Source organism: Salvelinus alpinus, chromosome 7 (genome assembly GCF_045679555.1).
Source record: "Salvelinus alpinus chromosome 7, SLU_Salpinus.1, whole genome shotgun sequence".
Taxonomy (NCBI): Eukaryota; Metazoa; Chordata; class Actinopteri; order Salmoniformes; family Salmonidae; genus Salvelinus; species Salvelinus alpinus.
Window position 1 is genome coordinate 26,694,756 of NC_092092.1, and position 60,948 is coordinate 26,755,703.

At 45.4% G+C, this 60,948-nt stretch overlaps 4 protein-coding genes across 12 annotated transcripts; 1 reads left to right on the forward strand and 3 right to left on the reverse strand.

The window, feature by feature from the left end:
* Window positions 1-5,486: 5,486 nt before the first annotated feature.
* LOC139580695 (AP-4 complex accessory subunit Tepsin-like) lies at window positions 5,487-11,509 on the reverse strand. Of its 4 annotated transcripts, XM_071409614.1 has the most exons (14): window positions 11,249-11,509; window positions 10,789-10,915; window positions 10,326-10,398; window positions 10,089-10,180; window positions 9,792-9,885; window positions 9,591-9,658; window positions 9,426-9,495; window positions 7,941-8,012; window positions 7,668-7,856; window positions 7,387-7,576; window positions 7,162-7,275; window positions 6,980-7,058; window positions 6,727-6,861; window positions 5,487-6,566 (listed from the first exon to the last, which is right to left on the reverse strand). In XM_071409614.1, the coding sequence occupies exons 2-14, from the start codon at window positions 10,825-10,827 to the stop codon at window positions 5,853-5,855; spliced, it is 1,929 nt and encodes a 642-aa protein (XP_071265715.1). In that variant the 5' UTR covers window positions 10,828-10,915; window positions 11,249-11,509; the 3' UTR covers window positions 5,487-5,852. The 4 variants fall into 4 exon arrangements, with proteins under 4 accessions (XP_071265715.1, XP_071265714.1, XP_071265713.1 ...); XM_071409613.1 differs by having other exon boundaries at window positions 7,668-8,012; window positions 11,336-11,509; XM_071409612.1 differs by having other exon boundaries at window positions 7,668-8,012.
* Window positions 11,510-17,915: 6,406 nt separating this feature from the next.
* Window positions 17,916-25,080, reverse strand: LOC139581853 (AP-4 complex accessory subunit tepsin-like). The gene is made up of 7 exons (XM_071412079.1): window positions 24,964-25,080; window positions 22,634-22,741; window positions 22,451-22,523; window positions 22,214-22,305; window positions 21,917-22,010; window positions 21,716-21,783; window positions 17,916-21,618 (listed from the first exon to the last, which is right to left on the reverse strand). The coding sequence occupies exons 1-7, from the start codon at window positions 25,078-25,080 to the stop codon at window positions 21,487-21,489; spliced, it is 684 nt and encodes a 227-aa protein (XP_071268180.1). The 3' UTR covers window positions 17,916-21,486.
* A 1,554-nt stretch (window positions 25,081-26,634) lies between these two features.
* Window positions 26,635-28,798, forward strand: ndufaf8 (NADH:ubiquinone oxidoreductase complex assembly factor 8). Its single transcript, XM_071409623.1, has 3 exons — window positions 26,635-26,964; window positions 28,065-28,175; window positions 28,274-28,798. The coding sequence occupies exons 1-3, from the start codon at window positions 26,884-26,886 to the stop codon at window positions 28,292-28,294; spliced, it is 213 nt and encodes a 70-aa protein (XP_071265724.1). The 5' UTR covers window positions 26,635-26,883; the 3' UTR covers window positions 28,295-28,798.
* Window positions 28,799-28,800: 2 nt separating this feature from the next.
* LOC139580696 (putative sodium-coupled neutral amino acid transporter 10) lies at window positions 28,801-60,047 on the reverse strand. Of its 6 annotated transcripts, none has more exons than XM_071409622.1 (16): window positions 59,848-60,047; window positions 58,874-59,037; window positions 58,640-58,733; window positions 52,093-52,236; window positions 49,652-49,776; window positions 41,574-41,676; window positions 41,212-41,394; window positions 40,984-41,095; window positions 39,819-39,925; window positions 39,338-39,497; window positions 36,824-37,009; window positions 36,224-36,604; window positions 35,813-35,923; window positions 33,811-33,831; window positions 31,691-31,828; window positions 28,801-31,526 (listed from the first exon to the last, which is right to left on the reverse strand). In XM_071409622.1, the coding sequence occupies exons 2-16, from the start codon at window positions 58,990-58,992 to the stop codon at window positions 30,400-30,402; spliced, it is 3,111 nt and encodes a 1,036-aa protein (XP_071265723.1). In that variant the 5' UTR covers window positions 58,993-59,037; window positions 59,848-60,047; the 3' UTR covers window positions 28,801-30,399. The 6 variants fall into 6 exon arrangements, with proteins under 6 accessions (XP_071265723.1, XP_071265722.1, XP_071265720.1 ...); XM_071409621.1 differs by having other exon boundaries at window positions 59,843-60,047; XM_071409619.1 differs by having other exon boundaries at window positions 36,824-37,006; window positions 59,367-60,047.
* Between the last annotated feature and the right edge of the window lie 901 nt (window positions 60,048-60,948).

The window sequence follows — 60,948 nt, forward strand, 5'->3', positions numbered from 1 at the left end:
CACTCACCCAGAGGCGGCGCTCCTTGTGGCCGGAGACTTTAATGCAGGGAAACTTAAATCAGTTCTACCAAATCTCTATCAACATGTTAAATGTGCAACCAGAGGGAAAACAATTCTAGATCACCTGTACTCCACACACAGAGACGCGTACAAAGCTCGCCCTCCATTTGGTAAATCCGACCACAACTCTATCCTCCTGATTCCTGCCTACAAGCAAAAATTTAAGCAGGAAGCACCAGTGACTCGGTCTATAAAAAAATGGTCAGATGAAGCAGATGCTAAACTACAGGACTGTTTTGCTATCACAGACTGGAACATGTTCCGGGATTCTTCTGATGACATTGTGGAATACACCACATCAGTCACTGGCTTTATCAATAAGTGCATTGCTCACACTGAGGGAGAGGTTGTTGTTCTGGCACCACACTGCCAGTTCTCATACGACCTCCCTATAGGCTGTCTCATCGTTGTCGGTGATCAGGCCTACCGCTGTTGTGTCATCGGCAAACTTAATGATGGTGTTGGAGTCATGTTAGGCCACACAGTCATGGGTGAACAGGGAGTAAAGAAGGGGACTAAGTACACACCCCTGAGGGGCCCCAGTGTTGAGGATCATGTGTTGTCTACCCTTACTACCTGGGGGCGGCCCGTCAGGAAGTCCAGGATCCAGTTGCAGAGGGAGGTGTTTAGTCCCAGGGTCCTTAGCTTAGTGATGAGCTTCGTTGGCACTATGGTGTTGAACGCTGAGCAGTAGTCAATGAACAGCATTCTCACACAGGTGTTCCTTTTGTCCAGGTGGGAAAAGGCAGTGTGGAGTGCGATTGAGATTGCGTCATCTGTGGATCTGTTGGGGCGGAATGCGAATTGGAGTGGGTCTAGGGTATCCGGGAGGATACTGTTGATGTGAGCCATGACCAGCCTTTCAAAGCACTTCATGGCTTTGGTTGAAAATGTCATTGAAGACACTTGCCAGTTGGTCCGCGCATGCTTTGAGTACACATTCTGGTAATCCATCTGGCCCCCGCGGCTTTGTGAATGTTGGCCTGTTTAAAGGTCTTGCTCACATCGGCTACCGAGAGCGTTATCACACAGTCATCCAGAATAGCTGGTGCTCTCGTGCATGCTTCAGTGTTGCTTGCTTCGAAGTGAGCATAAAAGGCATTTAGCTTGTCTGGTAGGCTTGCGTCACTGGGCAGCTCACGTCTGGGTTTCCCTTTGTAGTCCGTAATAGTTTTTTAAACCCTGCCGCATCCGACGAGCATCAGAGCCGGTGTAGTAGGATTCAATCTTAATCCTGTATTGCCTCTTTGCTTGTTTGACGGTTCGTCTGAGGGCATAGCGAGATTTCTTATAAGCGTCCGGATTAGTGTCCTGCTCCTTGGAAGCGGCAGCTCTAGCCTTTAGCTCGATGTGTATGTTGCCTGTAATCCATGGCTTCTGTTTGGGATAGGTACGGTCACTGTGGGGACGACGTCGTTGATGCACTTATTGATGAAGGTATACTCCTCAATGCCATTGGATGAATCCCGGAACATATTCCAGTCTGGGCTAGCAAAACCGTCATGTAGCGTAGCATCCGCGTCATCTGACCACTTCTGTACTGAGCGAGTCACTGATACTTCCTGATTTCATTTTGCTTGTAAGCAGGAATCAGGAGGATATAATTATTGTCAGATTTGCCAAATGGAGGGCGGGGGAGAGATTTGTATGCATCTCTGTTTGTGGAGTAGAGGTGGTCTCGAGTTTTTCCTCTGGTTGCACATGTGACCTGCTGGTAAAACTGATTTAAGTTTGCCTGCATTAAAGTCCCCAGCCACTAGGAGTGCCGTTTCTGGGTGAGCATTTTCTTGTTCGCTTATGGCTTTATAGAGTTGGTTGAGTTACTCAGTACTTTGTTGAAGCACCTTTGGCAGTGATTATAGCCTTGAGTCTTCTTGGGTATGATGCTACAAGCTTGGCACACCTGTATTTGGGGAGTTTCTCCCATTCTTGTCTGCAGATCCTCTCAAGCTTCATCAGGTTGGATGGGGAGCGTCGAAGCACAGCTATTTTCAGGTCTCTCCAGAGATGTTCGATCAGGTTCAAGTCCAGGCTCTGGGGCCACTCAAGGACATTCAGATACTTTTCCAAAGGCCACTCCTGTGTTGTCTTGGCTGTGTGCTTAGGGTCATTGTCCTATTGGAAGGTGAACCTTCACCCCAGTCTGAGGTCCTGAATGCTCTGGAGCAGGTTTTCGTCAAGGATCTCTGTTCTTTTTTCCGTTCATCTTTCCCTTAATCCTGACTAGTCTCCTAGTCCCTGCAGCTGAAAAACATCCCCACAGCATGATACTGCCACCACCATGCTTCACCGTAGGGATGGTGCCAGGTTTCCTCCAGACTTGACGCTTTGCTCTCATGTTCTGAGTCCTTTAGGTGCCTTTTACTGAGGAGTGGCTTCTGAGTGCTGCAGAGATGGTTGGGTTTCTGGAAGGTTCTCCCATCTCCACAGAGGAACTCCGGAGCTCTGTCAGAGTTACCATCGGGTTCTTGGTCACCTCCCTGACAAAGGCCCTTCTCCCCCGATTGCACAGTTTGGCCGGGCGGCCAGCTCTAGGAAGAGTCTTGGTGGTTCCAAACTTCTTCCATTTAAGAATGGAGGCCACTGTGTTCTTGGGGACCTTCAATGCTGCAGCCATTTTTGGTACCCTTCTCCAGATCTGTGCGTCGACACTATCTTGTCTCGGACTTCTACGGACAATTCCTTCGACCTCATGGCTTGGTTTTTGCTCTGACATGCACTGTCAACTGTGGGACCTTTTATAGAAAGGTGTGTGCCTTTCCAAATCATGTCCAATCAATTTAATTTACCATAGGTGGACTCCAATCAATTTGTAGAAACAGCTCAGGGATGATCAATGGAAACAGGATGCACCTGAGCTCAATTTCGAGTCTTATAGCAAAGGGTCTGAAAACTTGTGTAAAATAAGGTATTTTTTTAATATGCATTTGCAAAAATGTCTTAACCTGTTTTCACTTTGTCATTAATGGGGTGTAGATTGCTGAGAAATTATTTAATTTCTTTAATGTAACCTTTATTTAACTAGGCAAGTTAGTTAAGAACAAATTCTTATTTACAATGACGGCCTACCGGGGAACAGTGGGTTAACTGCCTTGTTAAGAACGAGAATTTTTTTTTTTGTCAGCTCGGGGATTTGATCTAGCAACCTTTTGGTTACTGGCCCAACACTCTAACCACTACGCTACCTGCAGCCCCGGAATAAGGCTGTAAGTCACAAAATGTGGAATAAATCAAGGTGTCTGAATACTTTCCAAACGCACTATATATGTATGTGTGATCTCTGTGGTATCCTGTATATCTGTACAGGGTGAACTCTAAATTACTCTATGCTAAGGGTTTTTATGGTCCTCTCAGGAATTCTGTTATTTACATTGATCTCATCCCCCACACAAGCTTTTAGATGCTGTGACGCTATGTGGAGATTGGGCCTTGGTCAGGTTATTGTAAACTTGGTATCGTTTGATTAGTCAATGGTGGTTGGTTATGGGTTGAAAGAGTTACACCTTCAATGTTATAAATGTAATTAAATGCCTCTGTTCCCTCTTATCCTGTATCCAATCCATGGAAGACGGTTGTATGATCAATTCTCATTACCTAGGCCTCTTTTTGTTCATGCTTTGTCTTGTAAGTTAACCTTGGACTCTATATGGTTGGAATAATGCCTTGTAATGCTTTCAACTTAAGCTTTATGCCTTGTATGTGAATTCATTCATTGTACAATGTTAATTAATTATCTGCCTTTGATATAGACAATACTCAAACCAAATCCTGCAAGTCAACTTATTGCCTACTGCTAGCTTGTATATTTTCATTATCTTTATGGAGTTAGTAATTAGCCTATTAAAATGTTTCTGAGTCAGATGATGAGTCACATGTGAGGTGTGTATATATATATACACTGCTCAAAAAAATAAAGGGAACACTAAAATAACACATCCTAGATCTGAATGAATGAAATATTCTTATTAAATACTTTTTTCTTTACATAGTTGAATGTGCTGACAACAAAATCACACAGAAATTATCAATGGATATCAAATTTATCAACCCATGGAGGTCTGGATTTGGAGTCACACTCAAAATTAAAGTGGAAAACCACCCTATAGGCTGATCCAACTTTGATGTAATGTCCTTAAAACAAGTCAAAATGAGGCTCAGTAGTGTGTGTGGCCTCCACGTGCCTGTATGACCTCCCTACAACGCCTGGGCATGCTCCTGATGAGGTGGCGAATGGTCTCCTGAGGGATCTCCTCCCAGACCTGGACTAAAGCATCCGCCAACTCCTGGACAGTCTGTGGTGTAACGTGGCGTTGGTGGATGGAGCGAGACATGATGTCCCAGATGTGCTCAATTGGATTCAGGTCTGGGGAACGGGCGGGCCAGTCCATAGCATCAATGCCTTCCTCTTGCAGGAACTGCTGACACACTCCAGCCACATGAGGTCTAGCATTGTCTTGCATTAGGAGGAACCCAGGGCCAACCGCACCAGCATATGGTCTCACAAGGGGTCTGAGGATCTCATCTCGGTACCTAATGGCAGTCAGGCTACCTCTGGCGAGCACATGGAGGGCTGTGCGGCCCCCCAAACCATGACTGACCCACCGCCAAACCGGTCATGCTGGAGGATGTTGCAGGCAGCAGAACGTTCTCCACGGCGTCTCCAGACTCTGTCACGTCTGTCACATGTGCTCAGTGTGAACCTGCTTTCATCTGTGAAGAGCACAGGGCGCCAGTGGCGAATTTGCCAATCTTGGTGTTCTCTGGCAAATGCCAAACGTCCTGCACGGTGTTGGGCTATAAGCACAACCCCCACCTGTGGACGTCGGGCCCTCATACCACCCTCATGGAGTCTGTTTCTGACCGTTTGAGCAGACACATGCACATTTGTGGCCTGCTGGAGGTCATTTTGCAGGGCTCTGGCAGTGCTCCTCCTGCTCCTCCTTGCACAAAGGCGGAGGTAGCGGTCCTGCTGCTGGGTTATTGCCCTCCTACGGCCTCCTCCACGTCTCCTGATGTACTGGCCTGTCTCCTGGTAGCGCCTCCATGCTCTGGACACTACGCTGACAGACACAGCAAACCTTCTTGCCACAGCTCGCATTGATGTGCCATCCTGGATGAGCTGCACTACCTGAGCCACTTGTGTGGGTTGTAGACTCCGTCTCATGCTACCACTAGAGTGAAAGCACCGCCAGCATTCAAAAGTGACCAAAACATCAGCCAGGAAGCATAGGAACTGAGAAGTGGTCTGTGGTCACCACCTGCAGAACCACTCCTTTATTGGGGGTGTCTTGCTAATTGCCTATAATTTCCACCTGTTGTCTATTCCATTTGCACAACAGCATGTGAAATTTATTGTCAATCAGTGTTGCTTCCTAAGTGGACAGTTTGATTTCACAGAAGTGTGATTGACTTGGAGTTACATTGTGTTGTTTAAGTGTTCCCTTTATTTTTTTGAGCAGTGTATATAATATGCATATCAAATATTACTTCACTCTACAACCAGTCCCATTCCTATTGAATGTGAGTCAACAGGAGAAATAAAACACACTTGTGAAATAACACTCATACAATGTTTATATTTACAGTAGTAAGAAGTGCACCAAGTACCAGCAAAGAACAGAAGACATATTACTCTAACAACTGTTCTTAATAACCTGAACTAGCTCATGAAAATTACCTCCACTTTTGCAAAACATAATTATACATACTGTGGACTTGGCTCCCGTGACAAACCGTATAATCGTTGTTTTAGAGCAGACATACTTATGGTGACATTATCCTAAGCATTACCGTCAGAGGTTAAGGAAAGAAAAGGCTGAGGTTGATTGGCTGCTGGTGGGCGTGAGGTTGCACGTGGGCGTTGTATCACTGTTGTCATCGAGGCAGAGTAGCGGTGTGTTTGTAGGGCTAATGCTCTCCATTTCAACTCTCAGACGTTCCGTCCCGTCTCTCTTTTCCGCCTCAGGCTGCATGTCTCCATTCCTCTCTGTAAGGGCTGATGGGCACACAGACTTCCCTCTGGTCACCAGCTCCATGCCACTGAACAAAGTGAGTCTGCCCCCACAGGGCTGCTCAATCTTGGGGTCCTTGAGTCGGATGGGGTACCTCTCTGTATGGAGCTCTGGATCTTTAACTTTAAGATCTGAGGTGAGCTGGGTCTCACCAGTCCTGAACCCAGTCTGACTTTCCACAAACTCTTCATCCTGAGTAGCAGACCTATCCTCATCATCATGGTTGTAATTTAGTAACCTCTCAGATGTACCCCTTTGGGGCCAGCCCAGGTCAGGTACGGGAGGGGGGTGAGTTCGCCCCCCAGGTAAGAGCTCAGGTTCTCTCCTTCTATGATGGTTAAGGACCATGGTGTCACCTGGGTGTGTTTGCAATAGAAGTGCGGGACATGTGAGAGTAGGGGGCTGGTCCGAGGAGGATGAAAGAACAATACTGGCTGCATCACGTCTGGCACCACTGATTGGCACACCCATCAGAGCCTCAAATTGACGAAGGATCTGGAAGGCAAAACCATTCTTTTTTTGTTTTTACAATACAAAACGAAATATGTGCCCATCATCGTAGATCATCATCTTAGATTTTAACTCCCATGCTACCTCTGGTTTTACATGATTTATTGTTATAAAAGTTAATAACTAGATTGTTATTATGTGTTACCTTGGTGGCCTTGTTGGCTACAGCCCCTGGGGATTCCTCACTCAGATGGGCCAGCCTCCTCTGGGTCGCCCCGAAGATTTGCTCCAGAGACAGCAGATCAGAGATCATGAGACAGGCCACGGCACACAGAGCCCTCTGGGGGGTACGAGGGAAACGGCACATTCTCACATATTTGATATTTGAAATCGTGTTTCTTTTTCAAGAAAAATCTGGTCAAAAATATCAGCACATTCCGACAGTCAATTGACTGTACCATCTGGACAGTCTGTGATGGGTCCTGCAGTCTGCGAGAGAGCAGCTCCACCACCACCTCACAGTTTAGAGTGGAACACCTGCAGACAAAGGGGAGGGAATTAAACCATATCCAAAAGACACTGGACAAAAATCAAGGTGAAGGTAGAGAGGAATAAGGGTTGAATGTTGGTCAGTACTAACTCCTTGATGAAGTGCTGGCTCTCCTTTCTGGACAGGAAGACCTTGGAGCCCTCAGTTATTCTGCTGATTAGCGCCATCTCCTGGCCACAGTCCCCTAACTGCATGGCCTCCACCCTGACAGAGAAAGATGGATGAGGGAGAAAAAGGGAGACTCAGAATGGTTGACTCATTTAGTATTTTGACGGTGAAGACATATTATATCATTTAATATTCTTTTTGACTCACCGTTCTGATTGGTCCCCGAAGCTGTCCCTACTGGCTTCCGATTGGCTCCCGGTGCCATACGACTTGCTGCTCCCACCCCCTGAGGCCTGGCTGTGGTCTGCGTTCCCCTGAGATGAGTTGTGGGAGGAGCTATGGCCACTGTTAATCTCCTCCCAGCCCCCTCCCACCTGCTCTGGACACCCCTGGGAAACTGAGGTGGATGAGAGAGAAGGAACTGGCCATATGTAACAGCCTAATGATCTATCCGCAATATAACAGTCGATTTAAAAAACCCAACAAACCTCTGGGTCTGTGAGGAGGCACAGTGTAGGCATATGCTGGCACTGCCACCTCTACAGGGCCTGAGGGTACCACCACCGCCTGGTAGTGGTTGTCATGGAGACGGATACCCTGTAGTTCTGTTGGGGGCAGGACCGCACTGGCCACAAACTCAGTAGCCTTATGGATCTTGTCCATCAGGGTCTCGCCACCTGCCGGAAATAGAAAGCAATATAAGAGACAGACAGCACATGGATTTGACTGGATGCATTTGAAATGTATTCCAAAAGGGCTACTTGTTATCTTCTTCCCTGGGCTGTATCCAAACCCCTGCATTCTGGATCCATGGGCAGACTCCGACCCGATGCCTGGCAGGAAAGAGAGAGAACCCAGACCTCAGCAATCAAAGACAACCATTGTCTCTCTACCTTTCTCCACTCTCTCTTCCGATCCACTCCCTCTTTCCCCCGTCTCTTCCTCTCCCTCCATCTCTTCTCTTCCACCCTCCCTTTTTCTTCATCAAACTCTCTGTCAGGGGGATTGGGTTAACTTGATTGGAATCAATTCAGTAGCCAGAGGTCTGTCATTAGTAGCAGTATTAGGGCAGAGATAGTGTCCCCCAGGGCTCGGTTCTAGGTCGTCTCTTCTCTCTATATACCAAGTCACTCGGCTCTGTCATATCCTCACATGGTCTCTCCTATCATTGCTACGCAACTACTTTTCTCCTTCCCCTCTTATGACAACAGGTGGCAGCACGATTCTCTGCGTGCCTGGCAGATATCTCAGCTTGGATGTTGGCCCACCACCTCAAGCTCAACAAGAAGGAGCTGCTCTTCCTCCCAGGGAAGGCCTGCCCTTTCAAAGACCTCTCCATAACAGTTGACAACTCCACGTGTCCCCCTCCCAGAGTGCAAAGAACCTGGGCATGACCCTGGACACCATGTAATTCTCTGCAAACATCAAAGCAGTGACTCACTCCTGCAGGTTCATGCTCTACATCCGTAGAGTACGACCCTACCTCACACAGGAAGCAACGCAGGTCCTTATCCAGGCACTTGTCCTCTCCTGTCTGGACCACTGCAACTCGCTGTTGGCTGGGTTCTCCGCTTATGCCATCAAACCCCTGCAACTTATCCTTAACACTGCAACCCACCTTGTGTTGAACCTTCCCAAGGTCTCCCATGTCACCCCGCTCCTCAGCACACTCCACTGGCTTCCAGTCAAAGCTCGCATCCACTACAAGACCATCGTGCTTACCTACGGAACAGCAAGAGGAACTGCCCCTCCCTACCTTCAGGCTCAAACCCTACACCCCATCCCAAGCACTCTGTTCTGCCACCTTTAGTCTTTTGGCCCTCCCACCCCTACAGGAGGGCAGCTCCCGGTCAGCCCAGTCCAAGCTCTTCTCTGTCCTGGTACCCCAATGTTGGAACCAGCTTCCCTCTAAAGCTAGGACAGCAGAGTCCCTGCCCATCTTCCAAAACAATCTGAAACCCTACCTCTTCAAAGAGTATCTTAAATAATCCCACAGCACCCTGCCTCGCACCACCTCCTCACCACTTAACTTTTTTTCTCCCCTTTACTAGTTCTGACCTCACTGATAGCTACTTTATTGAGGAAAATCTTACTATGACTGAGACATGTGGTTGTCCCACCTAGCGATCTCAAGATGAATGCACTAATTGTTAGTAGTGCTGGATAAGAGCACCTGCTAAATGACTAACATGTAAATGTAAGGTAGACATGCAGAACATGGAATAACAACAATATAATGTACTCACCCATGTTGGGCATGGCTAGTTTGCTGCTCTGGGGAGAGGCTGTGCCTGTGAAAAGTAACCTGACTATGTCCTGGAGACAGATAATGACAGGATTAGCATTGTGTGTGTGAGATACACAAAGGGATAGTGATTAGCTTAGACATTGTTTCTCATTCTCTTGGCCACCTGTGCTGTGGCCCTCACTTTCTGATACAGAGCAATGCCATGGATGGGATCAGTGGGACCACTGTAAACTGAAGGGAAAAACACAGATTCAGTAGAACACTCATGGCTCTCTGAAATGCTACTGTCGTAAATAGAAAGATGAAATGGAGACAGTGAGGTGTGTTAGTGGTCATATCATCATCGTCATGTTCATCATCTCACCTGAGGCCTGCTGGATGAAGGTGGAGTTCCGTCTAAGTTCTGTCAGAAAGTGAGGCGATCCGTGGCCACAGAGATGGACGAAGATCTTCAGAACCTGGAAGGACAGAAACGATGGAAAGGGAAGAGGGATAAGGCTCAGGAGGAACAGATTAATAGATGATATTATTTATGGTGAAGATTAGCTGCATTCTTCTACATGATTCCTCTTCAGCCTCAGTTAACAAACTATGGTAAAATTCAGTGTTTGGGGTTTCTTAATGCAGGTGAAAGCCTGCTAACCTGGCTAGCTGAGCTCACCTTTATTTTGACATGGCAGGATTCTACCTCCAGCCTCTTCAACAGGTACTCCAACAGGAACTGACCACACCCAGTGGACTCCTGGGAGATTTCTACACGGCCAGGAGGGTAAAGGATGCATACTGTACTGTCTTTGGGTTGACATTGAAAAGAGGTGAATCTTGCTAAATGATCTTTCATATCAGAACACAGTACTGTATCATCATACAGTGGGAGGTGATGGGGTTAAAAGGATACTTCCGATTTCTTCAAATAGGTAGCCAGGACAAGGCGATTCATCATCTACTGTTGCTTTCATCAGAGTGGGAACCTGAGAGGAGAGATCATCAGGCATGGATTGGCCAACAGGTGAACCTCAGAATAACGTTAGACCATTTAGCAAGGATTGCTGCCATGTCATCATTTTTGGCTTCATAGCAAATAGCACAAACAGTGTGATACAGTGTGGGAAGAAAAATATCAACGGACTGTAGAGCTCAAGTCTGGTAGAAGTCTCGTCTGATGATGACATACGAACTGTTCAGAGTGTGATGTCATATAATGTGCTATCATGCTAACGTTCGCTAGGCTGCTGTGGTGGTACAGTAAACAGAGGGCGTAATGGGATATACAAAACGATTTACTGTTTCCCTAAAACGTGACATATACACACACATCAAAATATTATTTCCAAGTGTTTATATTTGTAAATAGCACCTACTTTTTGAAGGAAAGACAGTCGTTCCATGAATGTTGCCATGGTTTTGCAATCTTGACTAGACGCGGCACGTCTCTTCTTCTTTGAGGTTTATTGGCAGACTACACTCAAAGTGTATTGCCGCCACCTGCTGTAAAGGGTAGTAAAAAATCCCCCAAAACAAAATATGTTTTGAATGAACAAATTCACACTAACTACCAAAAACAGTAACCAAATTCACGCTACTACCCTGAATTTCAAAAAAAAAAAAAATGTACTCCAGTCGGATTTAAATGTCTATTCATATTCTGGAACCTGGGAGGGGAAACCTCTTCATTCAGGACTCCCTGTAACATTTCGGCTGTAAAGCCCTGGAGATCCAGAAATATATTTGTGACTTCACAATGATGTCTAGCTTCTTAGACTTGATATTAGATAGACTAGTGAAAAGTATCACTTGCGCTATAAACGCAACAAAGTTCACCTTTTTCACTGTTAGTGCGTCGGATCCTTCTCCTGCATGACATTCACTGCAGACTGTGGGACACACTACCATCTCATCTCTACTCACTTCAGTATTTCCACTGCCTCCACATAGGAGACATGCTGAATAGCTCTGATCCTAGCTACCGCGACATCCTTCATTCTTCATCCTTACAGGGAACTCGGGAACGTGATTCCTATCACAATTACACAATTACATGCGTCTGCACATCGCTTCCTTGGCACAGACACGGAAGGCGAGGCCTATAATAACAGGTAGCCAATCAAACAACCATGGATAGGATTTATACGATACCATTGGTCCAATACTTTTGAGTTAGGGTACCTATTGGCGAATAAAAAATATCATATTCCCTTTTCTCCATAGATTAATTTGCAAATTAACAAATCACGTTCGTAGATTACTTGCGTGTCATTTCCTGATTCAGAGTCAACAACAAACATGTCGCTGTCCATGGTTTGGATAATCCAATGGTTTGAGTAAATCTTTTTCTACGACTGCATTTTATTTATATGATACTATGCTAATATTGTACAAGTGCTAATGCTACGGCATTACATTGTTATTCAAATATTTTCCTTGTTTTTCCACCGTCAAAAAGTATTGATCAAGTCTGGAAGAAACGTGTGGACTCCAGTCAGGAGAAGATGAGATGTCCCAGTGTTTCCCCTACCATTGTTTAACCGGGGTGGCCCGCCAAGGAATTTGTCTTGTGGCCCTGGATGATGCTTTGGGGGCCTTTGTTCCTCACCAAGAAAAACAATCAAGGGGAAACACTGCCTTGACCAATAATGTATATAGTCTAACCAGCGCAATCATCCTCCAACAGAAGTTTGATCTAAATACTGACTTTTGAATATCATGTCCTCAGGCTGCAGCTTATGGGAAGTGTGTGACAGCTACTACCACAGGCAGACAGGAGCTGAGAAAGGACCTGTGTGGTAAAGAGTTTGATACTCTAAAGACTTGCTTTGTTACAGCAGTGAGTGGCATATTACAGGTGTTCCATCATTTTGTATTACATTTAGTCTGTATTTGATGTATAAATTCAATTGACTTGATCATCTTATTGTCTTGCAGGCCAAGAAGGGAGTGAAGTAGACCATTCCGCCCAACACATCTCTGCTGGACATATAGTGCATTCTGCTGGACATATAGTGCATTCGCAAAGTATTCAGGCCCCTCCCATTTTCCACATTTTGTTACGTTACAGGCTTGTTCTAAAATGGATTAAATATTTATTTCCCCTCATCAATCTACACAAAATACCCCATAATGTATTTTACCCCCTTTTTCTCTCCAATTTTGATCTTGTCTCATCGCTGCAACTCCCCAACAGGCTCGGGATGCGAAGGTCGAGTCACGCGTCCGCCGAAACATGACCCGCCAAACAGGGCATTTCTTAACACTCGCCCGGGCATTTCTTAACACTCGCCCGCTTAAACCGGAAGCCAGCCACACCAATGTCCCGGAGGAAACACCATTCAACTGACTACCGTGGTCAGCCTGCAGGCGCCCGGTCTGCCACAAGGAGTCGCTAGAGTGCGATGAGCCAAGTAAAGCCTCCCCGGCCAAACCCTCCGCTGACACGGATGACGCTGGACCAATTGTGCGCCGCTCTATGGGACTCCTGATCACGGCCGATTATGACACAGCCTGGGATCTATCCCGGGTCTGTAGTGACACCTCTAGCACTGCGATGCAGTGCTTTAGACCACTGCGCCACTTGGGAGGCCCAAATGTTTGCAAATGTATACAAAAAAAAATTATGTAATACCTTAATTACATAAGTATTCAAACCATTTTCTATGAGACTCGAAAATGAGCTCAGGTGCATCCTGTTTCCATTGATCATCCTTGAAATGTTTCTACAACTTGATTGAGTCCACCTGTGGTAAATTCAATTGATTGGACATGATTTGGAAAGGCCTACACCTGTCGATACAGTGCATTCGCAAAGTATTCAGACCCCTTGACTTTTTCCACATTTTGTTACGTTACAGCCTTATTCTAAAATGTATTAACCATTTTTTCCCTCTCATCAATCTATACACAATACCCCATAATGACAGCAAAAACTTCCCACAGTTCCGACCAGTGCAGTTGGTCTCACAGTTGACAGTGCATGTCAGGACAAAAACCAAGCCATGAGGTTGGAGGAATTGTCCGTAGAGCTCCGAGACATGATTGTGTCAAGGCACAGATCTGGGGAAGGGTACCAAAAAATTCCAGCAGCATCGAAGGTCCCCAAGAACAAACTGGCCTCCCATCATTCTTAAAAGGAAGAAGTTTGGAACCACCAAGACTCTTCCTAAAGCTGACCGCCCGGCCAAACTGAGCAATCGGGGGAGAAGGGCTTTGGTCAGGGAGGTGACCAAGAACCCGATGGTAACTCTGACAGAGCTCCAGAGTTCCTCTGTGGAGATGGGAGAACCTTCCAGAAACCCAACCATCTCTGCAGCACTCCACCAATCAGGCCTTTATGGTAGAGTGGCCAGACGGAAGCCACTCCTCAGTAAAAGGCACATGACAGCTCGCTTGGAGTTAGCCAAAGGGCACCTAAAGGACTCTCAGACCATGAGAAACAAGATTCTCTGGTCTTATGAAACCAAGATTGATCTCTTTGGCCTGAATGCCAAGCGTCACGTCTGGAGGAAACCTGGCACTATCCCTACGGTGAAGCATGGTTGTGGCAGCATCATGCTTTTGGGATGTTTTTCAGCGGCAGGGACTGGGAGGCTAGTCAGGATCGAGGGAAAGATTAACAGAGCGAAGTACAGAGAGATCCTTGATGAAAACCTGCTCCAGAGCGCTCAGGACCTCAGACTGGCGAAGGTTCACATTCCAACAAGACAACGACCCTGAGCACACAGCCAAGACGATGTAGAAGTGGCTTCAGGAAAAGTCTGAATGTCCTTGAGTGACCCAGCCAGAGCCCAGACTTGAACCCAATCGAAAATCTCTGGAGAGACCTGAAAATAGCTGTGCAGCGTCCTCCTGCTATCTGGACCTCGTCGTGGTGGATGGGCGGCTCGTGCTGATGAGCCTCCACCTCAGGTACCACCACACCTTAAGGGAGGAGGGGGAATTCACACATAGGTATAACACATGGCTTCAGGTATTGATGTAAATAGTATTCCGGTCTTCCAGAAAAAAACGGAAAAAACCTATCACTTATAGATTACTGGTTTTCTTGTATGTTCTAGTCTAGTGGATTCTGCCTGGTTCTATAGGGTTCTAAAATATTCTCCATGGTTCCAACGGGTTCTCCCTGGTTCCGTATCTGCTTTGGGGCGGTCCAGTTGTACCTCCTCCTCCTTCTTTTTCATGTCTGCTACTGCTTGTTCAGGTCTTTTGATCTGGGGGGGCTCAGCCTGCTCCTGCTGTCTCTCCACTGGACGGTCTGGCTCTACTGCAGCAGGGGCATTAGGCCTCTCCACCAACACAGGTTTCACCTCAGGCGGTTTCACTACCACTGGCTTCTCTACTGCTGGGAAGGAGAGGGGGAGAGAAATGGAGAGATAGAGACAAAAGAGAGAGAGAATGCAGAACATCATTTTTATCTATATACTAATATTTCTGAGTGTGAGATCCACTAGATGGTAGCAGTGATCTAAACTATAAAAGAGATGCAACACTAATGCTGACATCCCTGCTACAGTACAGTCTAAGAGAGAATCAGGAGAGAATGGAGAGAAAATAACGAGAGGGTACAGAGAGTGTGAGAGAGAAACTGTTCCACTGGCCTCACTTATCTGCAACAAACAGTAACCAGGTTTGGAAGGAAGTGTGCGACTATCAGTCAGAGGGAGTGAGAGAGAGATAAAGATAGGAAGAGAGTGATAGAGGTAGAAAGAGGGAAACGGAAGGCAGGATGGGGCTGTGTGAACTGTCTTTGCTCCTATGTGTAGAGCTCTTTCTAATTTTTACGATCCCCCTCTTCTCCTCTTACCCAAACCCCTCAAGCCCTTAACCCCAGCCCTCCTGTCTCACTCATCTCTCCCCTCATTTCCTCTGTCTGTACCTCTCAACCCCTCCCTCCATACCACCTCCATCTGATACCCCTGTTACAGGAAAGAGCTAGCAGGCATTTCAGCTGCCCAGGAAAGAGGAAAGAGAGTAGGTGAGGGGGAAAGAGGGAGAAGGAAAGGGGGAGAGAGTGGGGGGATAAGGGGAAGATGAGAAACCACTGGAGTTTGAAGGGCATCATTCTGGCTCCATCAATGTCAAACGCTGCTTCTCTTCGATATTATCAAGTGGTTATCCTCTACCCCCGTCTGTCAGTCTGTCTAGCTGTCCGTTTAGTAGGGATAGTGTGTGTGTGTGTGTTTTTAATTTATTTATTTCACCTTTATTTAACCAGGTAGGCTAGTTGAGAACTTAAAGTCTATATACATTGTGTGCAAATGAGGTAGGATAAGGGAGGTAAGGCAATAAATAAGCCATGGTGGCGAAGTAATTACAATATAGCGCGTGTGTGTGTGTGTGTGTGTGTGTGTGTGTGTGTGTGTGTGTGTGTGTGTGTGTGTGTGTGTGTGTGTGTGTGTGTGTGTGTGTGTGTGTGTGTGTGTGTGTGTGTGTGTGTGTGTGTGTGTGTGTGTGTGTGTGTGTGTGTGTGTGTGTGTGTGTGTGTGTGTGTGTGTGTGTGTGTGTGAGGAAGGGAGAATAATAGCGCTATCTTCCTGCCTGTTCGTCCAGAGGAGATAAAAGTAGAGGTGTGATTTAAGGAGTGTGTTAGAGTGTGACAGTCACTGAGTCATAAACTCATATTCACACACGTCGTAAAAAGCTTGAGCTACAACAACACATAAAACAACAACACTCTCCTATCATTGTCATGCGGATGACACAACTACTTTTCTCCTTCCCCTCTTCTGACACCAAGTGGCAGCACGATTCTCTGCTTGCCTGGCAGATATCTCAGATTGGATGTTGGCCCACCACCTCAAGCTCAACATTACGGAGCTACTCTTCATTCCGGGTAAGGCCTGCCCACTCCAAGAGCTCTCCATCACGGTTGACAACTCCACGATGTCCCCCTCCCAGAGTGCAAAGCCCAACACCCTGTCGTTCTCTGCAAACATCAACACAGTGGCACCCCAATGGTGGAACCAGCTTCCCCCTGAAGCTAGGACAGCAGAGTCCCTGCCCATCTTCCGAAAACATCTGAAACCCTACCTCTTCAAAGAGCAGAGGGAAAATGGCACCGACAGAGAGGGCTGCCTCACTTCTAGCTCTTAGGAAACTTTGCAGTATTTCGTTTTTTTATGTATTATTTCTTACATTGTTAGCCCAGAAAATGTTTTGTGTTATTACAACCAGCAGGGAAGAACTATTGGATATCAGAGCGACGGTAACTCACCAGCACTACCAGCATTACGACCAGGAATATGACTTTCCCGAAGCGGATCCTTTGTTCGCACCCCCCAGGGCAATTTAACTGATTCCAGAGGCCGACCCAAAACAACGCCGGCGGAGGAGAGGTACTCAGAGTGGTCTTCTAGTCCAAGGTGTACACACCACCCACCGCTTCTGAGTATATTACTCGCTAATGTTCCGTCTCTGGATAATAAAGTTGACAAGCTCAGGGCGAGGGTTTCTTTCCAGAGAGACATCAGGGATTGTAAGATTCTCTGTTTCACGGAAACATGGCTCTCTTGGGATGTACTGTCTGAATTGGTCCAGCCAGCTGGGTTCTCAGTTCATTGCGCAGACAGAAATAAATATCTCCCTGGGAAGAAGAAGGGCAGGGGTGTATGTTTCATGATTAACGACTCATGATACGGTCACAAGACGCAGGCCTCCTTATTGTCCCTACAATTTGTAAGCAAACAGCTGGAGGCAGGGCTTTCTCCTGTTGAGCTCCGTTTTTATGGAATGGTCTGCCTATCCATGTGAGAGACACAGACTCGGTCTCGACCTTTAAGTCTTTATTGAAGGCTCATCTCTTCAGCAGGTCCTATGATTGCGTGTAGTCTGGCCCAGGGGTGTGAAGGTGAACGGAAAGGCACTGGACTACTAAAGGAAAACCAGCCATGTCGTGGACACTGATATCTTTCTTCCGGACAAGCTAAACACCTTCTTCGCCCGCTTTGAGGATAACACGGTGCCACTGACGCGGCTCGCTACCAAGGACTATGGGCTCTACTTCTCCATGGCCGACGTGAGTAAGACATTTAAGCGCGTTAACCCTCACAAGGCTGCCGGGCCCAGACGGCATCCCTAGCCGCATCCTCAGAGCATGCGCAGACCAGCTGGCTAGTGTGTTTATGGACATATTCAATCTCTCCCTATCCCAGTCTGCTGTCCCCACTAGTGATGGGCATTCCGGCTCTTTTCATTGAGCCGGCTTGTTCGGCTCAGCTCACCAAGGAGAGCCGGCTCTTTTGGCTCCCAAACGGCTCTTTAAAAAAAATATGTTTTGTATTTTTTCAAGTCAAACAGTTTGACTATGATTGGTGTTAAAACAATTATAATTAAATTAAATCATACTCTACCTGAACCACAATGTATTTCAAAATGCATTGGTTTGTTATGAAAAATAATGCTATTAAACATTTGCATTTAAAGTATAACTTTTTAATGTATATTAACAAAGTGCATATATATCTAACCATTCAAAACGAATACAATCTGAACAGCATAATAGAATATTGCACCATATTAAAGAAAAATAAATAACAATGTGCAAAACTGCAGCATCCCACTTAAAACATTAAACTGATCCCTCTTTTCTCTCTCTTCTTTATTGCCATGTTATAACCAGCAGCACACGGCAATGCTGACCATATTTTGCTTTTATGAGAGATTTTCATTCAGAAATGCAAGCTGCCTCACTTTCGAGGGGCTGATGCGGTTTCTTCTCTCAGTAATTATTTGTCCCGTTTTCGAGAAGACCCTCTCAGAGGGAACGGATGTGGCCACTATGCAGTCTCCCTGTCATGACTTTAGTAAGCCGTGGGTAGACAGAGACCTTGTTCTTCCACCAGCTCAGAGGATCTGCAGATAGGATCGGACCTCCATTATGGCATCTGCTGAGGGATTCCTTCGTGCTGCATCCCCAGTTGCTCTCTCGTCAAACAGCATCCAAACAGCAGACGTTTGTGGCACTACTGCTGGTGCTTCTGCTCCATCTGATCCCTCTTCTTCCTGTTGCCCTGGTGCCTGAGCCAGCTGACTGCTGGGGCTGTCCCTCCCTGCTGCTGAAGTTATTCTTTGAAGAGCCTTAATCGCTCTGACATCACTGAAGGCTAACTTCTTAAACCTGGGGTCAAGTGTAGTGGTTTCTGATAGCACGTGATTATATTCCATTCTGTGGAACTTTCTGTCCACTGATGAACTTTCTGTCCATTGATGAACATAGGGTGTCCATCAACTTTGTCACATGTCCTGTGGTTACATTTGCTTCTCTCTGGCGGCTGGCTGTGATTCGCTGCACACCCTTACACAGGAGTATCATTTTTGAGGCTGTCACATAGCTGAAAAGAGAGAACAGTAACTTATTAGTTCAGGTTCATGTTTTGTCTACTGATACTACATTCTCATCTACTGCTCATATACATATATAATACTGGATTAAATAATGATGTAGTAATACCTGCTTACTGTACCTCTCTCCACTGATTTCCACAGTGACCTGCTCAAAGGGTTCCAGGACTCTGCACACCTCCTCCACCACTTCCCATTCCTCTTGGGTTAGAGCATCAACAGGTGCATTGACAATGGCCAGGGTAGAGATGATGACATCCTTTTACTCTGGAAACCGCTTCAATATATAAAATGTTGAATTCCACCTTGTAGTGCAGTCTTGTTTAGGCCTCAGCTCAGGCATCCCCATCTGGCGTTGTGTAGACTTTAGTTTTTCAGCACCTACTGTGCTCCCGTGGGCTTCATGGGGCTTCATCACCTTCAGAGCATCTCTTACAATCAGGTTGATTGTGTGGGCAAGACATGGATGATGGGTCCATTTAAAAATGTTCATGGCTTTGGTTATGTTAGCTGCATTGTCGCTAACACAACAGACCACTTTTCCATCTACTTGCCATTCTCTGACCACTCAACAGTTCCTCTGCCACGTTCTCTTAGGTGTGTCTGTCGCTGAACTCAAAGCAGTCCAGAAGGCAGCTAGACATCGATAAATCTTCAATGAAGTGACATGTAACCGACATGTAAGAAGTGGTTACCCTTGATGTCCAGCAGTCAGTGGTAAGGCAAACTGCAGTAGCTTTTGGACTCTTTCCCGCACTGAAGCCTGTGTCCTCTAATACACTTCTGTCATCATGAAGTGCTTTTCAAGAATCCTATCACCTCTACCTTACCTGACACCCTAGACCCACTTAAATTTGCTTACCGCCCCAATAGATCCACAGACGATGCAATCGCCATCACACTGCACAATGCCCTATCCCATCTGGACAAGGGGAAAACCTACGTACGAATGCTGTTCATTGACTATAGCTCAGCATTCAACACCATAGTACCCTCCAAGCTCATCATTAAGTTCGAGGCTCTGGGTCTGAACCCGCCCTGTGCAACTGAGTCCTGGACTTCCTGATGGGCCGCCCCCAGGTGGTGAAGGTAGGAAACAACACCTCCACTCCACTGATCCTCAGCACTGGGGCCCCACAAGGGTGCGTGCTCAGCCCCCTCCTGTACTCCCTGATCACCCATGACTGGGTGGCCAAGCACGCCTCCAACTCAATTATCAAGTTTGCAGATGACACAACAGTAGTAGGCTTGATTACCAACAATGATGAGACAGCCTACAGGGAGTAGGTGAGGGCTCTGGGAGCCAGGAAAATAACCTCGCACTCAACATCAACAAAAGAAAGGAGATGATCGTGGACCTAAGGAAACAGCAGGGGGAGCACCCTTCTATCCACATCGACGGGACCGCAGTGGAGAAGGTGGAACGCATCAAGTTCCTCTGCGTACAGATCACTGACAAACTGAAATGGTCCACCCACACAGACAGTGTAGAGAAGAAGGCGCACCAGAGCCTCTTCAACCTCTGAAGAAATTGGACTTGGCACCTAAAACCCTCACAAACCTTTACAGATGCACAATTGAGAGCATCCTGTCGGGCTGTATCACCACTTGGTACGGCAACTGTAGGGCTCTCCAGAGGGTGGTGCGGTCTGCCCAACGCTTCACCGGGGGCAAACTACCTGCCCTCCAGGACACCTACAGCACCCGATGTCACAGGAAGGCCCAAACAATCATCAAAGACAACAACCACCCGAGCCACTGCCTGTTCACCCCACTATCATCCAGAAAGCAAGGTCAGTACAGGTGCATCAAAGCCGGGACAGAGAGACTGAAAAACAGCTTCTATCTCAAGGCTATTAAATAGCCTGTTAAATAGCCATCACTAGCAGTTAGAGGCTACTGGCTATATACATAGACTATAAGGGCATAGGGTGAGACCCAGATGCAGACACGGGAGGCAGATGGTTCGAGTTCCTGATGTTTATTAGTATCCAAGGGGCAGGCAAGAGAATGGTCGTGGACAGGCAAAGGATCATAACAAGGTCAGTCCAGGAGGTACAGAGTGGCAGGCAGGCTCGAGGTCAGGGCAGGCAGCATGGTCAGGCAGGCGGGTACAGAGTCAAGGCAGGCAAGGGTCAAAACCAGGAGGACTAGCAAAAAACAGAGAAAAGGAAAAGGCAGGCGCATGGAGTAACACACTGGTTGACTTGACAAAACAAGACTAACTGGCACAGACAGACAGAAAACACAGGTATAAATACCCAGGGGATAATGGGGAAGATGGGTGACACCTGGATGGGGTGGAGACAAGCACAAGGACAGGTGAAACAGATCAGGGTGTGACATAGACTTGAAATTACTGGCCACTTTAATAAATGGAACACTAGTCACTTTAATAATGTTTACATATCTTGCATTACTCATCTCATATGTATATACTGTATTCTATACTATTCTACTGTATCTTAGTCTATGCCGCTCTGACATTGCTCATCCATATATTTTTATATTCTTAGATTTGTGTGTATTGGGTATATGTTGGGAATTTGATTTGATTTTATCTTAAATAATCGCACAGCTCCCCCTTACTAACTCTGACCTTGCTGATAGCTACTTTATTGAACAAAATCTTACTTACTATGACTGAGACATGTGGTTGTCCCACCTAGCTATCTTAAGATGAATGCACTAATTGTTAGTAGTGCTGGATAAGAGCACCTGCTAAATGACTAACATGTAAATGTAAGGTAGACATGCAGAACATGGAATAACAACAATATAATGTACTCACCCATGTTGGGCATGGCTAGTTTGCTGCTCTGGGGAGAGGCTGTGCCTGAGAAAAGTAACCTGACTATGTCCTGGAGACAGATAATGACAGGATTAGCATTGTGTGTGTGAGATACATAGAGGGATAGTGATTGGCTTAGACATTGTCTGTCAATTTTGTTGGCTTACCTGTGCTGTGGCCCTCACTTTCTGATACAGAGCAATGCCATGGATGGGATCAGGGGGACCACTGTAAACTGAAGGGAAAAACACAGATTCAGTAGAACACTCATGGCTCTCTGAAATGCTACTGTCGTAAATAGAAAGATGAAATGGAGACAGTGAGGTGTGTTAGTGGTCATATCATCATCGTCATGTTCATCATCTCACCTGAGGCCTGCTGGATGAAGGTGGAGTTCCGTCTAAGTTCTGTCAGAAAGTGAGGCGATCCGTGGCCACAGAGATGGACGAAGATCTTCAGAACCTGGAAGGACAGAAACGATGGAAAGGGAAGAGGGATAAGGCTCAGGAGGAACAGATTAATAGATGATATTATTTATGGTGAAGATTAGCTGCATTCTTCTACATGATTCCTCTTCAGCCTCAGTTAACAAACTATGGTAAAATTCAGTGTTTGGGGTTTCTTAATGCAGGTGAAAGCCTGCTAACCTGGCTAGCTGAGCTCACCTTTATTTTGACATGGCAGGATTCTACCTCCAGCCTCTTCAACAGGTACTCCAACAGGAACTGACCACACCCAGTGGACTCCTGGGAGATTTCTACACGGCCAGGAGGATAAAGGATGCATACTGTACTGTCTTTGGGTTGACATTGAAAAGAGGTGAATCTTGCTAAATGATCTTTCATATCAGAACACAGTACTGTATCATCATACAGTGGGAGGTGATGGGGTTAAAAGGATACTTCCGATTTCTTCAAATAGGTAGCCAGGACAAGGCGATTCATCATCTACTGTTGCTTTCATCAGAGTGGGAACCTGAGAGAGAGATCATCAGGCATGGCCAGGTGAACCCCAGAATAGAACATTTAGCAAGGATTGCTGTCATGTCAAAGCTTCAGTTATTAAAAAAAAAAGTTTTACTTTACCCCTTTTTCTCCCCAATTGGTAGTTACAGTCTTGTCCCATCGCTTCAACTCCCCTACGGACTCGGGAGAGGCGAAGGTCGAGAGCCATGCGTCCTCTGAAACACGACCCTGCCAAGCCACACTGCTTCTTGACACACTGCTCGCTTAACCCGGAAGCGAGCCGCACCAATGGGTCGGAGGAAACACCGTCCAGCTGGCGACGACGTCAGCTTGCAGGCGCCCGGCCCGCCACAAGGAGTAGCTAGAGCGCAATGGGACAAGGAAATCCCGGCCAGCCACACCCTCCCCTAACCCGGACAACACTGGACCGATTGTGCGCCGCCTCATGGGTCTCCTGGTTACGGCTGGCTGTGACACAACCTGGGATCAAACACCAGGTCTGTAGTGACACCTCAAGCACTGCGATGCAGTTCTTTAGACCACTGCGCCACTCGGGAGGCCAAAGCATCAATTTTGTCTTTAGCACAAACAGGACACACAGGGTGGGTACAGTGTGGGAAGAAATCATATCAATAGACTGTAAAACTCAAGTCTAGTCTGACGATGACATACGATTTCTGTTCAGAGAGTGTGATCTCATATGATGTGCTAGCATTCTATCGTTAGTTAGGCTGCTGTAGTGATACAGTAAACAGTGGGCGTAATGGAATATACAAAACTATTTACTGTTCCCGCAAAACGTGACATATACACATTATATCAAAATATTATTTTTCAAAGTGTTTATATTTGTAAATAGCACCAACTTTTTGAAAGAAAGCCAGTCATACCTTGAATATTGCTATGATTTTGCCATCCCGTTCTTCTTCTTCATGAGGTTTAACGGCGGTTGGCATCCAATAAATGTTGCATTACCGCCACCAACTAGACTGGAGTAAAACTCCTTTATACTTTCCTTGGACAAAGGGAAATAAGTCAACCAATACCCTACCATCTAACACTACACTCATTAAAAACCCACCACCTTACTCCACTATTTAAAACTACAGTATCTAGTCCTACCTCAGCCTAAAAGCCTGAAAGGACGGGACACGACCGCTCAACACACCCTGTAACTTGTCTGACATCAAATCTCGTACATTTTGCAATCTTGACTGGAGGCTGCACTTCTCTTCAAATCAAATCAAATTGTATTGGTCACATACACATGGTTTGCAGATGTTATTGCGAGTGTAGCAAAATGCTTGTGAAAAGTTTCCTAAGGACTCGGTTTGAGCCGGCGCCATCTTGAGGGACAGACAAGGGAGGCGGGGCCTGTAATGACAGGTAGCCAATCAAACAACAATGGGTAGTACTCATACAATGGAAAACAGAAAGGAAAACGAGCACACTGCTGCTCATGCTCCCAGATGATATTTATTTACAACAACATTTCGACCCTTAGGCCTTCATCAGGCATCCATATCCCAGGTGTGGGTGGAAGTACTCAGTGACATCACTTCCTGAAACAGGAGGTAAAAAATGTATAACATAGTTTCACAATATTAACATTCAATGTATTAAAATATATGGTCATACACTTGGAATGTGATCAATATTTACAGTAATATACATACACATACAATATTCAGTTAGGAAAAAATGACTCATACAATATCATTGGCCCAATACTTTTGTGTTATGTGAATAACATAATGCATTTTCCCTGTTGATTGACATGCAATGCACTGGTGAACAAGGACACTGTTGTAATTGTCTTTTTTGATGTGGAGAAGGCTTATGGTATGATGTGGAAGGAGGGGTTGCTAATCAAGCTTGATATTATGGGGGTAGGAGGACGAACATACAACTGGATAAAGGACTTCCTGTTCTGAAGGTCTATCAAGGTGAGGGTGGAGAAGTCTCTATCAGGCAGCTTACCTGGTGGATAACGGTACACCGCATGGGAGCCTGATTAGTCCTGTGTTGTTCTCAATCATGATCAATGATGTTCACTCTCAGGTACGGACAGATATTGGGATGTCGTTATTTGTAGATGAAGGGGCCTTACAGAAGAGGGGAAGAAATGTGCCATACATAGTCAGGAAGGTACAGGAAGCAATTGATGAGGTAGAGCGATGGGCATTAATGTCAGGATTCAGGTTCTCTGTAGAGAACTCAGACAGTGTCTACTCACATCTAATCCATCTGTGCTGAATGACTACCGCCCTTTCGCCTTGACATCCTTAGTAATGAAATGCCTTGAGAAAATTGTGAAGCCCAGCAGAGGAGTTGATGATGCCATTCTTACTCTCCTCAACATGGTCTACAGACATCTAAAGGGTGCCAAATCCCATTTCAGGGTTTTGTTTGTTGACTTTTCTTCTGCCTTCAACACAATTCAGCCTTACATTCTGGCACAGATTCATTCGGGACTTCCCCTTAGATGGGGGGCTGGTTTTGTGGCTGTTGGACTTCCTGAGCCAAGGGTCACAGCGGGTCAAAATAGGTCCCCACGTGTCGGACATACGCAACACCAACACAGGCTCTCCTCAGGGATGTGTTTTGTCCCCACTCCTGTACATCTTGTACACTAATAGTTGTACTAGTTCCCATCCTGACAGACACCTCGTTAAGTTCGCTGATGACTGCCTTGATCAGCCTGTTGCATGATAATGAGGAACACCATGGCTCGGTCCTAAATGACTGCAGAGTGGTGTGACCAATCACACTTGGTCCTCAATATTAATAAGACCAAAGAGATGTGCGTAGACTTCAGGAAGCGTACAACACCTACCTCTGCAACATCTATCAGAGGTCAGAACATAGAGATTGTAGAGGAATGCAAATATGTGGGTGTCCTCTTGGACAATAAACTTCAGTGGAGTAAATGTGCAGACCTGATCCACAAAAAGAGTCAACAGAGACTGTACTTTCTCAAAAAGCTGAGAACTTTTAATGTTAATTGTACTATACTGACTCTGTTTTACAAATCTTTCATTGAGAGTATTTTAACTTTTGCATTGTTTATTGGTTTGGCAATTCCACTGTCAGCCAGAGAAATATGCTGAGAAGGATTATCACCACAGCGAGCAAGGTACTTGGAGTCAAACAGACAGGCCTGGATGAGATCTTTAACGTCAGGGCCCTCCGCAAGGCTCACAAAATCCTTTTAGACCCAAGTCACTCCCTGTACCTGGACTTTGAACTACTCCCCTCTGGGCGCAGGTTTAGGGCACCCCTCGGCAGGAAAAACACAACTAGACAATAATTTGTGCCAGGTGTGAAATCCCTCCTAAATAGCTCGGGCTAATGTTCCTATCGACCCAGCAGGCTAGTCTCTTTTTATTGTTATGTAACTGTTATGAAAGTTGTATTGTCAATTTGTTTTGTTATTTAAACGCCACTTTAAACGTGTACATGACACTGCAACAAATCTGTAATAGACTATGGCAGTATAGCGTATGGTTAGGCAGCCAAGGACCAAGGACATCCAATGACATACTGGGTCAGCATTTGTAGTGCAAGAATGTGGGGTGGCAGTCAGGAAACGTATTACAGATCATCTGGCTGTATAGATGGTGGAGCTGATGGCCGTATTGTTGGCCTTGCAGTGGGTGGAGGAAGTCAAGGCAGACAGAGAAGGTATTTGCTCTTATTCATGTGCAGTATTGATGAGTCTGCAGTCCTTTAGCTCATGTAGCAGCCGGCTGAATAAGACTATAAATGTGATAGAAAAGCATCCAGCAGGAAAGTGTGATTATTGCCAGGAAACAGAGACAGTGGAGCATGTACTGCTACAGTGTGGGCAGTATGAGCGGGAAGAGAGACGCTGAGTCCAGTATGAGGGAGAAGGGTATACAGGAAATTCGTTTAAAGAGTATACTGAGTAGAACGTCATTAGATACAGTATCAAATATGTTGTTCTTTTTTTTAAACGGGCTAGCAGGTATGATTTAGTTTCTCCGTCTCCGACCCACACCCAGTACAGTAGGTGGCGGTAATGCACCATAACGTTGGTTGCCAATCGCCGATAAACCCCACAGAAGAAGATGGACGTGGAAATGAACAAATCACGTTTGTAAATTACATGCGTGTCATTTCCTGATTCAGGGTCAACAACATGGTGCCGTCCATGGTCGGTGCGAGCCAATGATTTGAGTGGATATTTTCCTACGAATGCCTTTTATTTCTATGATATTTCTTTAATATTGTACAAGAGCTAATGCTGAGGCATTAGATTGTTATTCAATTGGTTGTGTTCGTTGTTTTTACACTGTCAAAGACTATTGAACAAGTGTCCATCTTTGCTGCTGCTCACTCAACTGATCATGTCGGGGACAAATGTGTGGACTCGCAGTCGGGAGAGGATGAGACGGTTCCCAGAGCTGTTTGCCCAGTGTTCTGGTGAGGTGCGTAGCCACCAAACAAATTCATACTGAAAAAAAATATAAACGCAATATGCAACCATTTCAACGATTTTACTGAGTTACAGTTCATATAAAGAAAGCAGTCATTTGAAATAAATAAATTAGGCCCTAATCTATGGATTTCACATAACTGGGCAGGGGTGCAACCATGGGTGGGCCTGGGAGGGCATAGGCCCACCCACTGGGGAGCCAGGTCCAGCCAATCAGAATTAGTTTTTCCCCACATAAGGCCTTTATTACAGACATAAATACTCCTCAGTTTCATCAGCTGTCCATGTCGCTGGTCTCAGACGATCCCGCAGTTGAAGAAGCCGGATGTGGAGATCCTGGGCTGGCGTGATTACACGTGGTCTGCGGTTGTGGGGCCGGTTGACATACTGCCAAATTCTCTAAAACGACATTGGAGTTGGCTTATGGTAGAGAAATTAACGTCACATTCTCTAGCAACAGCTCTGGTGGACATTTCTGTAGTCAGCGTGGCAATTGCACGCTCCCTCAAAACATGAGACATCTGTGGCATTGTGTTGTGTGACAAAACTGCAGTGACTTTTTGTCCCCAGCACAAGGTGCACCTGTGTAATAATAATGCTGCTTTAATCAGCTTCTTGATATGCCACACTTGTCAAGTGGATGGGTTATCTTGGAAAAGGGGAAATGCTCACTAAGCGTGATGTAAACGAATTTGTGTCAAAAATTGAAGTAAGCTTTTTGTGCATATGGAACATTTCTGTGATCCGTTATTTCAGCTCATTAAACATGGGACCAATACTTTACATGTTTATATTTTTGTTCAGTATAGATGGCCACTGTTTGCCATACAATATCCAAAAGCATAAAGCAAAGTTAAGTTGTCATTCTGCCAATGTGAGAACTTGTTCCAGTGTTTCTCCTACCATTGTATAACTGGGGCAGCCCACCAAGGAATTTGGCTTGTGGCCCTGGATGATGCTTTTGGGGGGGGAAGCTCGTAAAAAAAAGGGGGGAAACACTGCCTTGACCAATAATGTATCTATTCTGTTTCTGCAATTATCCTCCAACATAAGTTTGATCTAAATACTGACTTTTGAATATCATGTCCTCAGGCTGCAGCTTATGGGAAGTGTGTGACAGCTACTACCACAGGCAGACAGGAGCTGAGAAAGGACCTGTGTGGTAAAGAGTTTGATGCTCTGAAGACTTGCTTTGTTACAGCAGTGAGTGGCATATTACAGGTGTTCCATCATTTTGTATTACATTTTGTCTGTCTTTGATGTATAAATTCAATTGACTTGATCATCTTATTGTCTTGCAGGCCAAGAAGGGAGTGAAGTAGACCATTCCGCCCAACACATCTCTGCTGGACATATAGTGAAGTAGACCATTCCGCCCAACACATCTCTGCTGGACATAGGTTTTTAATCGTCAACATAAACAGGGGTGTATTCACTAGGAACTAAACGGAAGGAAACGAGGAGGAACCTACCTGAAGTTGTTCAATAGAAACTCTCAATTACATTGTAAAACATTTTCGGTTTGCATCCGTTTGTCTGCACTAATGATTAGGTCCACTGCCTGGGGTGTAATGTCCCCGTTGTTCCATGAACATCATGTAGTACTGTATCAGTAATGCGATGGCAGGTGCTGAAAGATATCTTGACTAGTCCCACAAGCATATGTTTGACCTGTTGTTGGTCCCAGAGGTAATGCTAGCATGGTGTTTCCACTACTCTTCAATAGTGCGTCAAGGTCATACCGTTTGACTATGTAATAACATGTAACCCACCACCGAAGACTTGCAGGACTGTGTATTTATGTAATGTAGAAATATGCAAATTGGTGTATGGGGTCTCTTTCTTTAATGTACACAACACACATTGACAACCAACATTTCATATTTTGACATTTTCAGAAATATGAGTCGACCCAGACTTAAATAACTCTAAAGAAGTCATGAGCAGTTATGAAGCCACTGTTGATGTCCTCCCTCTATGAAGTCCATTTCATTCACTGTTCTTATGGTAGCCACATCACAGGGCACCATTGTAGAAGTCCAAGCCACTGTTTCAAATGCTACAAGAATAGAGAGCGAGAGATGACGACTAATTGCACTCGAGTTCTGGAAATTCTACATTTACATCTCAATACAGGCATAAAGATGTTCACTTCGACCCATTAATTTCACCCCAAGTTGGGATAGAGGCACAAAGCAGTGGAGCCCTCACACACAGGATATGACAAAACAAAAGAACCATATTCCTTTTAAGTCACAAAAAAACACTGCTGTAGCACATGTAAGGCACAAGAACATGGAATGTAGAATCACAGAGTTATGGATTCAGAACTTACATATAAAATCATATTGGAATTGTACTGTATGTGTATGATAAGGATACACATTTCGACAGCACTACATTCTTGTTTTCAAAATCAAGAGTCAAATTATCTGGAAGAAGCACTGAAGTTAACCAATTGATCCCCAATTAAATATTTTTGGAAAGCGTTCAAAGAACATGTAAAAGCCAGCACGAGGACATTTAGCTACAGTTCAGAGAACATATAGACGCTATTTACAGCACACAATAACCAACATACATTGGGCTTAACAAAAACACCAGCAAGTAATCTTTCCAGAGCCCAAATGAAAACGGCAAATCACTTAGAAGTATCAAGGGATTTAAAATGACAAAAATACAAGTCATTGGATAGATGGTACATTGCTCTCTCAAACACAGGAAAAAAGGAAACTATGTGGTATTGCATAGCTTAACATACATTCTAGTCCAAATCTCACCCCAGAGAAAACAAAAAATAAGTTAACATTTACATACAAATATACTTTTAATAAAGACTAGATTTATGGCAGCATTATACAGCATATTATAGAATAATATGTGATCATTGCTACAATATCTTTATCATCACTATTATCCTGTATCTTCTGGAATCATGGAAGGAGCACTAAAGAAAGCACTAGTATTTGGTAATAGAAGCCCACAGACTAAGGTCACATGAAGACACAGTGGCTGCATTCATACAGGCAGCACAATTCAGATCAGATCTTTTGCCAATAATTGTGAAAAAGATCAGAATTGGGTTGCCTGTGTAAACGTAGCCAGAATGTTCCCTATCACATCAATGCATCTCACACACTCACACTCCTCCTGTACTGGTCAGGTATTGTGAAGACAGATGGTAAGGCAATATAGTGTGATCCACGGTACATGACTGTGTGGGGGAGAGAAAGAGTGTGTGTATGCGTTGTGATTAGTATGAATATGTGTACACGGTTAGCGCAGTCTGACCCAGTGTGTGTGTGCACAGTCTGACCCACTATGTGAGTGTGTTTGTTTAAATATAGGGATTCGCACAGTCCAACCCAACGGTCCGTGAGTGTGTTATACCGTATTCATGTGCGTGTATGCCGTTACCCAGTCCCAGTTACTCGTCTCTCTCAAGCTCAGAGGTCTGTTTAATCTGGCGTGTGTGTACCAGTGCTCCCCCCAGGGCTGCATGGAGATCTGACCCCCCCATGTCCAAGAAGGGCTCCAGGTCACCCTCCCTGGACTCCCCTGCCCCTCCAGCACCTCTTACCCCCAGGGCTCTCCTTCTCCTCCTCAGGTCCATGTCTCCTTGATCCCTGGCCTTCTCCTTCTCGTGGATCACCTGGGGCTGGGCTTCCACAAAGTCCCTGGAGTCTGACTGGACGGCTGCCCTCTCCTTCAGGTCCCGTCCACTCTTCTTCACAGCCCCTAGTTCTCCTCCTACTACTCCTGGTTCGACAGGTCCTGGCCCAGCTACAGCCAGAGCCTGTTCCTCCCCTCTTCCTCCCCTCTTCGCTCTCTCCATCACCTCTCTCTCAGTCTTTTCCTTCTCCCACTGGATCCTCTCTCGCTCTGCTTTCTCCTTATACGCCTTCTCCATCTCTGCTCGCTCCTTTCCCAGCCTCTCTTTCTCCTTCTTTACTTGGTCTTTTTCCATCTCCTGCTCTCTCACCAGTTTCCCTCTCCTCTCCCTCTCTAACCGTTCCTTCTCCACTCTCGCCTGCACCTCTCTATTGATCCTGTCCTCCTCCAGTGTCTCTTTCTCCATCCTCTCCTTGTCCTTGTCTACTGCCTCTACCGATCCTTTCCCTGGCCCGTCCTCAGCTTTAGCAGGTGGTGGCTGCTCCTTTCTGTGTTTGGGCTGGTCTGGTTCTACTTTCACCCCCTCTGCCACCTTCTGACCCAGCGGTACCCCTCTAGCTCCCAGCTCCCTCTCCTTAGGGTCCTCCAACGGTGCCCCTGCCACAATCGCCTGTTTAGGGACTTCCTGGACTACTTCCTTGGGGATCACGGGGAGAATCACTTTGACGACCTGCTCTTCTGCACTCTTCTCCACAGGGAGGACCTCATTCTGGGGCTGGACGTGATGCTCGGCCCCTCCGGCCTGTAGAGCTCCAGCTCCTGCTCCGTTGGGCTCCTTGGCGTCTGAGGCCAGGGCAGGGCCATCTTGATCTGGGTCTTTGGGCTTGGATGCTCCCCCCTCCTCCTGTACTCCCTTCTCTGCATCAGCCTCTGGAGCTTCATCTGATGTAACACAAGATACAAAGATCATTATTTACTATCCCTTTAACTGACCTAACATTTCAATTACTCATACTCAGCACTTAGACATGCATCAGAATATAAACTTAGAACATGTACGAGAGTGCACACACTGAGCACGAGTGAGTATGTGTGTGTGTACACACCTGTCTTTTTGGGGTGCATCTCCTGGTGCTGTTCCTGTATGACAGCCAGTAGTTTCTCCTGCTGGTCCAACAGTCTCTTCTGCTGCTCCTGCTGCTCCTTTATAACCTGCAGCAGAACGGCATGGTCCAACTGACCCTCTACATGGGGGGAGACAGGGTTAGAACATACCAAAACACACACAGGGGGAGTCAATTACAAGTGAGAGTGGTTGGAATGTACCAAATGGCACAGCGAAGGGGTGAAGTTCATAAATCATACAGAGTATTCGGAAAGTATTCAGACTACTTCCATTTTTCCATATTTTGTTATGTTACAGCCATATTATAAAATTTATTAAATAATCAATCTACATACAATACCCCATAATGACAAAGCGAATATCTTTAATACAATTTTTTTCCAAATGTATTAAAAATAAAGTATTCAGACCCTTTGCTATGAGACTCGAAATTGAGCTCAGGTGCATCCGGTTTCCATTGATTATCCTTGAGATGTTTCTACAATTTGATTGGAGTCAACCTGTGGTAAATTCAATTGATTGGACATGATTTGGAAAGTCCCAGTTGACAGTGCATGTCAGAGCAAAAACCAAGCCATTATGTTGAAGGAATTGTCCGTAGAGCTCCGTGACAGGATTGTGTCGAGGCACATAGCTGGGGAAGGCGACCAAAAGAATGTCTGCAGCATTGAAGGTCCCCAAGAACACAGTGGCCTCCATCATTCTTAAATGGAAGAAGTTTGGAACCACCAAAACTCTTCCTAGAGCTGGCCGCCCAGCCAAACTGAGCAATCGGGGAAGAAGGGCCTTGGTCAGTGAGGTGACCAAGAACCCGATGGTAACTCTGGCAGAGCTCTAGAGTTCCTCTGGGGAGATGGGAAAACCTTCCAGAAGGACAACCATCTCTGCAACACTCCACCAATCAGACCAATCAGGCAAGACAGAAGCCACTCAGTAAAAGGCACATAAAAGCCCACTTGAAGTTTGCAAAAAGGCACCTAAAGTACTCTCAGATCATGAGGAAAAAGATTCTCTGGTCTGATGAAACCAAGATTGAATTGTTTGGCAGGAATGCAAAGCGTCACGTCTGGAGGAAACCTGGCACCATCCCTACAGTGAAGCATGGTGGTAGCAGAATCATGCTGTGGGGATGTTTTTCAACAGCAGGGACTGGGAGACTAGTCAGGATCGAGGGAAAGATGAACAGAGCAAAGTACAGAGAGATCCTTGATGAAAACCTGCTCCAGCGTGCTCAGCACCTCAGACTGGGGCGAAGGTTCACCTTCCAACAGGACAACAACCCTAAGCACACAGCTAAGATAAAGCAGGAGTGGCTTCGGGACAAGTCTCTGAGCCCGGACTTGAACCCGATCAAACATCTCTGGAGAGACCTGGAAATAGATGTGCAGCAATGCTCCCCATCCAACCTGACAGAGCTTGAGAGGATCTGCAGAGAAGAATGGGAGAAACTCCCCAAATACAGGTATGCTAAGCTTGTAGCGTCATACCCAAGAAGACTCAAGGCTGTAATCGCTGCCAAAGGTGCGTCAACAAAGTACAGAGTAAAGGGTCTGAATACTTATGTAAATGTGATCAGTTTTTAAACAATTATTTGACAAAGATTATGACAAACCTGTTTTTACTTTCTTATTATGGGGTAATGCGTGTAGATAAAGGAAGAAAAATTAACAATTGAATACATTTTAGAATAAGGCTGTAACATAAAATGTGCAAAAAGTCAAGGGGTCTGAATAGTTTCCAATGCACTGTATATTGAGCAGTATTGGTATCTACATCGGAGGGGGAAGGAGCATTCGATTTATCCAGACAAACAGCATAGGGATGTGTTTAAGGGTGGGGGGCTGGAGGAGGGATAACTCAGTCAAACTAATGTAGAGTATGGTTGCTACAAACAAGATGTGAGCAGTTTAGGCAAGGTGGGGGGATACTGTGTGAGAGGGCGTGAGGTGGGTTAGGACTTGGGGGTTATGGCCATTTGGGTTGGGGGGGGGGCAGAACTAGAAAATATTACTAAACTGGGTACTACGCTCTCATCTCCAGACTGCATTAGTTGATTAAATGACTAGATGTGAATACAGTAGGAGAGAGAGGGGTTCATACCTGCAACCATCTTTTTTATCACTGTGACAGGAGCCCGGCAGAGGAAAAGAAAAGGAGCGAGAAAGAGAGAAAAGAAAGAGTGAGTCAGAAGAGAGAAACCAAAAATGCGCTGCGGTGTGTCCTGAGTGAATCAAGCCAAAGAGCGAGAAAGTAATGAGAGAATCCCACTTTAAAAACAACCAGCCAAAAGCTTGTTGCCAAAGACACACTTGAGATCGAAAGCGAGAATGACAGAGATAGAGAGAATCAGACAGACAAAGAAGCGGTACAAGTCAGAGAGAGAAAGAATAGCATGGAATGGTACAATTGAAGTCGAAAGTTTACATACACTTAGGTGTCATTAAAACTCGTTTTTCAACCACTCCACAAATTTCTTGTTTACAAACTAGTTTTGGCATGTCGGTTAAGACATCCACTTTGTGCATGACAGAAGTAATTTTTACAACAGATTATTTCACTTATAATTCACTGTATCACAATTCCAGTTGGTCAGAAGTTTACATACACTAAGTTGACTGTGCCTTTACACAGCTTGGAAAATTCCAGAAAATGTCATGGCTTTAGAAGCTTCTGATAGGCTAATTGACATCATTTGAGTCAATTGGAGGTGTACCTGTGGATTTATTTCAAGGCCTACTTTCAAACTCAGTGCCTCTTTGCTTGACGTCATGGGAAAATCAAAAGAAATCAGCCAAGACCTAAGAAAAAAAAAATTGTAGACCTCCACAAGTCTGGTTCATCCTTGGGAGCAATTTCCAAAACGCCTGAAGGTGCCACGTTCATCTGTACAAACAATAGTACGCAAGTATAAACACCTTGGGACCACGCAGCCGTCATACCGCTCAGGAAGGAGACGCGTTCTGTCTCCTAGAGATGAACGTGCATTGGTGCGAAAAGTGCAAATCAATCCCAGTACAGCAGCAAATTACCTTGTGAAGATGCTGGAGGAAAAGGGTACAAAAGTATCTATATCCACAGTAAAACGAGTCCTATATCGACATAACCTGAAAGGTCGCTCATAAAAAAAATCCAAACTACGGTTTGCAACTGCACATGGGGACAAAGATTGTACTTTTTGGAGAAATGTCCTCTGGTCTGATGAAACAAAAATAGAACTGTTTGGCCATAATGACCATTGTTATGTTTGGAGGAAAAAGGGGGAGGATTGCAAGCCAAAGAAAACCATCCCAACCGTGAAGCACGGGGGTGGAAGCATCATGTTGTGGGGGTGCTTTGCTGCAGGAGGGACTGGTGCACTTCGCAAAATAGATGGCATCATGAGCAAGGAAAATTATGTGGATATATTGAAGCAACATCTCAAGACATCAGTCAGGAAGTTAAAGCTTGGTCGCAAATGGGTCTTCCAAATGGACAATGACCCCAAGCATACTTCCAAAGTTGTGGCAAAATGGCTTAAGGACAACAAAGTCAAGGTATTAGAGGGGCCATCAGAAAGCCCCGACCTCAATCCCATAGAAAATTTGTGGGCAGAACTGAAAAAGCGTGTGCCGAGCAAGGAGGCCCACAAACCTGACTTAGTTACACCAGCTCTGTCAGGAGGAATGGGCCAAAATTCACCCAACTTATTGTGGGAAGCTTGTGGAAGGTTACCCGAAATGTTTGACCCAAGTTAAACAATTTAAAGTCAATGCTATCAAATACTAATTGAGTGTATGTAAACTTCTGACCCACTGGGAATATGATGAAAGAAATAAAAGCTGAAATAAATCAGTCTCTCTACTATTATTTCACATTCTTAAAATAAAGTGGTGATTCTAACTGACCTAAGACAGGGCATTTTTACTAGGATTAAATGTCAGGAATTGTGAAAAACTGAGTTTAAATGTATTTGGTTAAAGTGTATGTAAACTTCCGACTTCACTGTATATCCACTATAACAAGAATTTCTCATAAATCCATCCATTCTGCCAGTCTATGAGCTGCTAACCCTGGTCCTTGATCTGTACTTCAATTCTTTACTCCTTCTTACTCTTCCACTTACCATCCATTTTGTCCTCCGCTCCTCCCTCCTTCCCTTCCTTTGCTTCTGGAGCAGCAGCCATCTCCGCTGCCCCAGGAACCACTGCTACAGGAACTGGGGCCGCCGGCTCACCTAAACCACAGGGTCAAAGGTCGGGTGACGTCAAACATCTACAGCCAATCAAATCCCTGAGCATCTGAGTTGATTGAATGTTCTGGATAAAGACCAGTCATACGTGTTAAGTTCATGTTTTAAGTATCCCTATATTCCTGTTATTACGGGGCTATCACTCAGTCAAGAGTGCGCATGCGCATGAAGTCTAGTCGTTGTTGGACCTAGCCTTGAGTGTAATGGCTACCTTGTAGTGTGTTCATATAGTAGAGTAAACTTTGTTAAACTGGAACCTTGTCATTTCGAGTTAACAATACGCACGTTTCCCAGCAGGATCTGGGGCTTTGGCCGAATCCTCAACCAGCGCCTGCTCAGCCACCATATGCTTCACAGCAAGCACCTCTTTCACTGGGCCAAGTTTCTCCACTTCCTTTAGGGGCAGGACTTCTTGTTTCTGCCCCACCCCCGGGTCAGGCTTCTCCAGCACCTCATTGAACTGCGCCTCGGCCTCTTCCACTTCCTCCTTTTTCACCACCATTTCCTCCTTCTCTCCTCCCTCAGACTGCCCCTCTTCTCCTCCCACTGCAGGTTGGTTCTTCTCCTCCTCCAGCTCGGCGTCATTCTTCCTCTTCTCTATATGGACCTCATCGTGCGGGATGGGCGGCTCGTGCCGATGGGCCTCCCCATCAGGTACCGCCACACCTGAAGGGAGGGAGGAGGGACACACACACACACACACACACACATGGGTTTTCAGGTGGTGCTGTAAATAGTATTCCTGACTTTTTCTTAAACCTAGCACTTATAGATTACTGGTTTTCTTGTATGTTGCAGTCTAGTGGATTTTGCTTGGTTCTAACAGGTTCTCCTAGGTTCTGAAACTTTCTCCCTAGTTCTGAAAGGTTCTCCGTAGTTCCATACCTGCGTCGGGGCGGTCCAGTTGTACCTCCTCCTTCTTTTTCATGTCTGCTACTGCTTGTTCAGGTCCTTTGATCTGGGGGGGCTCAGCCTGCTCCTGCTGTCTCTCCACTGGACGGTCTGGCTCTACTGCAGCAGGGGCATTAGGCTTCACCTCAGGCGGTTTCACTACCACTGGCTTCTCTACTGCTGGGAGGGAGAGGGGGGAGAGAATGGAGAGAGACAAAAGAGAGAGAATGCAGTGCATTCGGAAAGTATTCAGACCCCTTGACTTTTTCCACATTTTGTTACGTTGTTACGTTATTTTATCAATTTTATTCTAAAATGGATAAAATCCTTTTTTCCAATCATAAATCTACACACAATATCCCATAAAAGACAAAGCAAAAACACCTTTGGCAGCAATTACATCCTCAAGTGTTCTTGGGTATGATGCTACAAGTTTGGCACACCTGTATTTGGGGAGTTTCTCCCATTCTTCTCTGCAGATCCTCTCAAGCTCTGTCAGGTTGGATGGGGAAAGTCGATGCACAGCTATTTCCAGGTATCTCCAGAGATGTTAGATCGGGTTCAAGTTCGTGCTCTGGCTGGGCCACTCAAGGACATTCAGAGACTTGTCCCGAAGCCACACCTGCATTGTTTTGGCTGTGTGCGGAGGGTCATTGTCCTGTTGGAAGGTGAACATTCGCCCCCTTCTGAGGTCCCTGAGCGCTCTGGAGCAGGTTTTCATCAAGGATCTCTCTGTACTTTTCTCCGTTCAACTTTCCCTGACTAGTCTCCTAGTCCCTGCTGTTGAAAAACATCCCCACAGCATGATGCTGCCACAACCATGCTTCACCGTAGGGATGGTGCCAGGTTTCCTCCAGTTGTGACACTTGGCATTCAGGCCAAAGAGTTCAATCTTGGTTTCATCTGACCAGAGAATCTTGTTTCTCATGGTCTAAGAGTTCTTTAGGTGCCTTTTGGTGGGCTGTCATGTACCTTTTACTGAGGAGTGGCTTCCGTCTGGAAACTCAACCATAAAGGCCTGATTGGTGGAGTGCTGCATAGATGGTTGTCCTTCTGGAAGGTTTTCCCATCTCCACAGAGGAACTCTGGAGCTCTGTCAGAGTGACCATCGGGTTCTTGGTCACCTCCCTGACCAAGGCCCTTCTTCCCCGATTGCTCAGTTTTGCCGGGCAGCCAGTTCTAGGAAGATTCTTGGTGGTTCCAAGCTTCTTCCATTTAAGAATGATGGAGGCCACTGTGTTCTTGGGGACCTTCAATGCTACAGATGTGTTATGTCATAGTTTTGATGTCTTCACTATTATTCTACAATGTCCAAACTTGACTGGTACTGTATGTAAATAAGGTATCTTTTTTTTAATCAATTTGCAAAAATGTCTAAAAACCTGTTTTCGCTTAGTAAATATGGGGTATTGTGTGTAGATTGATGAGGAACATTTTATTTAATCCATTTTAGAATAATGCTGTAACGTACCAAAATGTGGAAAAAGTGAAGGGGTCTGAATACTTTCCTGAACGCACTGTATATACCAATATGTGTGAGTGTGAGATCCACTAGATGGCAGCAGAGATCTAAACTATAAAAGAGATGCAACACTAATGCTGACATCCCTGCTACAGTACAGTCTAAGAGAGAATCAGGAGAGAATGGAGAGAAAATGACGAGAGGGTACAGAGAGAGAGAGACCCATGCTTCTGTTCTACTGGCCTCACTTATCTGCAATAAACAGGAAACAGGTGTGGAAGGAAGTGGGCGACTATCAGTCAGAGGGAGGGAGAGAGAGATAAAGAAAGAGTGATAGAAAGAGGAAAACGGAAGGCAGGATGGGGCTGTGTGAACTGTCCTTGCTCCTATGTGTAGAGCTCTTTCTAATTTTTACGATCCCCCTCTTCTCCTCTTACTCAAACCCCTCAAGCCCTTAACCCCAGCCCTCCTGTCTCACTCATCTCTCCCCTCATTTCCTCTGTCTGTACCTCTCAACCCCTCCCTCCATACCACCTCCATCTGATACCCCTGTTACAGGAAAGAGCTAGCAGGCATTTCAGCTGCCCAGGAAAGAGGAAAGAGAGTAGGTGAGGGGGAAAGAAAGGGGGAGAGAGTGGGGGGATAAGGGGAAGATGAGAAACCACTGGAGTTTGAAGGGCATCATTCTGGCTCCATCAATGTCAAACGCTGCTTCTCTTCGATATTATCAAGTGGTTATCCTCTACCCCCGTCTGTCAGTCTGTCTAGCTGTCCGTCAGTCAAAAACTCAATATATTCTCCCATTTATCCGCGGTTCCATATTTCTTTGTTTTAAGATTGCTTTCACCTTTTGGCTCTTGCTCTCTATACTCTCACTTTTCTGCACCTCTCTCTCCAACAATGACATCAAAATGTGAACTTTGGAGTTTGGAGCATTGCAGATTTGGAACTGATTAGAATAGAATAACAAAGAACAGAATAGAATGGAAAGTTCACTCGGCGATGGAACATGGCCTGTGGCTATAATAGTAATATATGGGCTGTACCGTTCCGTAAATCAGGAATATCAGGAAGGACCCCAAAGATGGCACTCTTGACCGATGCAGGGGGAGGAGGGGCCTGCTTTGGGGTGGAGTCACTGGCTGAGATTGACAACGTGGTAAGGGTGCTGACCAGCAGGATGCCTAACCCCACCCATAACACCAGCTATAGAGGGAGAGAGAGAAAGATTATATAATAATAAAATATACCATTTAGCAGATGCTTATCCAAAAGTGTGTATACATTTTGATTCCTGGGACCACCCATATGTAAACACACTATCCTGGTGTTGCAAGCGCCATGGTCTATCAACTGAGCTACAGAAGACCACCAGAGAGAGAGAAAGAAAGAGAGAGAGCGAGAGAGGGATGTTGGTCAGTGATGGGGTTAGTAGGGATAGTGTGTGTGTGTGTGTGTCTGTGTCTGTGTCTGTGTGTGTGTGTGTGTGTGTGTGTGTCTGTGTCTGTGTCTGTGTCTGTGTGGTACCTGTGCAGTGAGTCCATTCTTCTGTATCTTTCTGTAGATGAGGGCGGGGCAGATGAAGCAGATGAGGGAGCCCATGGTGGCTCCAGTCAGTCCCAGGATGGTCTCCACTACAGACATAAGAGCATAGAGAAACATTTAGTTACACACTCACAATCCCTTGGTTGGCTAAAGCGACATACTCTAGCTGACAGTGTACCACGTGGGTCTGTGCGTCAGCCAGGCTAACAGTCCTAATAGCCCTGTCCCAAATGAAGCACAAACATACACCCCCCTGATCTAATCTAGTACAAGCTTCACTTCCAGAACCTGTGTTTCAAGCCAGTACCAGTGCCATCCTCCTCCCGACCCAACCCCTCCCTCCCCTGGGCAGGTCTGTCTGGGCGCTGGGCCCAGGCCCCATCTCTCATCCTGGGAACCCAGGCTATATTGTGTCCCTCAGATTTAGTGTCTGTTCCCCCTGGAGTCCCTCCTCCCCCTTCCTCTCTATTAGCCTGATTAGATACACACACCCCAGCCAAACACAGCAGTGTGTGTGTGTGTGTGTGTGTGTGTGTGTGTGTGTGTGTGTGTGTGTGTGTGTGTGTGTGTGTGTGTGTGTGTGTGTACCTACCCAAACACAACCCTAACAAATAGCCTTACCACACAAGATGAATAAAACATTCAAACTCACCCCAACCTTCACATCTAGATCATTATTACAGCACACAGACAACTAACGGAGACCGCTAAAGAACAAATGTGCTCTGTGGGGGTCTATGAACCAGTGTGTGTGTGTGTGTGTGTGTGTGTGTGTGTGTGTGTGTGTGTGTGTGTGTTGTGAGGAAGGGAGAATAATAGCGCTATCTTCCTGTCTGTTCGTCCAGAGGAGATAAAAGTAGAGGTGTGATTTAAGGAGTGTGTTAGAGTGTGACAGTCACTGAGTCATAAACTCATATTCAAACACGTCGTAAAAAGCTTGAGTTACAACACACACATAAAACAACACATGCATCTTAAAAGGCCTGCGGACATACAAACATAAGAACACACGAACAGTGTCGCACACACACACACACACACACACACACACACACACACACACACACACACACACACACACACACACACACACACACACACACACACACACACACACACACACACACACACACACACACACACACACCATTGGGGATGAGGATGCCTCCCAGCATGGTTCCGAAGACGATGGCGAGGGTGATCATCTTAAAACGAAGTGGAGGCATGTACCCCCCTGCAGCAAACGTCCCGTCCTTCTGCTGAGGGACAAAAAGATTCATTATAACAGTATTCTACAGTAAAGCTCTTCTGGTTAGGGAATGATAATATCTTATCACTATTTACTGTGTTAACCATTATTTGTGTATAAAGTCACCTGTTGTTCGAACAGCATGGTGTTGATGGCCTGTCTACAGGGCAGTATCATCATGGGGAAGCCGACAGCCACTGACATCATGAAGCCCACCCGGATCATCTCTGTCACCAGGTTAGAAGGGAAGTTCATCAGAACGTTACCGGCTATGTCGTCCGTGAAACTGACGTAACCAAAGAAGCCCACCTAGAGAGAGGAGAGGAGGGAATGAATAGAGGAAGGAAGGAGGGAAGAGGGGAATATCAAAGTGTTAAATTCAAAAGTCATGCACACACATACACACCTAAACCATCATGCAGTATAGAACAATGTACTATGCGGTGAAGACATCGAGACAGGAAGTGACATCAGCATGCACGACTCACCGTGATGTAGAAGGTGGTGACGACGTTGAGGGAGGTGGTGAAGATGGTGCTCATGCGTTTGATGGAGGGCTCGTCCAGACTGTCGTAGGTAGGCAACACCTGCCTGTAAACAAACAACCAGCGCACAAACTACAGCTGCCACATCAGACAAGTCAAATTTCAGGGCAAACTTAGTGCTCCACTGGAAAAAGCTAAAGTTTTAGTACAAACTTTGTAGTCTAGAGAGAGGAGACCGAAGACGCAACAGCTGTCAACATCAACTGGGGATAATTCAATGTTTTGGGGTTTTTAAAGATCATAATCAAATTTGTATATTTGAATCAAAGAATAAGATATTGGTCGAGGCAAATTGGTCATGAGAGGGTAAAAAGGTTTATCTGACGGTTTAGATCTCTGCTCATTATAGATGGTGAGATTGAACAGCGAGGATCAGCATTGGTATCATATTAGATTAACACACAGGGAGAGAAAAACAGCTAATTTCACAAAAAGGCAGTTGTGGTTTCCGCACAGTGTGTGTGCGACACCGTGTGTGCATGTGTATGTTCGTGCGATGCCATGCACAAGTGTATGTGTGTGTGTGAGAATGAGAGTAGGTGAGGCTGTCTGTCAGTCAGGGAGGGGTGCAGTAAAGTGCTGGTTATTATCTCTGAGAAACAAAGAAGCGACAGAACGGGCTGTCTGTCATCAAGCAGCACTGTAAAAGAACAGGCCAGCAGCACATTAAAAGGGGAATTTACAGGCCCTCTATATAACAGCTAGTGTTAGACTAGGGTTAGAGCGTTATAACCTTTCTTGGCTGTCTTTTTTGCACTCACTTTTGTGTGTGTGTGTGTGTGTGTGTGTGTGTGTGTGTGTGTGTGTGTGTGTGTGTGTGTGTGTGTGTGTGTGTGTGTGTGTGTGTGTGTGTGTGTGAAAAAGAGAGAAAGAGAGAGCATACAGTTACCGTGTCTCTCTACCGCATTCACTCCCTCTTTCTCCGTTTTTTTATGGGTGTACAGCACTGTCCCACGGTGCTTTTCTTTGACGCCTGTTTAAACTCAGGAACTATTCCAACTTATAGCTGAGCTCAAATAAAACAGCTTACTGGAACTAGACCTCAAACCTGTGGAGTACTGTACATTCTCTCAATATACCTCATTCCATTTCCAATGTTTTTTCATTCTATTTATAGTTTACACCATTTGTAAAATAGTCCAATGTATGTTTTCTTATTCGGTTTATACGGTCTGTAAAACAGCGTTCAATGCCTATTTATTTGAAATACTTCTTGACGTCAAACTGAAACTAACACTCCAGCATGTGTGGGTAGAGGGACAGACATTGTCTTCATATTGCTTATCTCGTTTGTTTGATTCCACAGCAGTATCACAGAGGGACATTTTCATTCGTGTTTGTCTATTCTATGACTGCACAGTTTCATAACTCTATAGTCCTGGCCTGGTTAATGGTGATATTAAGTCATGTTATAAATGAACGTAAACAGCTTTAATAAAAGGTCATAAAAAGCGTATGTGTTGAAAGCTGTTTAATCAGTGTGTGAATACATTAGATGGCAGCCGTCCATTGGTCTGATTAGTGGTTTGGCTGAAGCAACATGGAGTCGAGCAGCGCTCTGCTCGCTGTCTGACCACTGGCCAACAGAGGGCCCTGCCAAATAACATTCATCACCGCTAGTGTGACACACACACACACACACACTAGGACAGGCCCGTGCGTGCGTGCGTGCGTACGTACACACGAGAGTATTGTTACCTCAGTGGGATAATTATTCTTGTTCCAGTCTCAGCACCAGTCAGCCTCTCCCACCCCCCCAAAAAAAACTCACCCAATAAACCTTACCCAACCACCTCCAGAAAACTCACATCAAACTCCCTTAAGACACTTCATACATGCAAACCGTCAGCGTATGTACCAAAGTCAACCCCAAAGTCCAAACACACAACCCAGTCCAACCCCAAACACACCCCTAACCCCACCCCCCACCCACCCACCCACCCACCCAAAACCTTTCCCTCCCTTCCCCTTTCATCCCAGGCACCATGGCAATGACAGAAGAGAGGAGGCAGCGACAGAACATGCAGATGGAGGTGAAGATGGAGGGATTGGATAGAGGGAGGGATGGGTGGATTATGCTGTTGAATTCCATGCTGTTACTGTCACTTGTCCACTCAAGCTTAACATTGTTGTCATCTGGTCCACCAGGTGCCTTTAGAGAGTTCCTCAATGAACTTGACACCTTGATAAGCTAATTTCCTGAACATGGCTCACCGCTCTTCATACTGGGCGACTTCAACCTCCCAACGTCTGCCTTAAATTAATTTCTTTCCACCTCTTTCTTTCCCCTCCTTGCCTCTTTTGACCTCTCCCAGTCCCCTTCCACTCATAAGGCAGGAAATATGCTTGACATCTTTACTAGAGGCTTTTTGCCTACTAATCTCACTGCAACCACCCTCCAGGTCTCTGATCACTAATATGTTTCCTTTTCGGTCTCCATTTTCTCCAACCCTACCCACTCAGCCCCTACCCAGATGGTTGTGCGCCGTTGCAATCTTCTCCCTCTCTCTCTCTCCTCTTCAATCCTATCATCTCCCCCTTCTGCTAAATCCTCCCTCCTGCCTCCTGATTCTGCCTCTTCGACTCTACTCTCCTCTCCTTCTGCATCCTATGACTCGCACAATCCCCTTTCTTCCCAGCCGGCTCAGCCCTTCCCTCCTGTCCCGTGGCTGAGTGACTCATTGCGAGCTTACAGAACAGGACTGCGGGCATGGAGGAAGCTAAACTATTGGAGAACCTATCATAACCTATCTTCTCTTCCTCTGTATCCACTGCTAAAGCCACTTTCTATCACTCTAAATTTCAAGCTTCTACCTCTACCCCTAGGAAATGATTACACCTTCTCCTCCCTCCTTAATCCTCCACCCATCTCCCTCTGCGGACAACTTTGAAAACCACTTTGAAAAGAAGGTTGACGACATACGCTCCTCATTCACTCAGCCTACTGATTCCGCTGATCCCACTCACACAGAACTACCCTACACCTTGACCTCTTTCTCCCCTCTATCTCCAAATGGAATCCTGCGACTAGTGAGGTCCGGCCACCCGACAACCTGCCTGCTTGACCCAATTCCCCCTCCCTTCTCTAGACCATCTCCGGAGACCTCCTCCCATTCCTCACTTCCCCCATCCCTGACCACTGGCGGGCCGAGCACATCGATGGGGCTGTAGTGGAGCGGGTAAATTGTTAGTTAAATAGTTAATCAAAGAGCTACTCAAACTATCTGAATTGACCCTTTTTGCAAAACTTTTTTTGGACTCATCACATACACTGCTGCTACTGTTAAATACCTATCACATTGCATAGTCACTTCATTCATAGGTTATATGTACATATCTACCTCAATTACCTCGTACCCCTGCACATCGACTTGGTACTTGTACCCCATGTACACTACATGACCAAAAGTATGTAGACACCTGCTCATCGAACATCTCATTCCAAAATCATGAGCATTAATTTGACTTGGTCTCCCCTTTGCTGCTATAACAGCCTAAACTCTTCTGGGAAGGCTTTCCACTAGATGTTGGAACATTGCTGCAGGGACTTGCTTCCACTCAGCCACACGAGCATTAGTGAGGTCAGGCACTGATGTTGGGCAATTAGGCCTGGCTCGCAGTCGGCATTCCAAATCATCCCAAAGGTGTTTGATGGGGTTGAGGTCAGGGATCTGTGCAGGCCAGTCAAGTTTTTCTACACCGATCTTGACAAAGCATTTCTGTATGGCTCTTGCTTTGTGCACAGGGCCATTGTCATGCTGAAACAGGAAAGGGCTTTCCCCAAACTGTTGCTGAAACAGAATCGTCTAGAATGAAAAACAGCCCCAGAACATTAATTCTCCTCCACCAAACTTTACAGAGGGCACTATGCATTCGGGCAGGTAGCGTTCTCCTGGCATCCGCCAAACCCAGATTTGTCCATCGGACTTGCCAGATGGTGAAGCGTGATTCATCACTCCAGAGAATGCATTTCCACTGCTCCACAGTCCAATAGTGTCAAGCTTTACACCACTCCAGCCGACGCTTGGTATTGCGAATGGTCAACTATATATGCATTGAGCATGCCTGATGCTTTAACTTCTTTGGGACTGAGGGGCAGTATTGAGTAGCTTGGATGAATAAGGTGCCCAGAGTAAACTGCCTGCTACTCAGGCCCAAAAGCTAGAATATGCATATAATTAGTAGATTTGGATAGAAAACACTCTGAAGTTTCTAAAACTGTTTGAATGATGTATGTGAGTATAACAGAACTCATATGGCAGGCAAAAACCTGAGAGAAAAATCCAACCAGGAAGTGGGAAATCTGAGATTTGTAGGTTTTCAAGTCTTTGCCTATCCAATATACAGTGTCTATGGGGTCATATTGCACTTCCTAAAGCTTCCACTAGATGTCAACAGTCTTTAAGGCTTCTACTGTGAAGGGGGAGCGAATAAGAGCTGTTTGAACCAGGTGTCTGGCAGAATGCCATGAGTTAAGTCAGGCGCACGACCGTGAGAGCGAGCTCTGTTCCTTTTCATTTCTAAAGACAAAGGAATTGTCCGGTTGAAACATTATTGAAGATTTATGATAAAAACATCCTAAAGATTGATTTTATACATCGTTTGACATGTTTCTACGAACTGTAATATAACTTTTTTGACTTTGTCTGGACCTAGTGCCTGCGCATTTGGATTACTGGACTAAACACGCGAACAAAAAGGAGGTATTTGGACATAAATGATGGACTTTATCGAACAAAACTAACATTTATTGTGAAACTGGGATTCCTGGGAGTGCATTCCGATGAAGATCATCAAAAGGTAAGTGAATATTTATAATGCCATTTCTGACTTTTGTTGACTCCACAACTTGGCGGGTACCTGTACGGCTTGTTTTGGTGCCTGAGTGCTGTACTCAGATTATCGCATGGTGTGCTTTTGCCATAAAGCTTTATTGAAATCTGACACAGCGGTTGTATTAAGGAGAAGTATATCTTTAATTCCAAGCATAACACTTGTATTTTCATCAACATTTATGATGAGTATTTCTGTAAATTGACGTGGCTCTCTGCAAAATCACCGGATGTTTTGGAAGCAAAACATTACTGAACATAACTCGCCAATGTAAACTAAGATTTTTTTATATAAATATGAACTTTATCGAACAAAACATACATGTATTGTGTAACATGAAGTCCTATGAGTGTCATCTGATGAAGATCATCAAAGGTTAGTGATGAATTTTATCGTGGTCCATCTCTCGCTAGTTATATTGTAGATCCTACTCTTTACTCCTCAAGATCTCCAATCAACATCTTGTCTCCAGGCTTCAACAGCCGGTATGCAAGCAGTGCTGTTGTGATAAATAACATATTTTCCCAGGGCTAGAATGCAGTTCCTGGCAACACATTAAAAAAAACACACCGAAACAACATGATGTTAGACAGATACAACTACAGCAGGCGACTGCGTCTAGAAGTAGAAGTACCTGGCGATAGAACAGGGAATGAAGTAGCCAATTGGTTAAGTGTGAAGCCGTGAAAGTGAAACAGCAAACTCCCCCTACAAACATCCCCCACCCCTAACTCTCCATCCAAAAACTCTGTCTCCGTCACCTTGCAGACTAACCCTATAGCCTTTGTGTTGTCTTTATGAATGCAGGTAGTCATGCTCCATTCAGTACATTTATCAGTGTTCTACATGCAACAATAGCACATTTACAACATATTAGGAGCAGCATGAAAGAAAGACCACGTGAACTATCATGTCCATTCTACCCATTCTATTTCTGTCTCTAGACTAGAGGTCGACCGATTAATCGGAATGGCCGATTAATTAGGGCCGATTTCAAGTTTTCATAACAATCGGAAATCGGTATTTTTGGACACCGATTTGGCCGTTTTTTTAGTTTTTTTTACACCTTTATTTAACTAGGCAAGTCAGTTAAGAACACATTCTTATTTTCAATGACGGCCTAGGAACGGTGGGGCAAAAGGACAGATTTTTACCTTTTCAGCTCAGGGATTCAATCTTGCAACCTTACGGTTAACTAGTCCAACGCTCTAACCACCTGCTTTACATTGCACTCCACGAGGAGCCTGCCTGTTACGTGAATGCAGTAAGAAGCCAAGGTAAGTTGCTAGCTAGCATTAAACTTATCTTATAAAAAACAAACAATCAATCATAATCACTAGTTAACTACACATGATTGATGATATTACTAGTTTATCTAGCGTGTCCTGCGTTGCATATAATCGATGCGGTGCGCATTCGCAAAACAGGACTGTCGTTGCTCCAACGTGTACCTAACCATAAACATCAACGCCTTTCTTAAAATCAATACACAAGTATATATTTTTAAACATGCATATTTAGTTAATATTGCCTGCTAACATGAATTTCTTTTAACTAGGGAATTGTGTCACTTCTCTTGTAACAGAGTCAGTGTATATACAGCAGTTTGGGCCGCCTGGCTCGTTGCGAACTGTGTGAAGACTATTTCTTCCTAACAAAGACAGCAAACTTCGCCAAACGTGTAATGATTTAACATTTTTCGCATTTGCGAAAAAAGCACAATCGTGGCATGACTGTACCTAACCATAAGCATCAATGCCTTTCTTAAAATCAATACACAGAAGTATATATTTTTAAACCTGCATATTTAGCTAAAAGAAATCCAGGTTAGCAATATTAACCAGGTGAAATTGTGTCACTTCTCTTGCGTTCATTGCACGCAGAGTCAGGGTATATGCAACAGTTTGGGCCGCCTGGCTCGTTGCAAACTAATTTGCCAGAATTTTACGTAATTATGACATAACATTGAAGGTTGTGCAATGTAACAGGAATATTTAGACTTATGGATGCCACCCGTTAGATAAAATACGGAACTGTTCCGTATTTCACTGAAAGAATAAACGTTTTGTTTTCGAGATGATAGTTTCCGGATTCGACCATATTAATGACCTATGTTATAATTAAGTCTATGATTTGATAGAGCAGTCTGACTGAGCGGTGGTAGGCAGCAGCAGGCTCGTAAGCATTCATTCAAACAGCACTTTCGTGCGTTTTGCCAGCAGCTCTTCGCAATGCTTCAAGCATTGCGCTGTTTATGACTTCAAGCCTATTAACTCCCGAGATTAGGCTGGTGTAACCGATGTGAAATGGCTAGCTAGTTAGCAGGGTGCGCGCTAATAGCGTTTCAAACGTCACTCGCTCTGAGACTTGGAGTAGTTGATCCCCTTGCTCTGCATGGGTAACGCTGCTTCGAGGGTGGCTGTTGTCGATGTGTTCCTGCTTCGAGCCCAGGTAGGAGGAGCGAGGAGAGGGACGGAAGCTATACTGTTACACTGGCAATACTATAAGAACATCCAATAGTCAAAATGTATATGAAATACAAATCGTATAGAGAGAAATAGTCCTATAATTCCTATAATAACTACAACCTAAAACTTCTTACCTGGGAATATTGGATACTCATGTTAAAATGAACCACCAGCTTTCATATGTTCTCATGTTCTGAGCAAGGAACTTAAACGTTAGCTTTCTTACATGGCACATATTGCACTTTTACTTTCTTCTCCAACACTTTGTTTTTGCATTATTTAAACCAAATTGAACATGTTTCATTATTTATTTGAGGCTAAATAGATTTTATTGATGTATTATATTAAGTTAAAATAAGTGTTCATTCAGCATTGTTGTAATTGTCATTATTACAAATAAATAAATAAATAAAAATCGGCCGATTAATCGGTATCGGCTTTTTTTGGTCCTCCAATAATCGCTATCGGCGTTGAAAAATCATAATCGGTCGACCTCTACTCTAGACTCTACATCCTGGTGATGTTCAATAGGCACGAAACAGGAAACTTTTGAAAACTTATTGGACAAGTTTAGGTATGTACCCCTTCATTATTATTATGTTTTTTTTTATTTTATAAAGTGTCTCGGACTTCTTTTTGTGCCTAATGAACACAACCCATATCCTATCACCATTTCAGGGACTGCGCAGGAGGGGCGGGAAGGGACTGGGAGGTACTTACGACTGACAGGCGAAGGCCATGCCACAGATAGGGAGGCAACGAAAGACACCATCCCAGCGCACCAAACTGACCCGCCCCAGCCAAAAGCCACTGAGTAGCCCGTGTTTGAATGAGGACAGCACCATCTGAGGGAGGGAGGGAGGGGGGAGAGCAGGGGGGAGTTATGGCTTGAACCAAAAGAAGAACAGGAGGGTTGAAGAGGAGGAGAGAAGCCCATTCTGAAGGCCTGTCTGATCATGAGTGAAAGAATGAAGAGGGGAGGAACCGGAGAAAATGAATTTGAACACAACATTTAAAAAATGAGACAGAATATGCCATGTTGATAAAAAAGTCTCCTCCTGCCCAAATAAGGCTGTGACGATATAAGAAATCATCCTCTCGAACCTGTTAGAGATTTACACATGCCCAATGCCCAACTAGTAGGGCTGCACATTTAATCTAATGGTAATCTAAATTGTGATATTGACATGCGCATTATCCATATGACAAGAGGCTGCGATATTTTGAAACGGCCATCTGTAAGGCCCGTATTTTTACTTTGGATTTATTGCTTTAGTTGACAGAGTTCTCTCCGTCCAGTCACTCAACCAGGCAGTTTCTCGTGCTTGAGATTCACTCTGCATGCATTGACCAAACAGCATGCTGTCAGATTTTTCCCAAACAAGAACAACGCAACTTTCCAGCTTACCTCTTAATATAAATCCACATATTTTCTATATTATACTATTTGTTTGTGTAACTTGCTCTTAGTTGGCCTTAGGAAACTGCAAATATGCCTAAAGGTTTCCTGTTAGCCCCTAATGCTAATCCACTTGTTCTTAATGAGAGACAGCTTGTTCTTAATCAGAGAGGAAAAGGTGAAGAATATTCTAAAATCTTTGTATGAATGTACCTATCCATTTAAATCTAATTAGGTTCCCATGGGAAAGACTGACCAACACTTTGGTTCCTGCTCTGTCACAACCATCTCCTCCCTTACTTTTCATTTGTTGTCATGCAAAACAAAACTGCATTCCAAGTGCCCACTATATTCCAACCATAAAATTAAAATCATTATTCAATTTCTATGATTCCAACAGTTTAACCAGTGTTTTGATCAATAATCGCAAGTAAACTAGCAATATTTGGTACAAAAATAGCAATTTGATTTTTACTCATTTTGTGCAGCCCAACCAACTAAAATGCAGAATTTAAAGACTGATCAAGAAAATAAATAAATATTTCTGAGGGGCAGATGTTTTGATCGGTACGGCATTTACTGTCTGTAGTTGATTCCCATATCCAGCTCCAGAGGACCAGAGAAAGAGAGCTCCATGAGCATCCTCCACATCAGAGGATGGCAGTTTGGGGGGACAGGGGTTGAGCAATCAATAATTGTGCACCCCCTTGCCTCCAAACCATAGACACACAAACAACCTAAAGACAAACGAAAATGAATTTGAAGAGGGGAAAGGAAATGGAAATGCGAGGATTGGATTGGAGATTGAGAGGGAGGATGCTATTAGTTTTAGGAGGTGGTAGGTGGGTTGGGGATTGAATTTTGTCCCCTTAGCCTCGGAGTTGATACCTTCCCCCAGGTCGGAGTTCAAGGATTGTTTCCATGGTTACTTACGGGTGACAGCAGAAGGTGGTGGCGATAATGGGCAGGCACTGTATGACGCCCCTGACCCGCCACAGGTGTACACGCTCGAACCAGGAGCCTGAGATCAGGCCGTAACGCAGAGAAGACATGACTATCTACAGCAGCCAGCCAGACAGCAGTCAGCAGCAACACAGGAGAGTAGAGAAACAGTCACAAGGGAGAGGAAGGTAGAGAGAATCGTAAAGGAGGTGTCAGAAAGGAAGGGGGAGGGGTCAGGAACGGCAATGATAGAAAAGGAAGTAGGAGAGGAAGGGAGATACATCAGTTAGAGGGTTAGTGGTCTGGACCAAGGTAGGTGGAGGTCAGGGCCAGGACTGGGTCTGGTTCTAATCCCAGACATGACAGTACTCCAACTGACAGTGGTGTTCAGTAGAAATGTCATGGTTTTACTACAGGAGGTTGGGGCAGAGCACAGGATAGCACAAAGAGGCTACACTATACTACAGTAGCAGTGCTAGAGACTAACTGTGTAAGCAGTGAAAATACTACAGAAATACATAGAGCCATCAACAATAACATCAACAACAATCACAACATCAATACATTTTCGCAATAGGGTCAAAGAAAAGGCAAGGGAGTCACACAGTGTCAACAGCCATTATTCTATCAGTGTGAAACAGGAATTAGATACTTAACACATATCATCATTATAGAAGAGCCATAATTCTTTGTAAAAACCTATCGAGTAAAATGTATATTAGCAAAACTCTTAACATTTTACCCATCTGAGTATGGCCCTCTTACACCTGCTGCAGGCAGCCCTGTACCCCTTCCCCTACCCGTGTGGTTGCGGTCTCACCGTGAACATGAAGAACGTGTAGAACATGAGGGCCATGGCAGAGAAGGACTGGATGGATGACATCAGGTTTCTCTGCAGACTGAGAGGCAGCACGATGATCAGAGACACCGTGATCAGCAGCAGCACACGGAAACCAAATGACACCTGCGGAGGGCAAGAAAGGACACAATCTCTAACCAATCATATCACACAAACAATCGGTTCAAACAAATCAGCAACAGTACAAGGAAACCAAGTGTTGTGCAAAAAGTACCTTTTGAGTTGTGGAGACAACACGACACATTTATTCAATCATTTGAAAAAGAACCATCCCCTATTTTATGAAGATTGAGCCATAGCCAGCCACCTACAGTGCATTCTGAAAGTATTCAGACCCCTTGACTTTTTCCACATTTTGTTACATTACAGCCTTATTCTAAAATGGATAAAATTGTTTCCCCCCCTCCCCTCATCTACACACAATACCCCATATCGACTAAGCAAAAACAGGTTTTTAGAAATGTTACCAAATGTATAAAAAAAATACAAAATTGAAATATCACATTTACACAAGTATTCAGAACCTTTACTCAGTACTTTGTTGAAGCACCTTTGGCAGCGTTTACAGCCTTGAGTCTTCTTGGGTATGATGCTACAAGCTTGGCACACCTGTATTTAAGAAGTTTCTCCCATTCTTCTCTGCAAATCCTCTCAAGCTGACAGGTTGGATGGGGAGTGTTGCTACACAGCTATTTTCATGTCTCTCCAGAGATGTTCGATCAGGTTCAAGTCCGGGTTCTGGCTGGGCCACTCAAGGACATTCAGATACTTGTCCAAAGGCCATTCCTGCGTTGGCTTGGCTGTGTGCTTAGGGTCGTTGTCCTGTTGGAAGGTGAACCTTCACCCCAGTCTGAGGTCCTGAGTGCTCTGGAGCAGGTTTTCATCAAGGATCTCTCCGTACTTTACTCCGTTCATCTTTCCCTCGATCCTGACTAGTCTTCCAGTCCCTGCCGCTGAAAAACATTGACAGCATGATGCTGCCACCACCATGCTTCACTGTAGGGATGGAGCCAGGTTTCCTCCAGACGTGATGCTTAGCATTCAGGCCAAAGAGTTCAATCTAGGTTTCATCAGACCAGAGAATCTTGTTTCTCCTGTTCTGAGAGTCCTTTAGGTGCCTTTTGGCAAACTCCAAGCGGGCTGTCATGTGCCTTTTACTGAGGAGTGGCTACTGTCCGGCCACTCTACCATAAAGGCCTGATTGGTGGAGTGCTGCAGAGATGGTTGTCCTTCTGGAAGGTTCTCCCATCTCCACAGAGGAACTCTGGAGCTCTATCAGAGTGACCATCGGGTTCTTGGTCACCTCCCTGACCAAGGCCCTTCTACCCTGATTGCTCAGTTTGGCCGGGCGACCAGTTCTAGGTAGAGTCTTAGTGGTTCCAATCTTCTTCCATTTAAGAATGTTGGAGGCCACTGTGTTCTTGGGGACCTTCAATGCTGCAGAAATGTACACTTCCCCAGATCTGTGCCTCGACACAACCGTGTCTCGGAGCTCTATGGACAATTCCTTCGACCTCATGGCTTGGTTTATGCGCTGACATGCACTGTCAACTATATAGACAGGTGTGTGCCTTTCCAAATCATGTCCAATAAATAGAATTTACTCCAATCATGTTGTAGAAACATCTCAAGGATGATCAATGGAAAAAAGGATGCACCTGATCTCAATTTTGAGTCTCATAGCAAAGGGTCTGAATACTTATGTAAATAAGCTATTTAAAAAATATATATATATATAAAATAGCAAAAATGTCTAAAAACCTGTTTTCGCTTTGTCATTATTTTGTATTGTGCGTAGATTGATGAGGAAAACAATATTTAATCCATTTTAGAATAAGACTAATGTAACAAAACGTGGAAAAAGTCAAGGGATCTGAATACTTTCCGAATGCACTGTACGTTAAGCAGGCATTGATTGCTAATGCGTTTTCAAGTGTAACACCCTACGAAAACACAACCCGCAGACACACAGAAATACAGAGGCTGTCACCCATCTATCATATAGCCAAAGACATGACTCATATCTACACTTACTGTAGTACGTTTACATGCACACTAGTAATTCTATATTAAACTGATTATGGCACTAGGCCGAGTATGGCATTAGACACGTAAACACCTTACTCTGCTTACCTTAATCTGCCTAAATCATACTCAAAGTAAGTGTACACCAATTAAAAGCACAAGCTTCCTTCTTCTTTTGTGCATGTGACGCATGAACATTAAAACCAAGAATGAAGTGAGTTCGGAAAAACTGAATGCATTAATCTTAGAAATTGTTTTTAAATAGAAACTTTATATGTCCGAACTCAGAATCAAATAGGCTACCCTGATTTCAGATGTATCCATGTAAACAGGATCATTAGGGAAATCAGTATTCTTGCAAATAATGTAAATGTTTAAATCTGACTATTCACAATAATCATATTAGTGTGCATGTAACTGTAGACGTCTTCAAGAAGATTATTTTTAAAAACTGGACAGGAGATAAAAGACTGCATTTCTCCCAAGTCGCCATGCCAACACTATATAACAAAATGAAGGGAGAAGTTGAAACAGAGTTCACACGTTGTTTACAACCGACTTGATGAGTAGTTTCAACTGAAAGGTCGGTGCTTGCAAACATCATAGGCTTCTTCCCCGGAGATCACACATGAGAAAACATCACTCTGGGTTTGAGAGAAGCTTTAGTCACCTGGGGCCTGAATGAGGAGCAGCAAGTCTGAATTACAATAAAATGGCGCAAACGCGGTAAAGGCCATCGCGTTGATGACTGGACCAAGCGCGGTAAAGGCCATCGCGTTGATGACTGGACCAAACGCGGTAAAGTCCATCGCGTTGATGACTGGACCAAACGCGGTAAAGGCCATCGCGTTGATGACTGGACCAAACACGGTAAAGGCCATCGCGTTGATGACTGGACCAAGCGCGGTAAAGGCCATCGCGTTGATGACTGGACCAAACGCGGTAAAGTCCATCGCGTTGATGACTGGACCAAACGCGGTAAAGGCCATCGCATTGATGACTGGACCAAACGCGGTAAAGTCCATCGCGTTGATGACTGGACCAAACGCGGTAAAGGCCATCGCGTTGAATGACTGGACCAAACGCAGTAAAGGCCATCGCGTTGAATGACTGGACCAAACGCGGTAAAGGCCATCGCATTGATGACTGGACCAAACGCGGTAAAGGCCATCGCGTTGATGACTGGACCAAATGCGGTAAAGGCCATCGCGTTGAATGACTGGACCAAACGCGGTAAAGGCCATCGCGTTGTTGACTGGACCAAACGCGGTAAAGGCCATCACGTTGATGACTGGACCAAACGCGGTAAAGGCCATCGCGTTGAATGACTGGACCAAACGCGGTAAAGGCCATCGCGTTGTTGACTGGACCAAACGCGGTAAAGGCCATCGCGTTGAATGACTGGACCAAACGCAGTAAAGGCCATCGCGTTGATGACTGGACCAAACGCGGTAAAGGCCATCGCGTTGTTGACTGGACCAAACGCGGTAAAGGCCATTGCGTTGTTGACTGGACCAAACGCGGTAAAGGCCATTGCGTTGATGACTGGACCAAACGCGGTAAAGGCCATCGCGTTGTTGACTGGACCAAACGCGGTGAAGGCCATCGCGTTGTTGACTGGACCAAACGCGGTAAAGGCCATCGCATTATTGACTGGACCAAACGCGGTAAAGGCCATCGCGTTGATGACTGGACCAAACGCGGTAAAGGCCATCGCATTGATGACTGGACCAAACGCGGTAAAGGCCATCGCGTTGATGACTGGACCAAACGCGGTAAAGGCCATCGCGTTGATGACTGGACCAAACGCGGTAAAGGCCATCGCGTTGAATGACTGGACCAAACGCGGTAAAGGCCATCGCGTTGTTGACTGGACCAAGCGCGGTAAAGGCCATCGCATTGATGACTGGACCAAACGCGGTCAAGGCCATCGCGTTGATGACTGGACCAAATGCGGTAAAGGCCATCGCGTTGAATGACTGGACCAAACGCGGTAAAGGCCATCACGTTGATGACTGGACCAAGCGCGGTAAAGGCCATCGCATTGATGACTGGACCAAACGCGGTAAAGGCCATCGCGTTGATGACTGGACCAAATGCGGTAAAGGCCATCGCGTTGAATGACTGGACCAAACGCGGTAAAGGCCATCGCATTGTTGACTGGACCAAACGCGGTAAAGGCCATCACGTTGATGACTGGACCAAACGCGGTAAAGGCCATCGCGTTGAATGACTGGACCAAACGCGGTAAAGGCCATCGCGTTGTTGACTGGACCAAACGCGGTAAAGGCCATCGCGTTGAATGACTGGACCAAACGCAGTAAAGGCCATCGCGTTGATGACTGGACCAAACGCGGTAAAGGCCATCGCATTGTTGACTGGACCAAACGCGGTAAAGGCCATCGCGTTGATGACTGGACCAAGCGCGGTAAAGGCCATCGCGTTGAATGACTGGACCAAATGCAGTAAAGGCCAGCGCGTTGATGACTGGACCAAACGCGGTAAAGGCCATCGCGTTGAATGACTGGACCAAACGCAGTAAAGGCCATCGCGTTGATGACTGGACCAAACGCGGTAAAGGCCATCGCGTTGATGACTGGACCAAACGCGGTAAAGGCCATCGCGTTGTTGACTGGACCAAACGCAGTAAAGGCCATCGCGTTGATGACTGGACCAAACGCGGTAAAGGCCATCGCGTTGTTGACTGGACCAAATGCGGTAAAGGCCATCGCGTTGATGACTGGACCAAACGCGGTAAAGGCCATCGCGTTGTTGACTGGACCAAACGCAGTAAAGGCCATCGCGTTGATGACTGGACCAAACGCGGTAAAGGCCATCGCGTTGATGACTGGACCAAACGCGGTAAAGGCCATCGCGTTGATGACTGGACCAAACGCGGTAAAGGCCATCGCGTTGATGACTGGACCAAACGCGGTAAAGGCCATCGCGTTGTTGACTGGACCAAACGCGGTAAAGGCCATCGCGTTGATGACTGGACCAAGCGCGGTAAAGGCCATCGCATTGATGACTGGACCAAACGCGGTAAAGGCCATCGCGTTGATGACTGGACCAAATGCGGTAAAGGCCATCGCGTTGAATGACTGGACCAAACGCGGTAAAGGCCATCGCGTTGTTGACTGGACCAAGCGCGGTAAAGGCCATCGCATTGATGACTGGACCAAACGCGGTAAAGGCCATCGCGTTGATGACTGGACCAAATGCGGTAAAGGCCATCGCGTTGAATGACTGGACCAAACGCGGTAAAGGCCATCACGTTGATGACTGGACCAAGCGCGGTAAAGGCCATCGCATTGATGACTGGACCAAACGCGGTAAAGGCCATCGCGTTGATGACTGGACCAAATGCGGTAAAGGCCATCGCGTTGAATGACTGGACCAAACGCGGTAAAGGCCATCGCGTTGTTGACTGGACCAAACCCAAACGCGGTAAAGGCCATCACGTTGATGACTGGACCAAACGCGGTAAAGGCCATCGCGTTGAATGACTGGACCAAACGCGGTAAAGGCCATCGCGTTGTTGACTGGACCAAACGCGGTAAAGGCCATCGCGTTGAATGACTGGACCAAACGCAGTAAAGGCCATCGCGTTGATGACTGGACCAAACGCGGTAAAGGCCATCGCATTGTTGACTGGACCAAACGCGGTAAAGGCCATCGCGTTGATGACTGGACCAAGCGCGGTAAAGGCCATCGCGTTGAATGACTGGACCAAATGCAGTAAAGGCCATCGCGTTGATGACTGGACCAAACGCGGTAAAGGCCATCGCGTTGAATGACTGGACCAAACGCAGTAAAGGCCATCGCGTTGATGACTGGACCAAACGCGGTAAAGGCCATCGCGTTGTTGACTGGACCAAACGCGGTAAAGGCCATCGCGTTGAATGACTGGACCAAACGCAGTAAAGGCCATCGCGTTGATGACTGGACCAAACGCGGTAAAGGCCATCGCGTTGAATGACTGGACCAAACGCGGTAAAGGCCATCGCGTTGAATGACTGGACCAGACTCCAATGTTTTGGTCACAGGCTACACCTTGCAATCAGTAGGCTACGTGTTAGATGTTTTTAAAGCAATTTGACTTCATTTAAATTATAACAATGATTGGGCCTACTTATACATAATTACACAATCATAAGCTTTCTATTCCATCGGTTAATATGTAGGTGCAATAATCCTATCTGCTATCATATGTATAACAATATTGGAAAACATTTGTTTAATTTGTTTTTTATTCAGTTAGCACGGTATGTATTAATTCATATTATCTCATTTTAGAAGTGATGTTCTCTACCCAGACACTTGTATTAACCATGGCTGATGGAATTACCACACTTTAAAAAAAATCGCAATTCATAATCGCAATATTTGGCCCAAAACATGTGCACTTAGATATTTTGTCCAAATCATGCAGCCCTATTGTATTCTCTGATTGCTTCTGTAATTCAAAACTCATGACTCCTACCGGTAGGCCCAACAACTGGGCGAAGAAATTAGAGCCCAGGTCAGCGATGACGACATAGAAGGCAATACAGGTCCCCAACATCAGACCTATCATACTGTAGAGGAAGAGCGAGAGAGACCAAGAGAGAGTGGGAGGAAGAGGGAGAGACATTCAGATATTAGCATTTGATCAAGGCTCTAAAGACACAAGATATACATCACAACAGTATTGGCTCTCAAAGGAAAGGACACATACCTGGTCTCCACCAGTGTTTTGCCTGGTTTGCCATAGGCATGGAAAGCTAGGCCAGCATAGGTTCTGCGTTTGGTGCTGTTAGCCGTGTGGACCAGAAACATGCACGACTGGTGGGTCATCCACGAACAGAAGAACAGCAACAAAGTCCCCAGCACTATCCCACACTAGAGCGAGAGAAGCAGAGACAGAGGGTTATTTCAAAACTGCAAATATGGCAACTCTGTCATACACATTTCATATTGACAGGGGCATGATGGGGGCCTAAAACTGCAATTCGGTACAAAGATGTCAAGATCAGCATAAAGCATGAGGTGCACAGCCTGTATAATGCACCTGTTAAGGCGCGTGGAAAGGTAAACACCGAACAAATGTTCACGCATTAACTGCCGTCACACCAGTAGCTTATCGAGTTCAAAGTCGCTACACACGATAAGATAAACTACCTCTGCAATGGAATAATCGTGTGACCGGTATAAGATAGCGGAAACCGTACCTGTTTGAAACAGAACGGCATGGTCAGAACGCTCACTCCAACGATGCTGTTGACCACGTTCATGATCAAACCCCAGTTTGAAGCCCCCGCCGTCATTTTGAATGGTTAGGTTTTCTTCACCACACAAAAACCGCTCAATACTACGTAGAGAAATGACCACGGTAAAGTGGCGGCCGTTATTTGGTCCAAGTAACGATGATGACAGTAGTTGAATCCGTCTGATTCTGCTTTGCTTTTTCCAAAGCGTATCCTTTTCAAGAGTTATGTGACGTGGCGCTAGTAGGATAGTTAGAGAAACCAAAACATACCGAACAGGCAAACTAGATCATTCAGCTAAAATACATGTAGCTATGTATATTTAATTTCACTAAATAAAATACGTTTATCTGCATCGTGCATGTACGTTCAAAAGGAAAAATTGACAGCTGAAAGGAAATCGAGCTTTTGTTGTTGCAAAAACTTTGTTCAACACACACCTAACCTTAACAGTATTCGATTCCCTTGATGTTGAAGCTTATGTTATCATCGGTGACTCGTCCACTGGGTTAAAATAGACCGTTATCAATTTATATCCATCACATAACGCTATAAAGTTTTATGTTCATATTTACCATGAGATAAACAACTACAAAAGCTACGGAAATCACTATTTCCTGAACGTGTAAACAGGAAGTATGAATCTGGCTCTTACTCTTCTTCGTCTTTAAGGTTTTATGGCAGACTACACCTATTGGTGTATTGCCGCCACCTACTGTACGGGTACTGAACGAAAAATAAAAATATCCATTGCGGGAAAATACCAACGTCATATACAATACAAACAAAATAAATCGCCCAAATCCCCACCCCACTCCAGGTGCCTGTGTGGAAGGAACATTCATCGACAGGATTCCTTGTAATGCCTCTGCTTTACAATCGCGGAGTCCCGCACTCACAACGATGCCTATTTTCTCTTATTTATTCTTTGTTAGAGCTGTGCAGTTTATTACCAATGCACCTGGCTCTTATTACACCCAGAGATACTTTTGAGGACATGGGAAAGCCCTTTGAAATCGTATTAACGCCCATTGTGTAAATTGCCCATACGTCGCACGATGCATTCTGGGCTATTTTGGGACAAGGCGAGTTCTCATTCAAGGAGGCAATGGGAGTCAATTGGGCGCTTGCTTAGAACTCAACATTAGCATGAAATTCGGGAACAAGGAGTACAACATTACAAATCTTTTCCGAGATGTAAGATAACTAGCCTATTCTCTGTAACATCGTATAGCTTTGGAATCGTGACATTACGTACTTTCGTGGAAAATAGTGAAGTTTCTCGACTCCTGACTTTAAGAAGGGATTGCGTGACGCAGCATGACAACGTGAACACAATTGGTTGATAGTCTCCTGGGTGGGGTGTTATACGGTCTTATTCATTGCCCGTTGGGATTCCTATCTCTTTTGTCGTTGAATTGTGACAAGACTGCATGATGCGCTTGGGCGGACTCTAGCGGCCAGGCGTGTTACAGCATTTCGGAAAAGTAGCGTCCCTAGATCCAACCAATGAACTGTGTTTGCGCAGCCGCGACCATATGAAAAA

Coding starts and splice junctions, on each gene's coding strand:
- LOC139580695 (XM_071409613.1), bottom strand. CDS start 10,827: ATGGCAACATTCATGGAACGACTGTCTTTCCTTCAAAAA. Junction 10,399..10,788: donor GACTGTCTTTCCTTCAAAAA/GTAGGTGCTATT, acceptor CTCTCCTCTCAG/GTTCCCACTCTGATGAAAGC. Junction 8,013..9,425: donor ACTAGCCATGCCCAACATGG/GTGAGTACATTA, acceptor CTTTCCTGCCAG/GCATCGGGTCGGAGTCTGCC.
- LOC139581853 (XM_071412079.1), bottom strand. CDS start 25,080: ATGTCCGACACGTGGGGACCTATTTTGACCCGCTGTGACCCTTGGCTC. Junction 22,011..22,213: donor CCTGCCATGTCAAAATAAAG/GTGAGCTCAGCT, acceptor CTGTCCTTCCAG/GTTCTGAAGATCTTCGTCCA. Junction 21,784..21,916: donor CTTCATCCAGCAGGCCTCAG/GTGAGATGATGA, acceptor TTTTCCCTTCAG/TTTACAGTGGTCCCCCTGAT.
- ndufaf8 (XM_071409623.1), top strand. CDS start 26,884: ATGTCGGGGACAAATGTGTGGACTCGCAGTCGGGAGAGGATGAGACGG. Junction 26,965..28,064: donor TTGCCCAGTGTTCTGGTGAG/GTGCGTAGCCAC, acceptor TCATGTCCTCAG/GCTGCAGCTTATGGGAAGTG. Junction 28,176..28,273: donor AGACTTGCTTTGTTACAGCA/GTGAGTGGCATA, acceptor ATTGTCTTGCAG/GCCAAGAAGGGAGTGAAGTA.
- LOC139580696 (XM_071409617.1), bottom strand. CDS start 59,462: ATGACGGCGGGGGCTTCAAACTGGGGTTTGATCATGAACGTGGTCAAC. Junction 37,010..39,337: donor TATTCCTGATTTACGGAACG/GTACAGCCCATA, acceptor TCTCCCTCCCAG/CAGTAGAGAAGCCAGTGGTA. Junction 35,924..36,223: donor CCCAGATCCTGCTGGGAAAC/GTGCGTATTGTT, acceptor CCTGTGGTTTAG/GTGAGCCGGCGGCCCCAGTT.